This window comes from Thalia democratica, chromosome 4 (genome assembly GCF_965202585.1).
Source record: "Thalia democratica chromosome 4, ktThaDemo2.hap1.1, whole genome shotgun sequence".
In the NCBI taxonomy this organism is placed as follows: Eukaryota; Metazoa; Chordata; class Thaliacea; order Salpida; family Salpidae; genus Thalia; species Thalia democratica.
The window spans coordinates 10403460-10475548 of NC_139168.1; the positions used below are offsets into that span (position 1 = coordinate 10403460).

The window sequence follows — 72089 nt, forward strand, 5'->3', positions numbered from 1 at the left end:
ATATGTATCTACCGAAGAACTACTAAAGGTCATAAAACACAATTATGTGAAGTTTGATGTAAAAATAAAATAATAAACCTTCATTTCTTTAACTTATAATTGTAAAGAATATAGACAAATTTGGTACTTGTGGCTTGATTTTGTTTTCATAACATAATGTAGACATTGTGTAATCTTTGAAAAATATTTTGAACTTTATGATTAAATAGATGTACACATACTTAAACAACTTTGAAAAACTTTTTTTTTGTGGTTTTACTTGTCTAAGCAAATCATGTACAAAAGTCTCTTTAGTTACTATAATTATATATTTAAATGAAATAATGTTTCTTTTGTATTCAGCCTAGTTCTAGATAATTTAAAGAAAAATCTTGTAAAAACTTAATCTTTTATTTTAATTTACAAGTCTTATATTAAATTTCATGTTTTTTTTGGTCATGGACATGACATAATTCTGTATCCGTGGTGTATGACGCAATAATAGAAATGTTTTTCGTACACCAGGTCCTTGGACAAAGTTTTATTAGCGCTTGTTTTATGTCGTTTTAAGTTAAGTTGAACGGTTCAACTTAACTTAAAAAAATGTTATTTAAGCGTAACTATTTAAAAGTAATTTGAACTAAAGCTGCTGAGTTTTTTTTTGCCAGTTTATAATGGGTCTTTCAGTTTATAAGGTCAATGTTTTAATACCTTTGTTTAGTTAGCACAAGCCAATAAACTCGCGATAAAAAAATTAAAAATTTGTTATCGAAGCAAAGCTGTCTCAAAAAAAAATTTTAGCGTTAATAAATTCAATTTTATTTTACTTAACTGACCAACATTTGACACTTTTAGTTTTGAATTATTATGATTTGTATTGTTTACATATTCAAATTAACAAAAGTATTAATTCGGGAAACTCTTCATTGCAATACTTTTTTGCATTTTATTTAAATATATATCATATGTAACATATACGTCTACCCGAATAACTGTTAAAATTTATAAAACACAATTATGTAAAGTTTGAAACTTTATTTATTTATTTTATAACTAAATAAGTTGTCGACAAACTTGGTACTCTACATTGCATCAAGAAAATTTTATTTAATTTCATTTTAGTAGCTATAGGAAAAAAATTGATAAAATTTGAAAGTTGCCAATTTTTGAACTTTTAAGTTAATATAAAAATCAAATTTATGTAACAATTAGCAAATATATATGTAGCGTTTGAATTGATTCAAAAAATAATGGTTTAAAGTTTATTTTTATGTTTAACGGCCTAAATCTAAAACAGTGCTAAAAAATGAGTATTAAATTTAAACAAAATAGTAGTATGGACTTATTTGACAACAAACATAAATTCAGATGAGTAATAAAAAAGTTCGAAAGTTAATACTTTTTTTCTTGCTTCTAGTTTTTAATACACTTTTACTAATTTCGGTGTTCTACTTTATATTAGATAGTGACGCACTACGCGTTAACGAAGTGAAATGATTTGTTCACTTTGTATTAATAGAAAAAGTAAAATAATTATTTGGTTGTTTTAATAAGCTCATTTTAAAGCTGCTGTCAGTGCAGTTAACTCAAATTGAAAATCATTATACTAAGTACTGAGCCATTTTATTAGCACTAATTTTTTATTCAATGATGAAGTATATATTTTGGGTTGTGTGTTCGATTCACTACTAATAAAAACTTTTGATTGAAAAAGTAATAAAGTTTTAGACAAGATAAGACACATTTGAATTATATTACTTGTTTAAAAACAAAAAAAAATAATCTTTTACTGTTTTTTAAGTTGTAACAATGTTTTGTGTCTTTGCTGTAGAAACTCATTTGATTATAAGAAATTTAACATATTGTTTTAAAGTTATTTGTTATTTAAAAAAATTTAAAATTTATAAATAAAGAATACATACTGGTTTCAACTAAAACTTTGGTTTAACTTAAACACTATAGAAAGTAACTACATAAATGAAAAATTTATGAAATTGCTTTGATAAAAAATGTTTTTTTATTTAATACTTTAGTAATAATATTAAACAAAAAAAACAGAGTCTAGTTATTTAAGGTTATCTAGTAGTAGCATGATGTAATACTGGTAAATTTTACATATAGAAACGCACAATTATTTTATGTAAAGTGAAGTTTTTATAAAATCTTTTTAGTGAAAAAAAAACTACTAGCAAAACAAGTTAACGATGCTCAATTTTTTATCCTTGTTGAAAATGTTATTTTTTAAAATAAAAGAAACATCTACTTTAAAATAAAAGCTTCTTCCCCTTATACTACACATCAACTAGTTCTTTATGTTTATACACATTAAGGATAATAGTTAATTGATGCTTGAATTAAACTAATATAATTTACTCAGTCATGTAAAACTCTTTAAAATGAGTTTGAAAAGGAAATTTTTTTCGTTTAAAGGAAATTTTTAGCTTATTTCGTTTTAAAGAAATAGTGACGTCATTTGCAATAAATAGTTAAGCTAATTCATTTACACGGTAGGACTTTTTATGTGTACTATTTTATGGGCAATATTTATGTGTAGAATTGCTGCAATCAATTCTGCCTATAATTTGATGTGATGTCATTAACATTATGTGTAGTATTTACATGTTGCTGCAACTAAGTTGCTGCAATTAAAGGAAAAATAAATTACTGTCCAGGCCTTATATAAATATTATGGATAGTTTTTGAGTTTTAAATTTATAAACAAACAAATAAAAAAAACTTGAATACACATAAACCAATAGTTTGATTCATTTGTACATTTATTTAAATTGTATTTTTAAACTAACAGAAGTAGTGGCTAGACTTAATAAAATATTATGGATAGTTTTTTTTTAAGATTTAATAAAGAAAAAAAAAACTTGAATAAACTTAAACCAATTGTTTGATATAAAATTGTATTTATGTAGTTTATATTTTTTATATTAACAGAAGCAATGGCTTGGCATATTATAAATATTTTGAAATTTTTATTTATTTAAGATTTCATATACAAAATAAAAAAATTAAAATTGAACACACATAAACCAATTGTTTGATTTATAGTTGTATATATGTAATCTACATTTAGTAAACTTATAAAAGTAGTGGTTTGCTCTTATGTGTACTGTTCTATGGGCACTATTTTATGTGTAGAATTTTATGCTTCAATCAATTATATTCAATGGGTAGTATTTAGATGTTGCTGCAACTAAATGAAAAATAAAATATTGTACAGGCCTTATATAAATATTATGGATAGTTTTTGAGTTTTAAATTTATAAACAAACAAACAAAAACTTGAATACACATAAACCAATAGTTTGATGTATTTGTACATTTATTTGAATTGTATTTTGTAAACTAACAGAAGTAGTGGCTAGACTTATTAAAATATTATGGATAGTTTATTTTAAGTAATATTTAATAAAAAAAAAAAAGCTTGAACACACTTAAACCAATTGTTTGATTTAAAAGTAGACAATATCTTATTTTTACTTAATTGCAGCAACATCTAAATACTACCCATAATTTAAATGAAATCACATAAGTTAATTGAAGCAATTCTACACATAAAAGAGTGCCCATAAAATAGTACACATAAGGCCAAACCACTACTTTTATAAGTTTACTAAATGTAAATTACATATATACAACTATAAATCAAACAATTGGTTTATGTATGTTATATTTTAATTTTGTTTATAAAATCTTAAATAAAGAAATATCCAAAATATTTATAATATGCCAAGCCATTACTTCTGGTAGTATAAAAAATATAAATTACATAAATATACTTTAAAATTAAACAATTGGTTTAAGTGTAATCAAGCTTTTTTTCTTTATTAAATCTTAAATAGAAAAATTATCCATAATCTTTTAATAAGTCTAGCCACTACTTCTGTTATTTTACAAAATACAATTCAAATAAATGTACAAATAAATCAAACTATTGGTTTATGTGTATTCAAGTTTTTTTTATTTGTTTATTTATAAATTTAAAAGTACAAAAACTATCTTCAATATTTATATAAGGCCTGGACAGTATTTTATTTTTATTTAATTACAGCAACATCTAAATACTACCCATAATTTAAATGAAGTCATATAAAACTATGGGCATAATTGATTGAAGCAATTCTACGCATAAAATAGTGCTCATAAAATAGTACACATAAGAGCAAACTACTACTTTTATAAGTTTACTAAATATAAATTACATATATACAACTACAAATCAAACAATTGGTTTATGTGTGTTCAATTTTAATTTTTTTATTTTGTTTATAAAATCTTAAATAAAATTTTTTTTCAAAATATTTATAATATGCCAAGCCATTACTTCTGTTAATATAAAAAATATAAATTACATAAATATACTTTTAAATCAAACAATTGGTTTAAGTTTATTCAAGTTTTTTTTTTTATTAAATCTGAAATAAAAAAATATCAATTATCTTTTATTAAGTCTAGCCTATACTTCTGTTAGTTTACAAAATATAATTTAAATAAATGTACAAATAAATCAAACTATTGGTTTATGTGTATTCAAGTTATTTTTTATTTGTTTGTTTATAAATTCAAAACTTAAAAACTATCCATAATAATTATATAAGGCCTGGACAGTATTTTATTTTTCATTTAATTGCAGCAACATGTAAACACTACACATAATGTTGATGACATCACATAAAATTATAGGCAAAATTGATTGCAGCAATTCTACACATGAAATAGTGCCCATAAAATAGTACACATAAAAAGACCTACCCTTCATTTACATTTGTATATAATGACATAATAATAACAACTTAGTGTCTTCATATTACCCGTAATATTTTAAGCTGTTGTTTATGCAGTAAAAATAATCTCACTATCAATTAAAATATTTTACACAATGTGCCAGGGTTCACAAGGACAGCACTAAAAGGGGGCGTTAGTCAATAAGGCGGCGAATAATTAAATGGGTAATTAGCTAGTAAAGGGGCTAGTGAAAATGTAATTATCTAATAAATAGTGCTGTTTGTGAAAATGCGATTGTAATTTTCTCTATACCTAATTAGTTTTTAAAACTAAGGTTGTTATTAGTAATTTAAGTTAAAGTTTTGTTTGTGCATGGAAGTCATTAATTTTTAATTTATAAGGAACAAGATAAGACACTGTTACTTGTAAACAAAAGGTTTATTTATTTTTTTCTCAAGTTTTTTTATTTTTTACTCACTGCAAGGATTTAAATTTTAATAGCCTTTTAATATGTGTAGGTAGTGTAAGAAATAAAAGTTAAAATATTAATTATTTTATATCTTTAGTGATATTAATATATTTTGAAATCTTAAGTAATTTTCACGAAATAAACTTTAATAAAATAATTCGCTTTGACCTATTGTTTCAGTCAATTAACAGTGAATATTCAAAATTTAGGCTTATAAAAGTTCAACGTAGCTACTCAAATTTAATCAAACTTCTTTTTTTAATACGAAACGATACAGCAAGTAGTTAAAAGACTATTTTTTTTTTATAACAAGTTCTAGTCTTTCAAAATATTAATTTTAGAACTGGCAACTTGATAGTATTACACTTAGACAAACCATTATTAATATGCTTGTTGTATGTTAAATAAGTATAAATAATTTTTAAAGCTATCTGTTATTTTTTGACTACAGTAAAAATGTTCTTCTCTTTTTTTGCTTAATGCGAGCAAAAAATATCATTGTGCTAACTGTTTTTACGAAGTAGAGTTACAGCTTAGAACTGTAACAGTACAAATTAACATTTAAAAACTGATTTTTTTTTCAAAAGTTAGCAAGTGAGTCAATACAAACTACATTTGTCATTAGTATTTGATAAAATTTGTTTTGCGTAGTTTATAAGTTTTAAAAATATTGCAGATACCTGTAAAGCACTTGTGGCAAAAGAAATATTTGCTAATCTTTCTTATTTAAAACACTTAAGTTTTAACTCTAAAATTACAATAAATAGCATAACCAAATTTGTGCCCTCAAAGCAAAAATTTTTTCAGTAAAAAACTAGTAATTCATTGCAATTATACTCTTGTACATTAAAAATTATTCATTCCTTATAAAAGGTTGTCAACTATTACCTTAACATAAATTTTAATCAAAAAGTCTATAAAATATAAATCTATATTGAAAGGGTTACTCTTTTTAGTTTGTATCAGTATAAAAACAAAAAAAAATCTAGTTTGACGATTTTTACTTAAGCTTATTAAAGTCTAGTAGGTATTATTTCAAAGAACTGATTGACCTAATAGTGCTAGTTGCAGCAATTAAACTACTTATTTAAACATTATCTTAAACTTAAAAAAAAGTTTTGCTAGTATAACATTGTTTTGTCATTTAAGAAGCAAGTAGTAGTAATACTAACCTTTTAATTTGTTTAGACTAAAAACAAGCTAGCTTATTATTTAAAACAAACTTAACAAAACTACTAAAAAAACTGAAATGGTTTGGCTAGTAATATTTATTGCACATTCTGATTATTTATTAAAAAAAACTTTTTCTTCTTCTTTTCTGTTAACTCAACTTGTAACTATAAAATGCGTTCAATTTAAAATGGTTATTTTTTTCTGTTTCTGATCTTTTTAAATGCTTGTTTTTCTGTTAACACTTTTCTTGAAATGGCTTAACAAAATTCTGTAAAAATAATAATATTTTAAAAAAATAGAATGATAGTTTTTAATTCCTTGTATCTACATAAATTAAGAACTACTACTGTTCATTTTAGGATTTAAAGTAAAAAAATAAGATTTATAGTTGTTGAAAAACAAATTGTGCACAATTTATTAAAAATTTCGAGACATTAATATATTTTTTACTGACATTTTTTATTAAGAATTGCAAGACTATAAACACTAATTATTAACATTCACTTTTAACATATGAATAGAAAAAAAAAGTATAGACAAGAAACTAAATTTTACAAATTAAGTTATTTTTTAAACATTCCACTTAAAATATGGTTAAGTTTTCAAGTTCAATAAAATAACTATTTTGGATTTAAAAACATTACACATTCATAACTTCATTAATAATAGTGCTTAAAAAATTCTAAAAAAAAACTTTTACTTAAAAATATTGAGCTTTAGATTAGAAGCTTTATTTGAAATATAAGTTTTAGACACTCTCAGTAAAACAATAATAACACAAATTTGGACAGAGTTTTTCAAAAAACGAAAAAATAAAAATAAAACAACAAAAACTTATGTTTACAATTCTTCTAAAATAAAAGTTGTCAAAATTTGAAGACATTATTAGTAAAGCAACAAAAAAATAAACGAAACAAGTTGTATCGAAATTGATCTTAAAAAATTAATTGAATCAAAAAAATAAATATCAACATTATATGAAGTTAACAACTAGTTAAAAAAAGCAAAAAATAATTTTTGTTTTTGAGAAAAAAAAAACTTTAACATAACAATCTCAATCGTTTTAAAATAATCATATGAAATCAACAAGCAAAATATAAAATAAAACAAAAAAATAAAAATCAACCATCATCCTGAATGCGAATCTGACTTAATTGGTAATTTAGAACGAGTTAAAAGTTTTACGATTCATAAATTTCTGAATCGTCCGAAGTTTCAACGCGTTTCTTAATCTTACTTGATTTAGGTGTTTTCCCCTTGTTGAAACTGGCAAACTGCATCAGGGCTTGATGGAGGACCTCCATTTTTCTCTGGTCCTCCTCCAAACGTTCCTCCGCTTCACATTCCAATCTTCTTATCTAAAAATAAATAAAATATACTAAGATTGGTGTCAAATGTTTTTTTTTTGTAAAAGGTTTTTTTCTTAGCCAAAAACAACATAACCAGATTCTTTGAGTAAAAAAGAATTCAACTTAAAAATATAAAAAACAAAAACAAATGTTAACAAGTTTAACACCAATTAGTTCTTATTGAAGTTTTTTATTACAAAATTTAAAAAAGTATTGTGAACACACCAAACTTAGTTTAACTTTTTGTTATTAAAATTTATTTAAATAAGCCTAAAGTTATGTAGCTTGTACGAACATGTACACACTTTCATAAAGTTTACGTATTATACGTTAATGATTAGATAAAAAAGTCAGTTTTCGAGGAAATAAGAGTAAAGGAGATTTTATAGGTCAAAAGTTAAGGCATGGTTCTCTAGTATTGTAGTACAGTAATTCAAAAGAAGTTTTTGAACGTTTAAGTAATTAAGTAAAAAAAAACATGTAACAAGAATTGTATGATGACAAAAAACTTTCGTGAACCCTATTTTGTGGATTAATGTTTCCTGTTTGTTGAACCTCTCAAATAATAATAATAATAATAACTACCTTATTGCCATAATAGTTCTTACAAAGAAAACACAGATTCAAACAATGAAATAAATTCAATGATAAGTTTATAACTTGAAGTTTCTAAATTTTGTTGAAAGATTTCGTTTTATTTTTAAATATCTAAAAAAAAATTCAAACAAACAAAAAAACCTCTGCTTTTAATTTTTCATTTTCCTGCTGTTTATCATCCAACTGTTTCCTGTGTTTACAACTGTTTTCATCTATTTCCTTCCGCAAGGTGGCAATGTCGCGCCGTAAATCGGAAACACTGTTCAGTTCGTCCGACGTTTGAATTTCCCTGGTAGAAATAATAAATAAAATTTTCTATAAGAGAAGGAGTCTAAATTGACTATACGGAAGTAATAATTTTTTTTTAATGTTTCACAAAAATCTATACTTGTCAATACTCAAGATTTTCTCTGGTAAAAGCTATAATTTAATAAACTTTAAAACTAATTCTCTAATACTTCAATTATCATTTCAATAAGTCGATTTCAGGACCAGTAACTTTTACTTTAGTTATTTTGCAGGTCCTAAATTAATTGAAAATTTACAGACTCAAGGTTGCCAAATGTTTTAAACAAGTTTTCAAGATTTTCAAAATTTCTTCAAGGTTTTCAAAACTACACGTTTTAGGGTATATTTTTAGATTAAAATTAAATTTGTGGTAAAAAATTGTGTTAAATAGTATAAGGACATTGAAAATATATCTAAAAGCATCTTTAAATGTGTTTTTTAATAATTTTTGTTTGATGAAGACAAAATAATTGTCTATAAAATAGATTTTTTGTGTCAAATCAAAATTTTACTACTTAACATGTATAAGTAGTTCAAAATTCCAGTTTTTTGAGTTTAAATTGTCAAACTTCAGGTTTTTCGAAGATTCAAGTTTTTTTGGCAACCCTGCAGACTTATAAAACATTAAAACTTCTACAAATAGTCTATAAAATTTTACACAATAATATTAATGATTGTTTCAACAAAACCTCTTTTTCATTTCGTTCCGAACGTTGTTCATTTCCCGCTCGTGCTCTGCATTCACCAATTGCAGCTGATTCTGCAACGATTGCAGCGACTCCTTGCACGCTGCAATCTCGATGTCACGTGATTGTTTTAAAGTGGTTTCTTGCAGCAACTTCGCGTTTGCTGTGGAAAGGTCTTTTGTCAAATTAGTTGTTTCGTTTTGGTGGGACTTAGTTCGGTTCTCAAGCTCTAGTTTGACCGCCTAAAGATGTTAGTTATTAGTAAGATGAAAGAAATATTATAGAAAATTTCAAATTAGTTTGTTTCTAACTTGTAATATCCTAATACATACCTACTTAATAATAATTCATTACATAAGTAGAAAATAAAATAACAAATAAACAAACATCGATTTCGAATTTGTGATTCTTCCTCAAAATTTCCACTTCTTTCTCGCAATTTACTTTCTCCTCTCTCATTTTCCTCCTTAACTCTCTCACTTCCTCCTCCAAAAAACACTTTTTTTCCTCCCATTTCACCATTTTCTCCTCACACTCTCTTACCCTATCCTCCGCAATTTTCTCCTTCCTGTCTAGTTCCTCCTTTCTCCTCGAATCGCGTTCCTCCATTTCTCGCGTGAACTTCAGTTTGTCGGAGGTGAGTCTTTCCTCCAAAGAGGACAATTCTTCTCTGTAATATATATACATACGTTTTTTTGCATGTGTATATATGTAGTATTTATAGTATATGAGTATATTATCAATATACTCATATAATAATCTTTCCTCCAAAGAGATTAACTCTTCTCTGTGATGTAATTTTTTGCATGCGTATATATGTATATGTGTGTATATCATTATTATTTTATTTTAGTATTACAGTTGTTTAATTTAAGTGTTTTAAATATATCCATTTTTGTATTAAAAAAAACATTCGAAGTTAACTAGATATTAATAATTTATTATAATATTATTTAATTAAGTGTTCCTCAATTTACTTTTTGTAATAACTTTTTCTAGTATTTATGTTATGAAGTTTAACTTCAGTTTGTCGCATGCGAATCTATAAGTTAAAATTTTTATAATTTTGTTTTGAAATGTTAGTTAGAAAGTAAAATCAAATAAGAGTAATTGTAATAAACAATTTTTGATTGCATTAAATTTTGGTTAGGTAAAATAACATCAAAACGAACTTTTCATTGAGATGTTACAGACCTTATCAAGTTTAATAAAGTAGTATAAAAGTAGTAAAATTGATCGTATTAATAGATATCGTGTAAACTAATTTATGTATCAAACAAAAACTTTATTTATTTGTTGTGCTCTGTATAATCAGTAGTTAAGCCATAAAATTATCACATGAGTCGTTTAGATCCAAGTTATGCCAGCAACGGTACGTTTATAATTCTAATCATTATAAGTTGTTATAAATGTTTTGTCTAATTTGTCTCCTACTTTATTTTATTATTTTTAGTTTCTTTATTTTTGTACTTATGCTTATCTTAGTTAACTACTAATTAAATTATAATTATGTTATTACAAAATTTCAATTTATCTCTAACTAATTTTGCCGAGTTTATTAATTGTGTTTTTCTGACAAAACCTAAAACTGTTTACTTGTTCAAAATTTAAACTCCAAATTAGTTGCTAACAATAGTAAGTAAAAGGGATATATAGAGATAGCCGAAATATATCTTAAATGTGTTTGCTAAAAAAAAACGTTTTTGAATGAATTGTGTGTCAAGTTTTTGTAATATAACAAATAAACAAATTTTATCTTAAATTACTTAAAGTTACAAATCTAAATTTTCTGTAAAATCAAGTACAAAATTTATATGAAGAACAAGTAAACTATTTTTGTTAAAATAAAAAAATGTTTTACAAAAAGATACCACAACAATATACATTTTTTAATCCTTCAAATGCAAAATTGTATTAATAAGCGAACATGTAAGTGGTAAACCAAAATACTTTGAGATAAAATATATATAAACCTGTGACCGCATTTGAGTTGGTTGTTTGTTTTTTTAAGCAGGGAAATATCTTGCTGGTAGTTCATTATTTTTCTTTCGTCATCTGTTATTTTACTGGACATGTTTGCGTTTGATAACTGCAAATCCTCGAATTCCACTTTCATTTTGCTCTGTTTAAATATATCATTGATTATTCTATTTTAATATAAAATTTTTAAACTTAACTTTAGCTTATTTTCAATCATAGTAAAACAAGTTAATGTTCTTTATTTTATCCTTATGTATTTTTGGCATCAAAAAATTTTCGTATCAAAAATTAAACGATAAAAATTAAATACTTTTTATTTTGATATAATTACTAGGTATTAAAATGTAAGTAAATGTATCGTTTAAAACAAACACTTAACTAAGAAACAAGTTTAGAAATGAAAATAATAGTTTAGACGTAACTGTATGATACATGCCTTTTAAACAGTGCATTTTGCCAGATAATTAAAATTGTTGCAAAAGATTGAAATTTTAATACATTAGTGTATTAAACAAAAACTTAACAATAAATCGAGTTTAGAATGATAATAATAATTTAAAATTTAGCTTTAAAATGAGTTCATTTTAATCAATACGTTTTGCTTAGTTTTTTTGAGCTCAACTTTGTATTTTTTTTTGATTTATAATATCAGCTTATTTAAAACTTAACAAAACAACTTGACTAAAAACTTTTCTTAAAAATAAACTGTAAAAAATAGCTATTTAAATACACTTTAGTAATATAGCTCAATGAATTTTATAACATTCAAAAAAAAATTAATTTGATTATACAATTTTTCTAAAATTTCAATTGTAATATAAGTCTCAATACAGAGACTTTCAAATTAAACCAAAACGTACACTAATCTTTTATCATGCTAATTTTACATACATTTGAGTAAATGTATTAAAAAAAATTCCACAAAATTAAACGTAGCTACGTCATAAAGAATTTTACGGCGCAAGTATTTCTTATAAGCAGTACTCACAAAACAATGCTAAAATTTTCCAGAACTAATTGTATAAAAACCAAAAAAAAAACTTTTTGAATTCTATTGAACTCCACACAATAATTAAATTCAATTTTACAATAATAAAATACAATTTAAAAGGTGTTTAATAACAAAAACTAATGGAAGTTTTTTAAAGTTACCTCATTTTCATGTACTTTCAAATGTATGCAAAGGAAGACGCAGTTAAACGTAATTGTTTAATTGTAAAATTTACTTACTGTATTTCAAAATAAATTCTACAAATAAAGTTTAATCCTTACTATTCCGCACGCCAACCGCACAATGTTCAAAACAACTTTAAAATTAATATAAAAAGTGTATAAAGAACAAAGATAACTTTTATAGTCTCATCACAGTGACATTCGAATTTATCACAAAACATCTTAGAAGATAGAAACATTTGTATTTGTAAACATATATCCGTTTTGAGTACATGAAATAAAAGAAATGCCACAATAAACACGTGTAGCTACCTCATAAATCACAGTGCATATATTTTATTTCTTAATTAAATTAATGCAGAGTTTTACTTTAGTATGTATAATCTTTTTCAGTTCGTATCAAAAGCAATTCATATTAGTTATTTAAATTTCAATTGTTAATTAAAAAAAAATTAAACATTTTTAAAAATACTACAAAACTTACGCAATTTGTATTCCAAAATCAATATACACTTGAAAAAATTATTTTCTGACATGTTGTCACTGTGGCGTATCCCACACCATCGGTACATCACAAAAAACTTTAAGTTTATTTTACTTGTTTGTAATTTTTAATATAACTTACTAAATTAGTTTTAAACAAAGAAAATCTATTTAAAAATATTGTTTTAATCATTAATTAATTGTTGTAATAACAGTTACTACATTGTAATTAAAAACTTTATTTTTTTCAAATGAGTAAAAAAAACTAGCTAATGCTCGTTTAACTTTTACATATATATCAAAAAATGTTTTAAAAAAAAATGCAGCTTCTATTATATTTAAACAAACAATTTTATTAAAATGTAACAATTGAAAATAAAGTTTCCTTTCAGTTGATACTTTAAATAGTTTTACTTGCTATGAATTTTAATATATAACAGTTATCAATTTATTTTAGTTTTCACATACAAAAATATAGGTTTTTAAAATGTTTTAAAGTAAAAGTTGTTTAAAGTTTAATTTTTAGTTATAAGATTATCATATTTAGTAAGTGAGTATTTTAAATAACTTGTGAGTAATTTTTTATAGTATTGTATTGTACTAATGAATTCTTAAGTTGAAAAAGCAAAATTAAAACAAATATCAAAAAACAACAACCGTACAAAATCAATTCAATATTTTAAAATATATGTTAGTAACAGGCTATGTTAATTTGAAACGACTTATAAAAATCTTAAAGTACTTATTTACACTCTTTGAAATACTTAATAATTAAGTATATCACATAAATTTATTGATTAAGGCCATAGGGGGGGTCCAACATTTTTTTTACAAAAATTAACTTTAGCTTTTATATGAAAGACTTATAAGAAGTTTTATAAAATAATCCAATAAAAAAATGACCTAGATCAATATAAGCTTCTCAGCGGTTATCATCGAATTAAAATCAACATTAAGTTCCATTTTTTAATTTTATTTTACTATATTTTACTATATAAATTTAAGTGTAAAATAAAAATACTTACATAGCAATACTAAATATAAGATAAACACCAACAAAGCGTAAGACTAAACCTCTAAAGCCATACAAGTTTAATATAGCAATTATATAGTCACTATGTAGTGACTTATAAATATCTGTCTTATCAACATCATCATCAAAAATTGAGGGAAAACCTATAGGAACATATACAAGATTTAGTTGAAAATTCAACGAAAAAACGTTTATACGTCACTAATACGTTTATACGTTCATAAGCGATAACATTTTTAACCAATTAAAAGCATTTTTCTTAAAATTTAACTCGCTTAAAACATAGAAATATGTCCTGATTTAGATTATTTTACTTGACTATGCTTTTTCACAATAACCTGAAAGTAAAAGTGTTTATTAAACAATATTTTATCTAATAATAAGAAAATGTTAGTTTCAGTTTAAGCCATAGGGGGGTCAGCCATGTTTTTTTCAAGTTGATCGTATTTTTAAAAGTTTTTACTAAGCTTGAAGTTGCTTTTTACTACTTTATAAAATTCGAAATAATTTTGGAGTTATGACAAACCAAAGTGGGGCCGCATAAAAGGTTCCCTATGGTAAGGCTAAACTAAAACAGCGAAAAAAGACTATGTAATTTAAAATCTACCTTTTCCTACATTTTTCAAGCAATTTTCTTCAAACTTTTACAGTCAAATCTTTAAACAATAACAAAATAACTTAATAAAATTTTAAGTAAAAATGCTTTTATTATTTTTTTTGTCATGAAATCTTTAATTTTTTAAACTATTAAAATTCATAAGTAACGTTTTTTCCTTTTAATATAAGGAACATTTCTTGAAAATTTGAAGAAGACTGCTTGAAAATGATGGAGGAGATAGTATTTTAATGATTTTTAAAACTTCCAAAAAAATTGTCCCCAAAAAATTTGCTGTCCATATATTTGTATTAGAAACTTTTTACAAAAAAATATTTCAAAAGTTAAATGATGTTTTAGAATTCTATAAAAACTGGCTTGTAGTTTGTACCAAAAGCTTTCATATATAAGCCAAAGTTAATTTTTGTAAAAAATAGTGTTGGACCCCCTTTTGGGCTTAAAAGTAAAAAAACTTTGAGTATTTCTACCAAAAATGTACTAGTATTTCAATTGATAATATAAACCATTTATTAGGTATTTATTATGTCAAAATTAAACATTGAGTAATCAGAACAATCAGTTTTGAAACTAAAAGACATAAAGTAGTAAATTTAACAGAAGAATATTATATTAAACTTTGCCTGTTTTTAAACAGTTTGAAACTAATAATCATGCTTAAATTAGAATTTTTGAAACTTAAAAAAATCTCTTATACTTTGTTGCTGTATTTTTAAAACACTTTATAAAAGCTTTAATGTTTCACAGAAATCTTTTGTAAAACATTGGATTACTTGTAGGGCTCTTTAGTTACAATCAAACTCTATTTTAAATATAAGTTGAGAACTAAAATTGTTGAACATACTTTAATATGTAAACATGCGATTAAAACATTTAAAAACTATGAGCACAAACAGCCTAGTTTGAACATAATTATACTTTTTTCAAAACCAAACACATTCCAGTGATGCTTAAATAAATGGCGTTTTGGTAAACGAACAAAAGAAAACATGAAGATAAATTACAATGCATGAAACTTCTTCAAAAAAAAATCTTAGTGACGTCATTAAGAACTGCGTATTGCAGATGGAAGTTTTTAAAAGTAACTCGATTACCGGATTACTTTAAAACGGTTAACGCTTTACTGAGATAGAAGGAAATCACAATCACTTATTGGGTTGCTTGTATATCTATTTCGTAGTAATAAAAGTTATATTTTACATAAAAAAAACCTACTCAAAAATGAACAGCTCTCCAAATGGTTCATAGTAAACAAGTGTATGTCTTGTTATTAACTTGGATATAAAATAATAGTAACAACTGAACAAGACTTTTAAATATTTTACAGTAAATAAGGCATGTGAAAATTGATTAATACACAATTGAAATTAACTTTTTATTGACACAATCTCTTACAAATGTCATATTTAACATTTAAACTTCTTGACTTTTATCAAGTGTAACACTTGTCAATACTAATAAATCAATTTTACAACAATAATAAAGTTTACAGTCACATAGTAGTGACGTTTAAAACAAACACATCGCCTGCACACAAACGATGCGAGAAGCAATATAGAACTTTACAGCTAATTTAGTTACATACAAATTTAATACAAGTTCATTGTAAAACGCGTATCTACGTCACTAGAAGTTGTTCAGCGCAGAAAGTCATTTTCCACTCTAATTTCAAGTTTCAAACAACAAAATGCTAGACGTTTTAACAAGAACTTGAAAGCAAAAGCGCTTACTAAACATTGAACTACATTTCGATGTAAAAATTTAACAAAAACTTAGCTTTTATAATAGATCTTAAATTTACTGTATAATTACAACAATAAAATGATAGTATTTCAAATAAACTATATAATTCAGATATCTAGTATGTCATAAACAATTATAAAATGAAAAAACAAAAACAATTAGTTTTGTAAGTACTAAATCAGACATAGTCAATTGAACAAAAAAATCTGAATTCTTTTGCTTGAAAATAGTTTGAATAGAATGAAACTAAAAACCATAAAAACTTAAACCTTTAAAATACTAAAAAGTTGAATATTCTTTCAGTTTATAAGAAGTTGTGTTTATAAATTGTTTTAAAATAAGAAAAAACAATAACATTTTTAACAAGTTGGAGCAGAAATAAACGTTAATTGTTATGAAATAAGTATATTTGGTTTAAAAATATTCAATTACATTTCTATAAATCAATTAGGAAAAAACTAAATAAAAAACAAATAAACTTGATAAAACTAAACTAAATTAAAAAAATTAATACAAATGCTATTTGATTATAATCATTTACAGAAATATAAAAACTAGAAAAAAATAACATACCCATTTAAAACCCACTCAGAAATAAACAACTCTCTGAAAATTTGTTTGTATATAAGTGTAAGGTCTTTGAAAATTAATAAATAAAAAATTCAAGTTAACTGGTACGTTAAAACATAACTGCTTATATACAAAAATTTCTAAAACTTCAACTGAAAAACAGTTTACATCATTATAAGTTTCTCGTTTATAGTAGTTATCAACCAAACAAAATATAATTAAAAGAGAAAATCAGCAATCAGTTAAAATAACTTGATACTACTAAATTAAATTAGTAGCTTTGAAAAAATCACTTAATTTAGTCGAATTGCTTTCAAATACAATTACTTTTCTGTGAAATTAAAATTAGAAATAAAAAGTACATACATTTAAACCTACTCAGAAAAAAAAAATCTTTCTGAGTACTTGACTGTAAATAAGTGTAAGGTCTGTAAAAACATATTAATACAGAATTTAAAATAACTTGATACTGGCTATATTTTTTTAACATTTACATAAAATATTAGATAAACTCCAACAATTACAACTGTTAAAAATTAAATTTAACAACCTAAAAGCCTAAAAACGTAATAAATAATAATCTCACAGTCACTTATTTGTAACCTTCAAATATCTGATTTGTCACTGAAATACATTAATGATGAGAGAAACCTTACTGATATATATACAAAATTTATTCAAAAATTCAACGAAAAACTTGTATACGTCACAGTAAGCGCTAACATTTGCATTTCGTGCAAACTAAGCAAACGTAAATAGTAATGACGCCATTAATAAATATACAATGCTGACGGGAAATTTTAAAATATATATTTTCCCGGGTCAAATGTAGAACGATTGGTAAATTATTATATATTTAAATCAAAACTTCATGTATCAATATATAATGTTTGTTTTTAACTTACAATTTAAAATACTTTAAATTCTTCTTAAAAGTTTAATCTGTACTGTACTTGAAACAATAAAGTATTTAAGAAAATCAGTTAGACATTTAATGACATTTAATATGTCTTAAGCAAACATAAAATCAGTAAAATTAATTTTTTAATTAAAAACATAAAGTTATCAAATAAACAAAAAACCTCATATTAAACTTTGTTTGTGCACAAACATTTTAAAAGCATAAAAATAAACCAGATACAAAATTTTAACCATTTAAACTGTAAACATTTATAATATTTACTATTAAAACTCATAAAGCGTTTTCTTTGTGATATGATATACTTATTAATTTGATAAGGTGATTAAAACGTTTAAAAACTTTGGGCAACTATAAAAACTTGTTTATTTTTTATACAGGAAATATTTAAGAACATTTTCATGAAATTTGTGAAAAAAAACTAATCTGTAAGCTTAAAAAATTCAAAGTGAAGTGCAAAAACTAAAATAAAAATACTTAATAATATTCAACTAATATAGATTTTATGGCTTATAAACAACACAAATTCTAACCTAACTTGATTACGATAAAACACTTCCGTGTGACATTTAAAAAAAAAATTTTTTTTAATAAATCAACATATGCATATGAAACGTACTTAAACAAATCTTCGAATATTTTACAGTAAATAAGTGCAAATTTTGTAAAATTGATTAATGCACAATGTAAATTAAATTGTTATTGGTCGAATATGTTTAAAAAGTCAAACAAAATGTTGATTAACTTCTCCAGAGTTTATTTTTTAATAAGCCTTACACCTTATTAATTCCGAATAAATTAATGAATATAATAAACAGCAGTTTTAAAGCTACTTAATAGATAAGTTCAAACTTTATTATTAACAAAAATTTTTGTACATATATTTGTGTATGATACTAAACTAACTGCATTATATACAAAGTTTAACATAAACTCGTGGGAAAGCATATAATACAACTTAATATAGAGGTGACTTGTTTTCAACTTTATCAGTTCAAATAATTTAACAAATAAATAAGGATCAATAATACTATCACTTTCGAAGTGACCTTCAAATAGTTTGATAGGTACAGGTATTGCAATTATATAAATTGTTAGCTAATTAAATTTTATACAAAACTTTTAAAAAGTCATGGAAAAAATACTCATACACTTCACTATAAGCTTCTCAGCGATAGTTACCATAATACAAAGCTTTTTTGTTTGAGCTCATGTAAATTACTTTCCAATTTAGATAAGGATCTAAATTATGTCAGCTACTTAAATATAAAAACATTTCAAAAACAACTAAAATCAAAATTAAGTACTACTTACTTAGTGCAATTTACAAATTTTAAACTATTCCTATCTAACTTGTAAGAGCTAAAATGCTCACTGAACTAGTTACGAACAAGGTACGGCTTGTTGTAGCTTAAAGTATGTTATCAAAAATAAAAATAATTTAAGTTTTACTTGTATTAACAAACTAAATTGACAAACTTATTGTAAAATGTGCTCTCAACTTGACTTTAAGAAAAAAAGCTTATTCCACTAAAATTTAACTTTTTTAGAGTTATTTTCAGTTTGAAGAGAAAATTTTTAAATAAAACTTTTTACTATTGAACATTATAAAAATGCAAACTCAACCTAAAAATAAATCTATAGATTACACAATCACATCGTATTAACATTCAAACATGCCTCATATTTCCATTAATGTATTAAATAATTGTAAACTGACTGTAAAAAATACAAAATTTTGAAGAAGCAAGACCAAAAAAACGTATCTACGTCATTACAAGTTTGCTAATATATTCATACCAAAATTTAAAAAAAAAAAATCAATTTTTAGCCTTAAATAGAGACACCAAAACTATAAAAAAGTTTTTGAAGCTTTGAAAATTATAAGTTTTCGTCTAATTTCTTTTAAATATAATATCTTTGCAGTTGCATTAAAAATAGAGTTGAAAAAAAAATCTCAAACCGTGCATTTGAAATTAACAACTCTTTAAGTTATTTGATAGTATATAAGTGTATAGTCTGTAAATACTGATTAATATACAACTGAAATTAATTTATCATTATAAAAATCTATTAAAAAGGTCACATATAATATTTATTGAACTTCTTAAGAGTTGACTTTAATTATACTTCAATTAAATCCAATTTAATTTTCTTTTTATACTATATAATGATTTACAGTCACTCCATAATGACTTTGAAAAACAGTTTCAAAACACAGATTTTAATACTGAAAATGCTAACTTATATATACAACGATTTTAAGTAAAAATTCGTGGGAATATACGTATCTACGTAACTATAAGTTGCTTAGCCACAACATTTTTCAGCAAAAAAAAATTGACTCTTTTGATACGATTCTAAATTATTTCAACTCAATAAACGTATTCACCAAAACCTTAGAGGGAAAAACCCTTTTTAAACTGTACTTGGTCATTTGAGAATAACAAAACTAAAAGTTGATGGTTTGTTAACTCAATTTTAAAACTAAAACCTTGATCTCGATCAGCAGTTCTAAACCCATAGGCACAAATAAATGTTTTAATAAATTTACAGAATACGGATTCTAATTGAACTTGGTTTTTGTTGCCTTAATTTTACTGAAGTTTTAGAAAGTTATAGCAAATGGCAGGTTTTTTAAGTTCAAATACATGAAATTAATGAGTTTGCAAAAGAAATTGTTAAGTTAACCATAAACTTCACAAAACGTACTTTATTTATACAGTGTACTACTTCATTAGAAAAAATAACAATTAGTTTAGTGTTGGTCATTAATACACTGTCATATTGGTGAAATTCAAATCTGGCTTTATACGTAAAGTTAAGTCTAATAAAGTTAAATTGACTATAATAAAATTTTGATAAAAAACTTCTATTAAAAACGTATCTAAGTCACTGTAAGCCAACAGTTGTTTTTCATCCGAATAAATTAAGTTTTAAAAGTTGTGCAATTTTATACGTTTTCACGACAACCTTAAATAAAAGTGCTTACTTGAAATTATGTTACACTTTGTTGTATAAACTTTAAAAAATAGTGCAACAAAACAGCAGATACATAAAATCTTTGAGAAGTTGTAACAACAACTTAGTAACATAGTATCTATGTTGATAAAGTAAATCACTTCGTTATTAAGAAAGTTGAAAATAACATTGAAACAGCAAAAAAAATATTTTTACAACTATAAAAAAAAATTGTTAACTGAATTACAACAACTTTATACAGAATTACGCTCCATTTAAAACCCACTAATTTAAAAACCATGCGTAAGCTGTTACATATTTCTTGAGTTTATTTTCAAAACTCATAAAAACTGTATATTAATTTTTTTAAATATATTATTAAAAAGTAAAATAGAATATGCACAAATAAACGTTTAGTGTTGTTATATAAATTCTACTTAGCCTTGAAATTGCTCAACTGTTATATTAAATTTAAAATTGCTAAATTACAAACTTTGAAAATTAGTAGAGAAACAAAAAATATTAAAAGAATTACTTGATAACACTGAACTAAATTCAAAAGCTTTGAAAACCAACAATATTTAATATAATTGCAGTTAAATGTAATCATTTGCAATAACACAAAAACTTTTTAAAATTAATAGAAAAAGTATCAATTTTAAAGTCACATAGTAGTGACGTTCAAATGTGATCAAATTAGTTTCGTTTTAAAAATGGATAGTATTCTTACAAGCTGACTTGACTATATACAAAATTTTATAAAAGTTCATGGTTAAATGAGTTAATACGTCACTACGAGTTGCTCAGCGCTGAAAGTCATTTTCCGCTCAAGTGAACTCAATCAAAATAAAGTTCAGCTCGATAGCAAAACCAAATTTAAGACGTTGTTACAACGACTTAAAAGAGCAAAGGATTTTACTGAATTTTGAACTTTATTAAATAAAAAATATAAAAACTTGGTATGAAAAACAAAACATAAAATATTTGAATACCTGCAACAATAAGATAATAAGTTTTCAAATACATTTAGCATTTAGATATCTAGTATGTAGAAAGTAGTTAATAACTTTGAGCAGGAATATACGTATATATTGTTATCAATTGGGCTTTATTTGCCTAATAAATACGTTATCAAATTTTTTTAAAATAAGTAAAAAAGTAAAACTAAATTTTATGAATAAAAAATTATGAAAAAAAAAAAGTAAAAAAGTTGATACAACTAACTGAACTATAAAGCTTTGAAATCTAGTATGTCGAAAGTAGTTAGTAACTTTGAGCAGGATTATACGTATATACTGTTATCAATTAACATTTATTTGCCTAATAAATACGTTATTAAATTTTTCTAAAATATGTGAGAAAAAAAAATAAGTTTATGCATAAAAAATTAAGAAAAAAAGAAAGAGTAAAAAAGTTGATACAACTAACTGAACTAGAAAGCTTTGAAAAGTTCAATGATCTAATCTAACTGCATTTGTATACAGTCATTTTGCAGTGTTATAAAAATTAGAAAAATATTTAAAAAAATCTTATTTAAAACCTAATAAGAAAAGAACAAAAACCCGGATATTAGATAGTAAAAAAGTATAAGGCTTGTGAAAACTGATAATATACAACTAAAATTATCTTGTTATTAAAATAATCTCTTAAAAAGTTACAAACTATTTGGTAAACTTTTACAGATTTGACTTTTGTTAATCGTACTACTTATGCCAAATTAACTCTTTTAATAACGTATGTATTTTCACTCTTAATGTACAATTAAAGTTCAACATATTATCACACAATATTTTTATTTAAAGTCAGTTAAGTATTATTACTTTTTAGTAACATAACAATATGATCACGTTTTAAAACCTTTGAAGTACCATGAGTTACATATTAGATATTACTCTAATTAATAATCACTTCACAGTGGCTTTAAATACAAATTAGAAGATTTAAATTTAATGCATCAATTTTATGATAAGCCTAAAAATATAACAACTATGTTGCGCGAAAAATCAACGAAAAACAAGTGCCCTTAAATCTATAACCACATTTAATAGATAAATATAATAACATAAGGAAAACTTAACAAAACTATATTTATATTAAGACATTACTCTAATTTTCATCACTCCACAGAGACTTAAAATATTCTTCTGAACTTTTCGACTACAATTGTTCTTAGACTTGTAAATATAAACAACTATTTTACGCGAAAATTCAACGGAAAACTGTAGTGACGTCATTAATATATTCACGGGCAAAATTTTTAAAGAAATTTGTTTGCCGTTTGAATTAAAACATGAATGCGTTTCACTTACTACATAATAACGCGAAAAAAAAGTATTATTTTGTACGCGATTTAAATTACAGTTTCAAAAAGTGTAAAAAAAGTAAATAATAACTTTCATAATTTATTGATGTGCTATAATATCACGCCTTTTTAGTAGCTATTTTGTACCAAACTTTTAAGAGCAAAGGCACTTTTTAAACTAGGGATGGGCAACTTACGGGTAATAGTAAAGTTTAAAAAATATTGAGAAAGTCAAGTGAAAAGCATGCAGAATAATAAAAACTGTTTAAAAGTTTACTTTAACGTTACTTTAAGTACTAAGTAGTGCTTTTCAAATTACTCTTTAGTTTTTAATTTTTTTAAGAGGATTTGTTTTTACCTTTTTTAGAACAATTTTTCAGGTAAAGCGTCCGACTAAAACATTGTTTTAAAACGTTTTACCCGCGAAGAGGTTTTATAGAAAATCTGGCTCATCGACTATACATTTTCTCACCCCTAAAACATATTAAACAAAACTTTATAAATTTTTAAGAAATTAAACATTTTCAGTTGACTTAGACATGAAATCTTTGATTGATAGCATCAATAAAACTTGTGAGAAAAAATTAAACTGACGAAATCATCATAGAAAGTTGAAAATCATGCTTTTAATTTTTATTTCGGAAAGAAAACTAATGCTTATCTGAATATTTAATAAAACATTAAAGTTTTACTTTTATAGAGTTGTTTTTAGACTTAAAATAATACTTTTTCAAAAGTATGCGGCCAATCGACAATAAAAGTTTTTTATACAAATTTTGGAACTATGCATATACTTTAAAGATTTGACATTTAAAAATAAAATAAGTCTTCAGAATATACTTATATAATAACACTTATACGAATACTTTTTCAAAAGTATGCGGCTAATCGATAATAAAAGTTTTGTCGAATTTTTCAAACATATTAGTTAATTAAAATGATAGTTTAATAAAAAAAATAAAACTTAAAAGTAATAACGATGAGTTATTGCAACAGCCAATATAAGTAAGTAAATAAATTAAAGCGAATTATTTACTTATTAAGTAGATCAAAAGTAAACAATTAGTAAAAGATTTAGTTTTGTAATTGAAAAATTTATCAATTACATATAAGAATCTAAGATCAAGTTTAGCTTGTTTAAAAATATTAAATAGCATAACACTAAGAATAATATGCAAAATAAAACAATTTTAAAAATTTTCATCATTTCATAAACTTAATTTTTAAATTAGTAAAATTTTGATTTAATTAAATACTTAAATAATGAAGAGGATTATATTTTCAGAGTTAGCAATAAAAATTGATGTAGTTTTAAGTCAAACTTGACCATAAAAAAATATCTCACGACGTTTGTAAAAAAATTGAGGGCAACTATAATCTTTGCAAGTTTAAAGAAAAAAGTTATAACTTGGTAAAACAACTTGATAGTATCAGATTAATTTAAAAGGCTTGAAAGGAATCACAAAATTTATTCAAACTGCTTTTGACTATAATGACTGTTCAGTTGCATAAAAATTATAGGAAAAATCATAATATGCATTTCAAACCTACTCAGTAATTAACAACTTTTTGAATACTTGACAACAAATAAGTGTAAGGTCTGTAATAAACATATTAATATAGAACTTAAATTAACTTTGTATAGGCTATTTATTTGTTTAATTCACATAGAATAATGATTAAATTTCTACAGAGCATATTATCGAGTTACATATCAATATATTTAAAAAGTTTTATTTTATAAATACACAGTCACTTAAATGTGACTTATAAATATCTGTTTTATCACATCATCAACATCTATGGCTGAGAAACCTAACTGGTATAAATTCGAAAATTGTTAAAAACATTCAACGAAAAAGCCTGTATACGTCACAATAAGCGCTAACATTTGCAATGCATACAAACTCAAAAAAAGTAAGTCGTAATGACGCCATTAAGAAATTTACAATGCAGACAGGAGCTTTTAAAATATATATTGTCCCGGGTAAATTCTAATACGGTTGGCGAATTATTAGGTAGAAAATTTATAAAAACACTTATAAGTTACTTGTATATCTAATTAGATTTTAAACTTCAAGTAAAATAATGTATTGTGTGTTTTAATTTACGATTTGAAATACTTTAAATCCTTCTTAAAAATTTTTAATCAGTACTGTACTTGAAACTATAGAGTATTAAAGCTATTAAGAAATCGTTTAGACATATTATGTCTTAAGCAAACATAGATTTAGTAGAACAATTAGTTTTGTAACTAAAAAATATTAAGAAAAACAACTAAACAAAAAATATCTTATAAAATGTTTTGCTTGTGTACAAACATTATAAAAAGCATAAAATAAACCTGATAGTTTATACCGCTACTACATATTGAATTGATAGTTAAAACTTATTAGTTTTCACCATTTAAAAAATGCAAACTCAACCTTATAATAAATCTATAGAATACACAATCACATCGTATAGACATTCAAATATGCCACATATTTCCATTATTGTATTAAATAGTTGTAAGCTGGCTGTAATACATACAAAATTTTGAAAAAAAATTAGACCGAAAAAAACGTATCTACTTCATTACAAGTTTGCTAATATATTCATACCAAAATTTCAAAAAGAAAAATCAATTTTTAACCTTAAATAGAGACACAAGAACTATAAAAATGTTTTCATAACACTAAATTAGTTTTTGAAGCATTGAAAATTAAAAGTTTTCGTCTAATTTCTTTTAAATATAATATCTTTGCAGTTACATTAAAAACTAGGGTTGAAAAAAAAATTTCAAACTATGCATTTGAAATTAACAACTCTTTAAGTTATTTGATAGTATATAAGTGTATAGTCTGTAAAAACTGATTAATACACAACTGAAGTTAACTTATTATTGAAAAAATCTATTGAAAAACTCACATATAATATTTATTGAACTTCTTAAGAGTTGACTTTAATTATACTTCAACTAAATCCAATTAAATTTTCTTTATATACTATATAATGATTTACAGTCACTCCATAATGACTTTGAAAAACAGTATTAAAATCTGTGTTTTAATACTGTTTTTCAAGGTCATTATTTTAATTAATATTTACATTATTATTTACACAGATTTTAATACTGAAAATGCTAAATTATATATACAACGATTTTAAATAAAAATTCGTAGGAATATACGTATCTACGTAACTATAAGTTACTTATCCACAACATTTTTCAGGAAAAAAAAATTGACTCTTTTGATACGATTCTTAATTATTTTAACTCAATAAACGTTTACACCACAACCATAGAGCGAAAACCCTTTTCAAACTGTAATTAATCATTTGAGAATAACAAAACTAAAAATTGATGCTTTGTTAACTCAATTTTAAAACTAAAACCTTGATCTTGATCAGCAGTTCTAAACCCATAGGCACAAATAAATGTCTCAATAAATTTACAGAATAAGGATTCTAATTGAACTTGGTTTTTGTAGCCTTAATTTTACTAAAGTTTTAGAAAGTTTTAGCAAATGGCAGGTTTTTTAAGTTCAAATACATGAAATTAATGAGTTTGCAAAAGAAATTGTTAAGTTAACCATAAACTTCACAAAACGTACTTTATTTATACAGTGTACTACTTCATTAGAAAAAATAACAATTAGTTTAGTGTTGATCATTAATACACTGTCATATTGGTGAAATTCAAATCTGGCTTTATACGTAAATTTGAATTATGTCTAATGAAGTTAAATTGACTATAATAAAATTTTGATAAAAAAACTTCTATTAAAAACGTATCTAAGTCACTGTAAGCCAACAGTTGTTTTTCATCCGAATAAATTAAGTTTTAAAAGTTGTGCAATTTTATACGTTTTCACGACAACCTTAAATAAAAGTGCTTACTTGAAATTATGTTACACTTTGTTGTATAAACTTTAAAAATTAGTGCAACAAAACAGCAGATACATAAAATCTTTGAGAAGTTGTAACAACAACTTAGTAACATAGTATCTATGTTGATAAAGTAAATCACTTCGTTATTAAGAAAGTTGAAAATAACATTGAAACAGCAAAAAAAAATATTTTTACAACTATAAAAAAAAATTGTTAACTGAATTACAACAACTTTATACAGAATTACGCTCCATTTAAAACCCACTAATTTAAAAACCATGCGTAAGCTGTTACATATTTCTTGAGTTTATTTTCAAAACTCATAAAAACTGTATATTAATTTTTTTAAATATATTATTAAAAAGTAAAATAGAATATGCACAAATAAACGTTTAGTGTTGTTATATAAATTCTACTTAGCCTTGAAATTGCTCAACTGTTATATTAAATTTAAAATTGCTAAATTACAAACTTTGAAAATTAGTAGAGAAACAAAAAATATTAAAAGAATTACTTGATAACACTGAACTAAATTCAAAAGCTTTGAAAACCAACAATATTTAATATAATTGCAGTTAAATGTAATCATTTGCAATAACACAAAAACTTTTTAAAATTAATAGAAAAAGTATCAATTTTAAAGTCACATAGTAGTGACGTTCAAATGTGATCAAATTAGTTTTGTTTTAAAAATGGATAGTATTCATACAAGCTGACTTGACTATATACAAAATTTTATAAAAGTTCATGGTTAAATGAGTTAATACGTCACTACGAGTTGCTCAGCGCTGAAAGTCATTTTCCGCTCAAGTGAACTCAATCAAAATAAAGTTCAGCTCGATAGCAAAACCAAATTTAAGACGTTGTTACAACAACTTAAAAGAGCAAAGGATTTTACTGAATTTTGAACTTTATTAAATAAAAAATATAAAAACTTGGTATGAAAAACAAAACATAAAATATTTGAATACCTGCAACAATAAGATAATAAGTTTTCAAATACATTTAGCATTTAGATATCTAGTATGTAGAAAGTAGTTAATAACTTTGAGCAGGAATATACGTATATATTGTTATCAATTGGGCTTTATTTGCCTAATAAATACGTTATCAAATTTTTTTAAAATAAGTAAAAAAGTAAAACTAAATTTTATGAATAAAAAATTATGAAAAAAAAAAAGTAAAAAAGTTGATACAACTAACTGAACTATAAAGCTTTGAAATCTAGTATGTCGAAAGTAGTTAGTAACTTTGAGCAGGATTATACGTATATACTGTTATCAATTAACATTTATTTGCCTAATAAATACGTTATTAAATTTTTCTAAAATATGTGAGAAAAAAAATAAGTTTATGCATAAAAAATTAAGAAAAAAAGAAAGAGTAAAAAAGTTGATACAACTAACTGAACTAGAAAGCTTAGAAAACTTTAATCTAATCTAACTGCATTTGTATACAGTCATTTTGCAGTGTTATAAAAATTAAAAAAATATTTAAAAAAATCTTATTTAAAACCTAATAAGAAAAGAACAAAAACCCGGATATTAGATAGTAAAAAAGTATAAGGCTTGTGAGAAGTGATAATATACTACTAAAATTATCTTGTTATTGAAATAATCTCTTAAAAAATTCCAAACTATTTGGTAAACTTCTACAGATTTGACTTTTGTTTATCGTTCTACTTATGCCAAATTAACTCTTTTCATAATGTATGTATTTTCACTCTTAATTTACAATTAAAGTTCAACATATTATCACATAACATTTTTATTTAAAGTCAGTTAAGTATTATTACTTTTTAGTAACATAACAATATGATCACGTTTTAAAACCTTTGAAGTACCATGAGTTACATATTAGATATTACTCTAATTAATAATCACTTCACAGTGGCTTCAAATACAAATTAGAAGATTTAAATTTGATGCATCAATTTTATGATAAACCTAAAAATATAACAACTATGTTGCGCGAAAAATCAACGAAAAACAAGTGCCCTTAAATCTATAACCACATTTAATAGATAGATATAATAACATAAGGAAAACTTAACAAAACTGTATTTATATTATGACATTACTCTAATTTTTAATCACTCCACGGTGACTTAGAATATACTTATAAACTTTTTATAAACAACTATGTTACGCGAAAATTCAACAAAAAACTGTAGTGACGTCATTAATATATTCACTGGCAAAATTTTTAAAACATGAATGCGTTTCACTTACTACATAATAACATAAAAAACAAGCAGTATTATTTTGTACGCGATTTTAATTACAGTTTCAAAAAGTGTAAAAAAAGTAAATAATAATTTTCATAATTTATTGATGTGCTATAATATCACGCCCTTTTTTAAAATGAATGCAGTTGCAAATTGTTGCTTCAAAACACAACTAATTCTAAGCTTTACAACTGTGATAATATTGCTAAATTTTGAAATGTTAAAAATATGCTTATTACAAACTATACAAGTAGTTTTATAAATACTTAATTAGTTAATGTATAAGGCATTTTAAAGCTTGTATATATCACTAGCATTAACAAAACTACTTATAAACATTAAGTATAGAAATTTAATAAAGCACAATATTTGATATCATAATCTGGTTAAAATAAATTAATTTGTATTTATTAAATGAACATACACACTTTATTTTACACTTTCAATTTTTAATGTACAGATTAAACTTAAAGCTCAATGTATTAGCAGTAATTAAATTGTACTTCTAAAATAAAATGTTAAGATAAATAAATGAAAAAAACAATAAAATAAGGTTGTAAAGAAGACAAAATAGAACTAAAACCACTCTATCTTAAGTTTTGTAGGAATATAAACACAAATATATTCATTCAATAAGATACAAGGATTCAATATGAGCAACGTTTTCCGGTGCATAGCTTATCTAAACAATATAACAACATAATTCTCACTAACGTTTATTATTGAAAAGTATTTTCAAATAATGCTATTTTTAGTTGAGAGTACTTTACAAAAAAATTAATAGTAATGAAATATGTGTCGTTATGTTTTTTGTATTAAATATGAGCTTTGTTATTAAGTTGTTTCGTTGTAAGATAAATTATTTTAACTAAAAAGAATAAATCGTGTGACTTTATAATTTTGTTATTACACCATTTTACTTTTAATGATTCTGCAACTTTTTTCATTGTTCTTAAACATTTTTTTCTCAAATACAAGAAAAGTTTAAGTTACGTTAATAGTTTGAAATACTAATTTAAAATAAAGGTAAAAGTTATAAATTTAAAATAAATTCAAAAGTTATTGAAATAATATAAATTAACAAAGCACATTAGTCAAAGAATAAATACTTGCAGTTTTTAGTATCAGAACTTACAGCTAAAAACTTTTTATTTATTTCAAGTAAAAATACTTTATTTAAGGTTTTCTAAAAAACTATTATTGCTTAACTAATTAGTTTTCAAAAAATCAGCACATATTTTACCAGGCTATGCAGTTATAAATTTAAAACTTTTGAATAAGCAACATCTCATGTTTTTATGCATGAATTAGTTTGAATTATCATGTAAACAATATTGTTAGACTGCACTTAACTACTTTCTTAAAAGTATGATAAAGTAAGATTTTTTCATCGAAACCGGTCACATGTTTAATAGTAAATTTGAACTTACATTGTTAAAAATACCGCTTTACTCAGTAAATTAAGTAACATTTTGTAATCAACACAAGTAATTATGCAGGTAAAGCAAAAACAAGCAAGGCTTTACAAACAAAGTTAAAAAAACAGTTCTATGTTATAAATGAATATTAGAGATTAAGTTAAACAAGTCAATCTTATTTGAGTTGTCTACTTTACCTTATATTTAACTATTTTTATTCTTTTTCATTTATAAACAACTTTAGAACATCTCTGTAGCGTATATACACAAAAAAATAAACGATTTAATTCAAAGAGTAGAAAACTTTAAAATTTATAGCTTTAATTTCATAATATAAAGCTCAAACTTTTTAACTAATGTTAGCTCAATAAAACAATTAGTTTAAAAGCAGCAATAAATATTTAATTTAAAGTCACTTAATGGCGACGTTCAAATATAATAGAATATAGGTTCGAAGTTGTATATCTGAAAACCCATAAAACCAATTTTTTAAATGTGGTTAAAAGAAAATTTTACATAAACATACTTGCTACGTCACTGTTAAGCTGACAGCGCAGCAAATTTCTGATAAATTTGAATAATAACGTGCAGTATATAAGTTTTAACTTCTACTGTGAACAAATTATACTGAGGAGTAAGAAGTTTAGTTTTCCTGGTAAAAATTCTTGAAACTTTATTTTTGACAGAAAAAGCACAATCTAACTTTATAAAACTTGAGTTATCATTTTTACAATGCGCTAAAAGTTAATGTACATAACAACTACTACCTTTTACTTTAAAAAACTATTTTAATTTTGAGAAACTAATTAAAAATTTTACTTTATAATAATTTATAAAGAAAAAAACTACAAAACACAATACAAAATTAAATACTTTTATGGCATCGTAAAAATAAACGAAAAACAATAGTTATTTGAGCAAATTCAATTAATTTTGTAATAGTTCAAGTTAAATAAAACTCAAATGTAATTTTTTATTTACATAACTTTTTTTTGTTTAAAAATAGTTAAAATAAATAAAGCTCCAATATGTATGTAACAACAAAACTTGAAAGAATAAATACTATTTTTAAAAAAGCATGAATCAAGTAAAACGTTAGCTTTAAAAATAAAAATAAAATAGAAAACTGTCACAACATTCAGTCACAACATTAAAATAAAAGTTATTCAGTGTTCTTATTAAGAATCAAAAATATTATGAACAAAATCATGTGAGAAAAGCTTGAAGAATTTTTTATAAAGTATCAAACAATATATTCAATATCAAAGCACAAACTTTAAAAATATGTATTTTTATAGATATAAATTATTTCACAAACTTTTTGCTAAACTTTAACTATGTTGTTTGTTTTAAGTGTAAAAATCAAAAACTAATTATTTAACAAAAAAAGCACCTAATATAAAAAACATCAACATAATAAAAAAATTATATAAAATTCGAGGGCAAATATACAACAACAAATCTCATACAGTTCTAGTATTTGTTTGTCGAATAAATTAAGTTTTTGTGAAAAAAAATAATTAAAAACTTACAAAGTAAATAATCAAAATAATACTAAGGAACATTAGGTACAACCTTGCCTTACCATTTTAAGTTTTCAACTTTACTATAAAAACAAGATTTTGTACATAAATTTCAACAATATTACTAGCAATAAACATGAACAACAATAATTTTATCAAAAACTACCTAAATCATCTTAAACAAGCAGAGTTTATTATAAAAAGTCAATACCATTTTTTAACACTACTATACAGACACACACAACTATTATCAAACAAGGTAAGCACATTAAAAATCGAATTTTAACATCATATTTTTTTTTACTTTTTTATAACAAAACAGTCATTTAAGTCAGTTGCATCACAGCAACGTTTAAAACTAGTAATAACTTTTCTTATCGTGTCTTGATATCAACTGTAATAAACTACGTACGATTGAATAACTACGATTACATGTTCAGTTTGAATATTTGAAGTTACGTCAATACAAACCTCAGCGTGTAGCTACGATAACTAAGTTGCTGCGGTTAATTCTAACACTGATACTATATAGTAATTATGAATTATTATGAGTTATTAATTGTAATTAATTTTAATTAATTGTTTAATTAAATATTAATTATTGAATTATTAATTATGAATTATTAATTTGTTGAGATATTTTTTTGCTAACACTAATTACGGTAATCAGGAATTTAAGTTTTAAAAAATCCAACTTAAACAATAAACTTATCTCATATTTCTGTAGCAAAAACTGTAGTTGTAACAAGCTAAGAAACTTAAATTAACAACTTGAAATGCAAAACCACTAGTTTTTTAAAACATATAACTTCAATTCAAGTTGATTTAAATAAGGTTTACATTGAAAAACTTTAATTAAATAAAAAGTACCTTAATAATAACAAATTATCAAATTTAAGCAGAAAATTAAGTTAATAGAAGACATATTGTAAATGTATAGCCTACATTGTTAAAAGAGACAATTATTAGCAAATAAAGATTTCAAATAACAATTAATTATACTTTCTATTGTTTTTATGGTTAATTTTTCTGTAATCTGTTTATTTTGCTTGCAGTCACTATTCAGGAACTTCTAAACAGTTTTATAATTTAAGTTTATTGTGTATAAACGCAACCATAAAAGCTTACTTAAAATTTAATAAAAACAACGTTTGCAAATTCAATGAAAATAATTGTATCTACGTCACTAAAACATTCTGATTGTGTAATTTGTTAATTTAGTAAATTTTAATAAGCAAATTCAACTAAAAGTTAAAAAGAGGTAGAAAAAAAATTTATTTGGTTAATTTTGTATATAATTTCATTCATAAAGTACTTCTACACTTGCATTTTTACAATTACTGAATGTAGTAATTTCATCTATTTGGTGTTTTGAGAAGCTTAAAGAACTTAAACTCAGATCATAATTGCGTAACTAAAATGCCTATTAAATCTATATCTTAGTACCTAAATAAATTTACCTTAGTAATTTAGGCATTAAAAATAAGTTGAAATTAAAGTTCCTAGTCTATTTTGTAAAACCTAAAACTACTATCAAATTAACACATTTTAAAATAAAATCTTAACACTTCCTGAGATTTGTTCTTTCTAATAAATTAATTATATTTACAGTCACATTACAGTGACAAACAAAATCAAGATGTTTATGATGTTGAAAATTTGTAAAGATAACAAAAACTTTTTTTGAATTAAATAAAAAGATGTTTGTAAACTCAATTTGAATAAAAGCATCTACGTCAATGTAGATTTAATAATGCAGCTTGTTATTTGTTTGTTCAGTAAATAGAAACAAGCATGAAGCTTTACTAAAATACTTAATAAAAAAAATGAAACAAACTCATTTTGTCAACTATGCATGTCATTTTATCAATAAAAAAAAATCAATAATTTTGATTCTACATTCATACAATGTATCAATTTCATCTAAACAGTGTTTTATTTAAATAAAAAAGTCAATCTAAAAGCTGTTAAAGAAAATATAACACACAAAAATCAAGAATTTATAAAAAGTTCATATAAAAAGTTTATAAGACAAAACCCAATGTAACTTGTTTAATTTGAAAATAAAAAACTCAATTAAACTTGTAAATTTAACACATATACTAAAATTGAAGCATTTTTTGAACAATATAAATGTTAGTTTACAACATTAAAAAAGTATAGGAATATCTGTTTAACATAAAAAAAGAGTTTTTTTTTTCTATAACTTTAATACTCTAAAACTTTGACTTTTAAATAACATTAGAACTTTATGCATTTGTTCGCTGTTTTCTTTTATCTAGTAAAAACATCCAACATTTTGTTACTTAACTTCATTAAAGCTTCAAACAAACTGTTTCTTTAACCATATAACCAAAACTCTTTGTTGGCTTTTGAATATGTTATAGTTGTAAATACAACTAAAATCACAACTATTACCAACAGTTCAAAAGTGAATTAGTCATATATTTTTCTACACAAATAAATTACGTAAATTACAGTCTTATTAAAGTAATCTTCAAATAATCTCAGCATTTACATGTTATAATAACAAGGCATTTGTAATACAAGAATAAATATCGACATCGAAAGTAATTTATATAGATTTATTGTTTAACTTTAATGTATATTTTCAAATATATAACATTCCAGTAGTACAACTTTATTTTTTTCGCTTTTAAATGCTTGCTTTAATTGAGAATGTATTCAAATAAGTAATTTAAAATGTATTAATCAAATAAATAATACTAACCACCACTCCATCATGAATTTCTTTCTGCTGCTTCAGATCGACCTCAGATTTCCTGATCAGTTCCTGACACTCGGACCTGGCCAGTTCCACCAACTTCTGCTTGTCTTCCAACTGTGACGTCATCATCCGCTCGTTCGCCTCCGACATGTCTAGTTTTGCTCTGGGGGATTTTAATTATTTAACTTCAAAATACTAACTTTCACAGTAAAATTCTACAGTTCACAACTGTATGTAATAAATTTTTTAAAAACCCAATAATTATGAGCGTCAAGACATGTCCAGTTTTGCTCTGGGGGATTTTATTTTTAGCTATAACATGCAAATGTTATAGGGTTTTAGTTACATGGCAATTCAAATTTCGAAAATTCAAATTCTCAATAATATGTTTAAAGGGCCACAATACAAAAAGTAATACATATTTGAAGAAAAAAATGCGGATGTAGTTCTAATTAATAAGATTTTAAAAGTAAAAACAAATTTAAAATAAAAAGATTATTAAAACAGGTTTTTTTTAACTACTAACTACTAATATTAAAAAAAAATTGTAGGTATTAATTAAACTTACAAAAGCTTTTTTTTTATTTTTATCAAATTTATATTACTTTTTGTGTTGTAGCCCTCTAAACATTTTTTATAAATTTGAATTGTTGGAATTTAAATTGTACGAATTTGATTAGCCGTAAACCTTGGGGCTTTATACTAACACTTATTTACTTAACTTATGCAAAAATTTATTTTTAATGATTTTTTCAAGATTTAACTGCTTTTCGGAGTTATAACCAAACTGCACATATAAGCATAAGTTCTTACGAATATATAATTACAACAAACATACTAAACAAACAAACTTAGATAACTGAATGTTAATATTCTCATACATTAAAGCCAGTGTTTCCAAAACTGTTTTTTATATTGGCCCCATTTGCATAAGATTAAACCAGATTTTTACAAGTTAATTTTATTTTGTAGAATTTAATCTGAGTTATCAGACGTTTATACCGCTTAAAAAAATTCAAAGTAATTTTCAAGATATAATGAATCAATTTTCACAGTAAGTCTATTACTAATATTTAAATTATTTTAATGGAGAAATTTTCTAATGCTGAAAAGCATAAATTTTATAAAAAAAAAATTACCTTTTTTTTATATCTTTTTTTTTCAATATTAATAAAAACCCCAGATTGAAAGTCTTTTAGACTATTAAAGAATTGTTTCCAAAAATTCGAAGTATCTAGGTCAAAAAACGAAGGAGAAGATAGATTTTTAGTGAATTTTCAAACTTACAAGAAAATTGACCCTGAAAAATTTGTGGTCCATACGTTTGTATTGGGAACTTTTCACAAAAACGTCTGTAATTTCAAAAAATTTTTAGAATTTTTACATTTTATAAAAAGTGACTTGTAGTTTATACTTAAAGTTTTCATATAAGAGCCAGTTTTATCTTTTGTAAAATAATGTTGGACCCCCCCCTCCCTATGCCCTTAAAGTTTGTGGGAGATAAAGTTTATATTTAAGATTTTATAAACTTAAACAAACTTTATAGTATTCAAAGAACAAATTTTATCATTTAGTGTTTCTTAAAAATCTTTTATTTAATCAAAGTCTTATAAACTTAAACAAACCTTAGAGTTCTTAAAGCACAGTTATTCTCATTCAATGTTTGCTGAAGAAGTTTTATTTGATTATCATCTTCCAAACAAGTCTGCAGCATCAGATCTTTCTCGTTTTGACATGATTTCAAAATATCTTCTATGTGTTGCTGGTTACCCCTTTTTATCATGCTTATTTCTCTGTTTTAATTTATTGTTTGTTAATTATATATTCCTTTTTTATCATACTTATTTCTCTGTTTAAATTCGTTTTCAATATGAGTATTTGAGTTATAAGCTGAATGCTACTTTTATATAGTTTATTTCTCTGTTTTAATTTGTTGACTTTCATTACTTTTATTTTTGTATATTTTTCTTATCATCTACATCACAATACTTATAGGATATTAAAAAACTAAACACACGTTTTAGTACATACCTAACTAGTTTATCAACATTTAAAATAACTTATAATGTAGAATCAACATTGCTTGTAAAACTTCTCAAGTATTTAAGTGATTTCTTAACTTTAAATAACAAATGATTACGTTTAAAATAATTTAATTAATACCTGTTTAGTGCATCAACAGTTAGAAAGGATTCATTGCAGTTCTTGCTTGTTGATGGTAAGTTGCTGCAATCATTATTGTTAATTCTCATCAATTTACTTTCAATATTGTCACAAATGTCCATTGATATATTATTGCCACCAACTTCTAGCTGTTTGTTATTTTTTTCAATACAAACGGTTTAAATATCTTATTTTGAAAGTCACATAAGACTTAATAACTACTAATTGTTAATATGGTCAAAAAAGTGTCAATGTTTACCACAGAGCTCAAAAACAAGAAATTTTAAAGTACCAAACTTTTAAATATTAATCTTGTAAACTTTAAACAAAGAAGCAAAAATGTGAAACAGAAGACTAAATAAATTTATATGAAAACAAATGTTTATGTGTCCAGCTATTTTTTAAATTATTAAACACTTTGAGTTTTTTTATAAACTATGATAGAAGGCTGTTAGAGTTTAAAAAAATGCAGAATAATTTATTGTATAAAAAAATCTTTTCACATAGTTATGTTCAAATTCATAATATATTTACCACGGTATACTATCAAAATCCACCAGTGTTCAAAATCCACCCAATTTTTTTTTCTCTATTAATCATTTTATTTTAAATATTTTTTGCACTTTTTTTATTTATTTTTCACTATCACTGTTACCCCTAAACCTTACCCTCGATCCGTAAGCAATTCTCAAATTTGACTGGGTGGATTTTGATTGGGTGGATTTTGGTTTTTGGTAGATATTGAAGGTGTCCCATTTATCACTACTAATCTTACCTGTTCAAGAGTAGAGTTACTCTTCAAAGCATCACAAATATATCTTCCACCACCTACCCCCAGATTATTCCATCTAAGATCAATTTTCTTTAGTGTCTTGTTAAACCTGGTTTCAAATTTAAGTTAGCTAATGTATATATGGATTGAATAGCATATAATTTATAGTATTAAAAATTTGGGTTAAAATTAATTCTAACTTTTCATAGTCACTTAGTTTATTTTATGTCAGACAAGGAACTACTAAAAATTATACATAACCTGATCATTTTAGCAATCTCCTTGCCTCCCTTGTGGTCGATCTGATTGTTTCTGAGGTCGAGATGGACCAGTGTTGTGTTTGTGGACAGTGCGTCCATGAAAGATGAGAAGGCCTGGTTGCTGAAGCCCAGGTTGTTCCATTCAAGCATAAGATGGGTGATGGTGTGGTTTGACTGTAAAGAAAATTTTTGTTTTAATAAATTGATAATTTACCACACTAGTTTGTCCTGGAAAAGATTTTATAATTCATAAGCTATTTTGTTTATATCAACTGTACTTTTATGTTTATTAAGGTAATGTAACGTTAACAGGTTGTTCCATTAAAAAATAACGTGGGTGATGGTGTGGTTTGAATCCTCAAAAAAAATGTTTAAATAAACTGGTAAATTACTGTAAAGTTGATTGTAACTATGAAAAAAATAGGTGGTAGGAAACAAACACTTAATTCTTGTTATAACATAAAGTGGGTGATGTTTGTTAGTTGGAATAATACAACTATTTTATATATAAATAAACTGATAAACATACAACTATTTTATGTATAAATAAACTGATAAACTCCTATATAGACTGTATAGTTATATTTACCAAGGTAATGCAATATATTTAGATTCTATTCTAGTTAAAGGTAGGTTATAAAGTAGTTTAACTGTGGGAGGAGATACAGATATTTTATTTTTAAGTAAAATGATCAATTACTATGTTAACACTAAGCGCATAGTTACATTGACTTAAGTTGTGCAAGATATGCAGGTTGTTAAAAATAATAAAGAAACAATTGAATCTATTTTATTACATGGATCATGTTTATTAGTTGATATTTTTCTTAAATTATCTTGAAGTAGAAAGAAAAATTTAGTGTAGAAAGTTTTTTTGCTTATATAACTAATTATAATTAAATTACTATTTTAAACATTTGATAAGTAGAAGTGTAATTCTCATTCCAGCATAAAGTGGGTGGTTGTATGGTTTGACTGAGTGGAAATGATATAATTATTTAATGTTTTTTTAAACTTATAAACTATCACACTACTATTAAACTTGAGTTACGGGAGTTTTTGTGGAAATTTATTCATTGTAAGTTTTTTAACATAAAACTCATCATGTATTCATCTTAATAGTTTTTAGAAATGGAAATGTTACAGTATGGCTATGAAAGATCAAAATTGTACTTCATTTTTAGAAAACAATAAAAAAAATTTTATACGAACTTAATTTGTTTAAAGATGGAGTAAATTAACAGGAAAAAGTTATGCACTATAATGTGTAGTAAGTGTTTAGTTTTTAAATTATAGTTGTCAAATTTTACTTTACCAAAAGACTGAATAAGACAGACTGAATAAGACAGACTGAATAAGACAGTTGTCTAAAATGTTATGAAGTCTTTTGAGAAGAAAATATGTTTACAACAACAATTTATTTTTTTTTACTTTGCTTCATTGTAAAGCTGACTGTACTTTTTGATTAACTTAACTTACAAAAATGTATACTATATAAATTTATACTAATATAAAACAATAAATGAGGGCATAAGGGGGGTAAACTTATTTTTTTAATTAGTCATTATTTTAACATAACTAATCAAGCTACCATTTAATTTTTACTGCTTATTAAAATAAGAAATAATTTTTCATATATAAGCGATAAAAGTTAGAGAGTTCAACAGATTCTTCATGGGAGGCACAAACTAAATGGGCTAAATAAGAATATTTCATTAAAAATCTACCTTATCCTTCAATTTTAAAGAAATTGTTTTAAAACATTTTTAGAGTAATCTTTGATAAACTTTAAACAACTTGTGGGAAAAAGGTTTTTCAAACTTTTATAGTTTTAACTCTTTTGTTCTTCAAAAACTTTATTTATGTAATTTTCAAAAACTTGCTTTCTACAATTGTTTGTAGTATTAAAATAGGCATTTCCTGATAATTTGAAGTAAATTGCTTTGAAACAGAGAAGATATATTTCTAGTAATCTTTTCAAAATTTCAAGAAATCAGCCTTAAAAATTATTGGTTTCATACAGTTGTAATGAATTCTTTTACAAAATTGATTAGATTTCAAAACTTTGCATTTTAAAAAGTTTCTCTTAGTTTATACTGTAGGCTTTAAAATAACAGCATATGATATTAAAAAAAAATGGATCTCCATACGCCCTAAACTGACAAGTTATTGAAATTTTAATGGTTAGTATTGTTAGTTTTTAAACTACCAGTTAAATTAAAATATAAATAAAACTATATATTTGTTTTTCATATATATGAGAATTACTAAAGATGAGAACTTATTGAGATATTTACATTATCTGTTTAAACAGCTGTAAAAACAAAACAATAATTTTACAGTGATAGTAGAGTAAATCATACTTATATATATACATTTTATTTATCCTCCTTCTTTACAAAAAATACATTATAAATCTACACTGTATACAGAGAAGATTGCTGTTGTGTATACACAGCATTTGTATTGTAAGAAAGTTGTTGTAATATAAAAAACTACTTTAAAAAACTTTATGCTTTTTATCACAAATATTTTCTTATAAATAAATTAAATAATTACAATGTTTTTAAATTTAATCAGTAATCTAACACTGTATTTTATTTATCAGAAAAATTGTAATAACTTATTTAGAACAAATTTATTTTTCAGTAGAATATATATGTTGAAGGCCAAAAAGAGGTCAACTTTGTTTTTAATAAAGTTGATTTTCAACAGTTCTTTTTGTTGTTGTACCAAAAATAGATTTAGCTATATGATATTTTTTTACCACTTAAGAAAATTAAAAGTAACAATTCAGTGAATTAAATCATTTTTATTTATGAAACCAAAAACCAAAAAGTCTTAAAGAAATTACTAGACATCTTATTACAAGGTTTAGTTGCAATTTGTTTACTTAAATTTTTCAGAAAAGTTGTCAAAATTTCAGATAATTTTACTTTTTTTTCTAGTACTTCGACCAAAAAAATGTTTAAGCAAAAAAACAGAGTAATTCTTTGTAAAATTGTAAAATAGTTGCTACAATTTTTTTTTATGATTGCTCAACAATTGCAAAGGAAAACATAATTTACTACAAAAATACAGTTTTTTATTTATTTTAGTTTAAACTAGCCATATATATCTAATTTACTTTCCAAAATTTAATCAAATTAATTCCAAGAACTACATTTTACATTTTAAATTGGTAAAACAAAATATTAAATTATGTCCAAATATAAAACAACAAAATACCATTCAAGTTTGGAGACAACAGTTTTTATAATATAAGTATGTGTTTAATTTAGTGTTCTCAAAAGTTTAACTTTAAATAGTACAGACATTTTAACTGGTAAAAATATAAACATACTTGCATCAGTTAAAAAAAAATTACAAATTAAAAAAAAGAGAATAACTGTAATTTTAATCATTTAATAATTAACTTAACACAAAATAAATATGTTAACTAACTCTTGCTAAATTTCCAAGAGCTTCACAACTTAACTTTGACAAATTATTTCCTCTCAGATCAAGTTTCTTCAAAAATGAATTTGATGCCAGGTTGTCCAGGAATTTTTTGACATGCTGCTCACTAAGCATGATATCAGCCAGCTTTAGAGAACGTACACTTGTATCATTTTTTAATATTTCAGCTAAAATTGAACATGTAGCTGATGTGAAGGTTAAGTTTGACAAGTCTAATTCTCCAGTGCTCATTGATGAGCAATGTCTCAACTTGACAATAACTGTGTCATCTGGAAATTCTTTTCTGGTCTCACATATTGCACAGTACAAAACATCAAGATCATTACAGGAATCCATTGTTATTGTTTTTTTATTTTATTTTACATATCTTTAACAAATTTAAAGTTGGCCAAACACATTTGTTTTTTGTTTTGGTTTCAGTTATTAACTGAACTGTGAGAACTGGCTTTAGAGTTGCTATAAGTTTTTGAAAACAACCGTTTTTGTAAATCAAAAATTTCAGTCATCAGTGACAAATAAACTACAGCAAGAATATATTTAGTTGTGAAATATAAATAAAAAAAATAAAAATACTAAAGTAATTTTTTTTTTAATTTGAAGTTGTAATAACAGTTTTTTTTTAATATTTTTTATTAATTAAATACTTTAAAGTTTGTAGTGCTTAAGAAAATTTTTAGACTTCCAATGTATAAAATTTAATAAATAATTTTCTAATTAGTATTAAGTTTTTCAATTCTGAAAAAAAAAATAAATGTTATTAAAAATTAAAACATACCCTTAATTTTTTTTTCTCTGAATATTTTTTTTTAATGTTTTATTATTTTTTAAAATTCTAAAAAGATTTACAAACTAAAAATAAAAGTTTTTATACAGAAATACATCAACAATCTGTTAAATTTTTCATCTTATAAAAAAATATTTAATAAAATAATAATATCTAAAGTTTGCATCACAACCTAAACTTACCTTAGAAGAGTTCAAAAATAATTGTATTGAAAAAAAACTTAATAACATCCTTCAAATATGTTAACAGTTTTTTTTTCTAAAACTTGTCTTAAACCTGTATAAATACTTGTAAAAAAAAATTAATCAAAAACTAACCTAGTCTAAAAATCTATTTTGATTTAATTCATTATTTTTGCTTAAAAAATTTGTATTTGAATTTAACAAGCATAATAAAAATAATTAGAATAACTCTAAAAAGACTCTGTTTATCCTTCGTCTGATTTTATACAAATCATACGTTTCTTTCTTAAAATATTAAATATAATATTTTTGATTTTGAGAGTATTGTGTTACTAAAAAAATTCTAATTTAATTAAAATTAAATTTATTTAAAGCTGTTGTCCCTTTATAAACTTATTTTATACCATAAAATGCAATACTTTAAAAATTAACTTAAACAGCTTTTTTCTTGTTTTAAACAAGAGTGGAGCATCACACAGGTCCTCTGCACAACATTTTAACTTTGTTACGCTAAAAATGATAACACGATCCAACTAATTAAAAAAACACTGCATCTAATTCTAAATATTTTTGTATAATTTTTAACTATATTTAGTTTTAATTTTTTTGTAAACTCTACTCAAGATTTTTTTGTTTTTTTTTTTTTTCAAAATCCCAGAGTGTCTATTTTAAGTTTTTGAATTTAGTTTAACCGGCTAAATCTACAGGATCGAGTGCAAAAGTTTTACTTTTTACGGGCCGGATTCTACTTTAATGTTGTAAATATAAGCGGACCGGTAAGGAAAGATAACTAATTCCTATTAACAACCCAGTTGAAGTGTGTTGATTCGTTGACACACAGAAACATATGTTGGTATAATAAAGGAAGATTACTGTATAATTTGTTATTATTTATATTCCAGTGAAGTTACTTTACTAAGATCTTTTGTTAGCAAACAATTAAAACTATATTTTGAACAGTTATATATATAACAATTCATGTAAACTTAGCTGGTAATACCTCTTGTTTATTTTCATATTTATTTTTTACTTAATAACTTGGTTATACTTCTAACAAATATTTAAGAAGATTAAGCTAAAGAAAACTTTCATTAAACTTATTTCAAGTATTGCATTTTCTTGGAATTTATATAAGATGTTGTATGTTCTATAATATTATTAAATTAGCGTTAAAAATGTAAATATTATTACAATTGGCATTTAAGTAAAGTAGAACGAAGTAGTTTCTTTAATGATTAGTACTGTATTACAAATAGTTTGTTTTAAACTGTTCTATCTAATAAAAATTATTAATATAATAAATATATTATGCGCAGTTTTAGCATGAATCCAACATCAATGCATCACGCGCTATTAAGTACAACTTTAATTATGCAATCAATAAACATAAACTACAGTTAACTCTGCTTTAACAATGTTTTGTTATTTTAAAATTTCTGAGTGCTTTTGAGGTTTTTTAACTAAATTGTTTTGTTGTTTTTAAAACTTCAAGTATCATTAAAAACTCTTGTACATCAAATGATAATATATGATCGTTTACTACAAGTATTTTGTTTTGGAATTTGTTTGTTGTGTATGTTGACGAAACTATTAAAATAACAACCGTACATGCATGCGTCATAAAAACGCTATTTAGTAAGGAGAAACGAAAATCATGTGAAAAAGTTCGCAACCGGAAATAAGTAACTGTTTTTATTAGTAGATATACTAATAATAAATCAAGTTAAAGTTATTTGCAGCTCAAAATACTAACTAAACTAAAACAAATTTGGTTTTAAATATATAAACTAACTGTTAGAATTGTAAAAAAAGGACATACAAAACAACATTTTTTACTGCTAAAGCAAACAGTTTTAGGCTTACTTACCATTAATTTATTTTTTTTTAGTAGAAATGAAAATGATTTAATAAAAATGTATGTAAGCTGTACAAACATTTTTTTATGTTATCAACAAAATAAATATACGTTTTCTTAAAAATTTAAGCTACAATTTTATAAATATTTTTAAGCCAATTGGTATCTAAAGAAAATTTAAAAAATTATTAATTTTTAAATTTTACCCTTTTACTTTTTAATTTTACTTTAAAGCATATGGTTGATTTAGAAGAAATAAAAAATACATTTACTCATTTTTAAAAGCTCAGTATTTAAAACTAATTTGTTGTAACAACTAACAAGTTTTTTAATAAAATTGCTGTTGGTTGCTTTTGATACTTATCAGTTTCAATAGCGATTCGTTACATTTTACGAGAAAAAACATCATTTAGTATTTATTTAAGTGAAGTTTATCCTATCAGTGCACAATTTTTCCTAGGTTGATTTTATATAACCAAACTATAGCTTTGTACAATTTTTAGTGTCAGTCGCATTATCGCTGCATATCATTAAACTTCACAAAGTTTGTGCATCAAGTTTGCAATATTCATTTTTTTACTTTTACTTGGGAATAGCAAACTAGTATAAAGTAATTATAACTACGGAAACTTATGAAGTTAATAAACGTGCAGTGAAACATCTAATGAATATATTTTCGACGATGTATGATGTTAAGCGTTTAGTTGATGTCGTTTATACGATAAATTTAAAAGTTTGTAGCATTTTTTCAATCAATTCAATATTGAAAAAAAAAAGTTAGCGCTTTTTTATTTTAAATCAGAGCTGTATGTATAAATGTAAATAAATTCAAAGTTTTATTTTTATTGTACAAAAGTACTGATTTTTATGTTGTTTAGGTAGTTTTTTTACTTTGTTATTTTCTTTAGATTAATTTTTATTCTAAAACACAAAGTATATAAAAGAAATATTTAAATATAGTGATTAAAAAATATAAACTTTAATTGAAGAGTCCTGTTTTAATACATGTTACTTTAATCTAACTTAATTTAAGTTTACGATACTGTTAATTTAATTAGTGTGATACCAAGTTAGATCATAACAAGAGTTAAGCTTAATTAGTGATTTTGTACTTTTGGTTGTTTTGTTTAACTGCTGTCGAAAAACATTTTTATGTAACTTAGACTTAAAATAATAATTTTATAAAACTAAAAGTTTTAAAATGTTTAAAAAAATACAAGAAAAAATTGTTATACTTTCTGTTTACTAACTCTTAAATTATTTTTTAAAAATCTACTTCAAAACATTACTTTGAATTAGTCATGAGACACTAAAACAACTAATTTTAACTGAAGAGTTTTGTTTTAATACACTTCACATTAAATTAAGTTCATCATGCTATAACAACATTAAAGCTTCATAACAAGAGTTCAATTAGTTATTTTAAGCACTATTAGCACAACTACTTGTATAAACAGTTTGTAATATACACTGTAGTTATGCTAGTCTAAATAAATGCTGCTAGTAAAACTCGTATGACTAGTTTAATGACCAATCATACACAAAATTGTAAAATTTCAACCAATAGAACTGCTTTATTTTTAAGGCGTTGTCTTAAGTTTAGTATATAAGTAACGTTTAATGGCCAATCCCTTTTTTAAACATTTTAAATATTGCCATACAAAGCTAAAATTTAAGTAAGTTTATAAGTTAATGTTTTATATAAACTATATAAAATATAAATAAAAGTTTAAGCAGTTATACTGTTTAACACTGTTTGTTTTAATGTCATGTAAACTTTGAGAAAATAGTTGCTTAAATGTTTGTAAGTAATAAAAATAATACAAAAGATTTTACATTTGTATCATCCTAACGAAAACGCAAACATACTATAAGTCAAAAAAAGTAATATTTTATACAAATGTGTAAGACTTATTTGTTATTTTCTAATCATTAAAAGTTTGAGAGCTTTTTTAAGCAAAGTTTTGAGTGTTCTAATTTTTTATCAAAGTTGCTTCTTTTTATTTATAAAAACTTTTCTTGCTTTTATTTTGTCTTGTAATGTTATTTATCTTGATTAATTATGTTAACCTTTGATTGGGCCTGCAAGTTAAATAAAACTTTAAGGAGTTACTTCATAATTATAAAACAATATTTGACTACATTTTCTGCAAAATTTAGTAGTTTAGAAAATTTAAATTGACATTTATTATTATACAATCTAAGTGAGCTAAAAAAAAATACATTGGACCAATAATTTGTTTAAAATTCTTAACCTAAAAATTTGTAGTAGCTAACAACTGTTCATTATTAAAATATAATAAAATATTCTTTTTATAAGCAAAATGTTAAATTGTTAAATAGTCGTAAAGTTTGTATTAAACATGTTCAATATTTAAGAGATGTTTCAAACCTCACAAAAACAAAATTTTTGATAATATAGTCTTAAATTGATTGTTAAAAACTTATGAAAACAAATGGTATACTTTTTTATTTGATAATGATAGGTAAAAGTTTGAAAACAATTACAACGCATATTTTAAATTTTGAAATAAGCATACATGTATCAATTTAATAACAAAGGTTCGTCAAATTACTGATAAATAAACAAAAACTATAGTAAACTCTTATTAACAAAACAGTTATCTTTTTTTTTTCAAGTACTTTGCAGGCCTTTTAATGACATTGTATGATGTGTTAGTTTTACTTTTGACAACTTCGATACAAAACTCTTTCGCACAAAAAAAAAACGTTAAAGTAACACCAGTTTACTATGAGTGGTTTGTTTTGATGTTTATATTTAGCTTTTAATAACAACAAAACACATAAAAGAATAAACGAAAGTAAAAATTCAGTAGATTATAACAAATTTAAAACCACATGACAAATCATATGAAAGCAGAAATCAAAAAAGGCGTAATTACCAGTTCAAATGCGTTCATATTAATAATACGTTAAATTCAAAGATAAATTGTACTTAAAATTTGGTCAAATGTTTTGTACTTTACACTCTATTTCGTAATGCTTGATTGTAACTGTTCTTTATTTTTTTCTTTTTTATTATTTATCAAAGTGTTTAGTTGCTTAAAATATTATATAATTTTATGCTACACTATGTGTATTTTTTAACTTAAAACAAAAATTAGAACACTAAAATTTATTTATTATTTATAATATATTTGCGAAAAAATTAAACAAATATTTCAACTTTTTATCCCAATCAACTCTATTTTAAAACTGTTTAAATCAAACAGTAAACCTTTAACAACAACAAAAAAGTAAATATAAGTAGTTTTTTTCAAGTTTTAGCCTTTTCAGTTTTACAGTTATTTAAAAAAATAAAGGGTTAACTTTAACACAGCAAAAATATGTTAAACAAAATTAAGCAAATAAAGCAAATTATGATAAAAGTGCAGCACAATCATAACCTACTTCCTTTTAGCATTTCCTCTTACGTGGCATATTTTCTCTTTTTATACAGCTGACGTTCTAACTTGTGATTGGATGATTTAGGAGGCTCGTGATGCATTTTTTCTTTTGCACTTTTACATGATAAATTATATTGATTTTGTGACTTGTCAGTTTTAGTTTTTTAGCCTATATATTGTAGGTTCTAGCAGTTTTTTACTTATATCGTAGTTTTTTTACAGTTTACGTTTTGCTTATAGCGTCATAAATAAATTTAACAATCAGTATTTTAAAAATAAGTTATTTTGCCTTATTTATTAAACCATTTGGTTGAAATGAATCAAAAGGTATAAAAACAAATGTTTTTTTATTAAATAGTTTTGTTTTATAAAGAAACGTTTAGAAAATAGGTTTATTATAGTTCACGTTAAAAGTTTATTTAGAAACCAAATAGCTTCAAAGCAGTATAGTTATTTCGAGTGTCATTAACATAATTGGTTGAACAAACAGTTTTTGCTTTACTTTGAAGTCAAATTATTTTAAAAAAAAAGTTAAAATATTGTGAAAATTTTAAGCAGTAATATTCAGTAATATGATTATTTTAGGCAGTAAAAGGAATTATTTTTAAAGCGTCGCAATAAAAATACTATATAATCCGTGTTTAACTGCGAAATTATTTTTTGTTATTAAACTTTTTATTAAACATAAGTAAAATAATAACAGTTTTGATTAACTATTTTTGAAACAGTTTTGATAAACTTAACCAAAAACATTAGCAAAACAATGTTGTAATTAGAAGTTATTAAGTTATAAAAAAGTATTAATTTGTTCTACGTTGTGGTTTACTATTTACATTTGAGTACAATGCGCATAGAAATTACTACTAATTAGCTTAAATGTTAACTATATTTGTATGAGTTATGCAAAGTAAACATGATATACAGCTTTACTAATACTATTCACTTTGTAAAAGTTATTTAACTAAAGCTTTGTTGTTAAACAAATTTAATTTAATTTATACAAATGAGTGTATTGTTGTATTTAAGTTTTATAAGCTCAATAAAACTTAACTAACATTAAACGAGTTGTTGTTGTACACTAAGTTGCTGATTATTTTAAGCATTCTAGAATTTATATAAATAAAGGATGTCTAAAATATTTTAAACTAAAGCTTGATAACAAAGCATAGCAGTAAAAAGCTGATATTAAGTTTTAAACAAAGTTTTAAAATTATTTTTACAACTAAAGCAAGATTTTGCATAGAAATACAAGTATATAAATAGTTTATTTTTACTAAGGACGTTTATATACTGTAAATATAATGCAGCTTTGTTTTAAGTTTAAAGTTTCGAGAGAATTTTAAATTTATTCATCAAAAATACAACTTAAATTTCAGTATGCAGATATTGGATTATATTAAGCTTAATTAGAAATAAATTACAACAATCAACTTTTTTAGGTTATTTTAATCGTGTTCTTACTTGCTTTGACATTGTACGTTTAAATTATTATGTTCAATAAATGTTTTACTTAAACAAATATATACAGACTTTTATCAATTTTATTATAAAGCCCATTACTTCATCTTAAAACAAAATGATCGATTTGAAAAACCCCTATCTTGAAACCTGTGAAGATTTTTGGTATCACATTGGGATTGGTCCAACTGAAGACGTCAGAAAAATGTTTAAAGACGTTAAAGTAAGTTTTGTTTAATATTTTTATATTGAACTTGAAACTAATTGTTAAAATTCCGTTAATATATTTTTTATTTAAAAAGAATAGCAGATAAAGTAATCGTTTTTATTTTGATTAGCACATGTAAAAGTTTTAAGAGTACCTGTTTTAGTTCTTTATAAACAAATGCAACCAGTAAAAACAAATTACTACTAAACCTTTATACGTTATTCAAAGTTAAAAGTCTGTTTTTTATATAAAGATAAAGCTCACAAAAAAGTTTTGTTAAACGAAACCAAACTTTTTATCTTAGATAAAAAATTAAACAGCTTTATTTTTTAGTTTGTTTGTCTTGGAGGAAAGGAGAAGAGAATGAAAGGGTTCGCAGAATTTTTATATGAAACCTTAGGAGAACCCGAAAATAGTGTTATGGAAGAAGGTAATAAACATAATTCAATGTTTAACTTATGTTGTAAAAACAAATGTGTTTTGAAATTATCTGTAGGCTTTTTATCTATATATTCATCTACAGTTATTAGTCTATAAGCTTGTTATTAATAAAAAATATAACTATAATACTTTAGGAAAACCTGAAAATAGTACGAAAGAAGGTTACAATTATTATCTTTTACTTGATTTAGTTTTTACTTTTTCGTATTTACGTTAATTTATTTTTTTTATTTTGAATAAATTGTTCTTTGCAAAAAAGAATTTTATTTTATACAGCTTTTTGTACTTGTTAAGAGCATGCTATAAAAATAACTAAACGTGCTGTAGAAATTTAAGTGCATCATTGATTTACAGTTAAATATATATATATATATATATGTATATTATAACAAAGCTTAACCAATTTTTTAACTTTAAATGAAGTATTAAAAACTTGATTTATAACTATTTAAGAAAACTAATGTGACTTTATGCATTGTTTAAAGTTAGATTGCATTTAAACACAGCGATTTCTTGCACGTTGTTATCATTTTATTACTTCGCATATGCTTATCAAACTAAAGTATTTGTAGCGCTACATTTTTAAACTAGGTAAGGAAAACACTACTTTCAGTACTTTTATTAGCTTATTTAAAAAATCATTTGCATTTAAACGTTATCATGCTATGGTCATTACAGAAATAATTATTAATGTTTTTTCAAATAAAATTAACTTTAAACACATAAGTTTTTATTTAATAAGAACAAAACTGTTGTTGAATATATCAGCACTTTAGGCTATATATTTTTCATACAAAATTGAAATTTATTTTTTTTACAGGAACAAAACAGTTGTTAAACATATCAGCACACGCGGGTAGATACTGTTTATACAAAGTTGGAAATTGTATTTTTTTTTACAGGAACAAAACAGTTGTTGAATATATCAGCACACGCCGGTAGATACTGTTTGTACAAAGTTGGAAATTGTATTTCGGCTAGCCACGGAATGGGCATGCCTTCAATGTCCATACTGCTTCATGAAGTGTGTTTGTTTTATTAGAAAAGTTTAATTGACAAACACTTTTAATATAAATAATCTAACGTAGCTCGAGTTAACTTTATTTTTAGTTTTAAGTTGTACGAAAAAAGATAAAATATAGTGTGACATAATCAGTACGTGAAAATAATACTATGCATATTTTAAAATAAATCAAAGTAAACAGTTGATTACATAAATACTAGAATACTATAACGAATGCTACTTTACTCATATTCAAATTAGTTTTAAACAAATATCATTTTACAACCATGCATATAACGAAACCTTTACTGAATACGCATCATTATGTAATGGACAAGTTTTAACTTTTTCGATTTTACAGTTGTTCAAACTACTTCAATTTTCCGGTTGTGAAGATGTTTCGTTTATCCGCCTAGGAACATCTGGAGGACTTGGTTTGTTTTTAAAAATACTTTCTGCTTATACAACAATTTTTTTTATTACTTTTTTTTGGTAAACTTAACTTGGTTTTAAATTATAAATAATACACTATTTTTTAACAAATATACTACTTAATTGATAAACTAACTTTTATAAAAGAGCACTAATAGGTGTTTGTTTTTTAGGATTAGAACCAGGTACAGTAGTAGTAACGGATCAAGCTTATGATGATTTGTTACAACCTTTTTATGAACAAGTTAGTTGTACTAAGATCATTTAATAAGTAAAATAATATTAAATAAAAATCATTCAAGTACTAAGGATCTATTAAAATTATGATGTCATATTATGTAACAAAACGTATTATCAACAAATGTTGAAACATTTCTTTGTACTTAAAATTCAAAACTGTTTTATGAATACTCTACTTAGCTAATTTCAGCGAAAGCAAATACCTGAACATATAATCTTCAAGTATTAATGTTTAAAAGACAAACTCCGTTTTTTAAACTTAAAATACTTTTTCAGCATTCATGTGGAAAAGCATATAAATTTGAGTCTAAATGTGATGAAGAATTGAGCAGTAATATTTTCGAGTTCGGTAAAAACCTCGGATTGAAAATAGAGAAAGGAAATACAATGTCCTGCGATGGTTTCTATGAAGGTTTGAATGATCAATAACTTAGCACTTGCTTATTATAAAAATAGCAGTTTTATAAAACAATTATTATTTGAAAGTTTATAAAAGTTTTAGTAATGTAATAGAACTGTTGTTTTTTTTTACAAAGTGATATTTAAATTAAATCAGTTTTTTAATTTTTTTTATAGTAAATCCAAAAACATTTGTTTCATAAAAAATATAAAAATAAATATAATAAACAGTTCTATACAAAAAAATTTAAATACTAAAATTAACGCTTTATTTAGATTTTCGTGTTTATAAAATAACTTATAACTTGTTTTTTTTCGTACAGAACAGGGAAGATTAGACGGGGCTGTATGCAGTTATGAGAAGAAAGAAAAATTTGAATTTCTCAACAAAGCTCATCATGAGTGCGGAATTTTAAATGTAGAGATGGAAGCTCTACTGTTCAGCGCATACTGTTCCAGATATGGTGTTAAATGTTAGTTTTAGAAATTTCATTTTGTGAAAAAACTCATTAAAATGCTTATTGTTCTTAGAGTATTTGTTAAGTTTTACCGTTTAGTTAAGTTTTATTTATTTTTTAAATAATCAAACTTTTTTATAACTAAATATTAACACTTTGAAAATTCTGATATACTAAAATTATTTCTTATAAAAAAACGTAACTTTCACAAGTCAATAGTTCAAATTTGTTGAATATATATTCGTACAAGTTAAAATTTTATACGGCTCAAATATTACTTCAATCTACGACGCAAATTAACTTTACTTTTTAGTAAAACTTAGTCCTAAGGTTGTAACGTTTATATTCAACAATTATTTTAATTAATTTTTACTTTTCAGGCGCAGTAGTTTGTGTGACAATGTTGGACAGGCTTTTAGGAGATGTGGTCACCGGAAAAAATAACAAAATATTTGAATTTTATCCGCAAGCTGTCGTTGCTGGTTTCATCAAATCATCGCTTGCAAATAGTTCTTGAAGTTTACAACTCTAGTTTAACAATTAGTTTAATTTTTATATAAGAATGTTGTGTGAAACTTCGATATTAGCATAAGTGATTTTACAGTTAATTTAGATATTTTAAAGGTTTCAAGCAAGAGTGTTTAAGTTGTATGTAATATTACTTTCTGATTGTTTAATGTAAATAAATCCTTTTATGATAACTTAATATAAAATATTTAATAAAAGTTAAAGAATGTTTTCTATAAGCCAACTGTTTTTTTTAAAGAATCTACTTTAAAAGTGTAAATATAAACATGTCATATTAGATTAGTTATACTTTTTCCAAAAACGCAAGCACAATTTAATAACACAACTTACTTTTTATTATATTACACAACACATTCTTTATTTTTATTTTTTTAATGTGTAATTGTTACTAAAAGCAAACGTTTTTACCTTGTTTTTGTTCGACCTCTTTGTTTATCGTGCATTTTTCTTAACATTAAACTGTATCATATTGAAAATTGACAACGTTGTTGAAACGTTTTGTGTAGTTATTTACATTGTTCGGAGTAATTTTAAATAATTATTTTAGTACAAAAACCAAGTGGTCTTAATATTTAACAACAGTATAGCTAGGCTATAAAAATATTGTTAATCCTTTTAATTTATTTTAAACTTGAGTAGAGTTAAATTTGTTAAAGTTAATTTTAAACGTTGGTTGAAATAAAAGTAATAAGTGACTTAACTAGACCACCGGTTCTTAAATCTATCTGATCTAGTACTAATCAAAACGTTTTAGATCACCAATATTGATTCAAAACTTTACAAATTTCCAGATAAGGTCTTTTACTAAGACCTTTTTATAAATAAATGTTGTATTCTGACATTTATGCGTTTGCTTAGACCCGGAATGTTGATCCTTAAAACTGTACAGACCAAACTGTAAAAGAACATATTTCACAGTCTCGCTTTTAAACTACTAATTCTTGGAAAACTTTAGTATAAAAAACACACTTCAGTTAAAGAATTTTTTACTAAAAAACCTAAAAAATCCACTTATACAACCACCGAATCTAACTTTTAGTCTTAGTGTTTACAGTTAGAAGTTTTTATGTTTTTATAATATCGAATATTTAAACTTAAGCGGATCATGAAAATTTTAATATTTAATAAAACACTTTCTTTTGGTCGCAGACTGAAAAAATCTTCCAACCTTTACTTTATAAATAAATCATTATTAACCATGAGACTTTTTAAGCGCATAGATGGCAAATATGAACGAGGGGATACTTTTACATGGTATGATTTTTTTAAATTGTGTATATATTTTTAATTAATTTGTTTATCGTTTATATTTATTAAGCGAAACAAGTATGTTTTTTACCGAATACAAATATTGCTTTGGCAGAAATATAGCTTATTTACCACAGATTGTATACTTGGGCTTAAACAATGTACTAAATAAAAACTGTCTGAATAAAAATTCCTTGCAAACTATTTTATAGATTTTTTTAAGTTTGCTGGAATGTTTAGTTTAATTAAAGAGGTTGACTACTACAAGGGGCTTGTTAAACAAAAGAAAATTATAAATTCTGAAAAACTATTAAATACTAAAAATTAATTTTGTACTGTCTAAGTTTTACATTAAATGTAAAAAATAAAATTAAAATCAAGTTTGTTATCTTGTATAAAATCTGATTAGAAAATTCCTATAAAATCTTCCTTTGTTATAATTTGAATTCACAAAATATATATAGACATACTTTTTTTCACAACTATTAATTTATTTCTACAACATTTATTACATTATTAATCTATTGGTAATTCCTCTACGTTACAAGTATAGTTACAAAACCGGAGGATAGTCTAAAATTATTCTAGAAACGGATTTGAAACACTAAATGACACATAAGCTTAAGATCAGTTTTTTGTTAAATCCTCAGTCTCTTTGTTTTCCAGAACAGATTTTAACTTTTTTAATTTTACTTCATAAATTTCGCTTTCTTCTTCTTTCGTGAGTCTCTTTTTTCTTAAAGTGTCACTAGAGTCAGATAAAGGGACATTTTTAGTATCGTCTTTGTTTTTATTCTGAAAAATTGATTTCATTTCGTCTAACTTTACTTCATAAATTTCGAGATCCTCTGCATCAGTGAGTCTAGTTTGTCCTGGAGTTTTTCTAGAGTCAGTTGAAGAGACACTGTTAGTTTCATGCTTGTTTCTACTTTCAAAACCAGGTCTCATTATATTTAATTTTACGTCATAAATTTCGCTTTTCTCTGCTTCAGTGAGTCTATCTTGTTTAGAAGTTACGCTAGAGTCAGTTAAAAGGAAATTGTGAGTTTCATATTTGTTTCCACTTTCACAAAGAGATTTCATTGCGTTTAACTTTACTTCATAAATTTCGCTTTGCTCTGCTTTAGTGAGGTTACCTTTACTTGAAGAGCCACAAGCAGTATTCAAGGAGCTACTAGTCATGGAGATACTGTTGGTATCATCTTTCATTTCGCTTCCCATAAGATGTTTCATTTTGTTTAGTTTTACTTCGTATATAGCATGTTCTTCTTCTGTTGTAAGCCTCTTTTCTTCACTCAAGTTTTCTTGTGTTTTACCGGACGAAACAACTGCTGAAATAAAATTGTTAGAACATAAACCTGAATAAAACAAGATATTATTTAACTTGCTTGTAATTATTTTTATACTTTACTAACATTTAATATATCTGTGTGTTTGATTTTTATTTCTTCTAGTCTGAGTAGGCATAATTTGTAGACAAAAATAGAATTTTAGGTTATTAGCCTTAAAATAACCATCAAATATTAGCAATCTTGTATTGTTAAAATTTACTCGTACAACTGTCTAAAATAAGATTATACTTAATAAAAACTTAGCTCTTCCTTTATTATGTATTTATATATATTTTTTTACAAAATTATCATAAAGCAGTCCTCAACAAACCGGATAAGCTCAAAATTTTCTCTAAATCTTCAGTAATCAAATTGTAGTGATCTGATTTGAATGCTGACATCTTTGAAGAAGCTGAATCACTTTGATCTATCATAGCTTGCCTTCCACCTTTAATAGTAATGTATTTGTAAAAATAAAAGTTTATAAAGTTTCACGTGTTTTATCAATCACTACTGGTCTTAGTTATGAGAAGTTGTGTACAGTGGTTTTAAACTTGACTACTTACTTTGAACATGGTTCAAAAATGTTTACTCAACAAAAAGTGTGTACCTTTGAAGTGCAAACTCAGATTGAAGATTAATGCTAAGATTAAAGTTTGCACTTGATAGTTTGGTAATGTAAGATTTTGTAAAAAAAGAAACTAGTCCCAGTTACAGAGTCTTAAAAACTTACAATGCTTTCTACGTAATGAAAACATGCATGGTGAAACCTTTAGTTACATTTTTTAGTATTAGATTACTACACATACTAAATTATATTTTTTAAATTCATTAGCTACAAAACTTACTTGATGTCCTTAATGCTCCTACGAGCTTCTTCTGGAAGCTTTCATTGTCCAACTTCTCTAAAACGTCTGAGAGTTTAGTCTTCAACAAAGTCAAGTCTTTTTTGAGTTGATCAACTGGGAAATCCATCAGGTTTTGTGACAAATTTACAATTTATAAAAAAATAATCTGTTGAAAGTTTTTTATTGTCCCAAAGCTTGTTTCTTTACCAAAAAAAAGTAACTGATTTACATTACAAACCAGGTAAGTAAAGAAAACTAAGATTACTTAAAATTTTTGTTAAAGATTTGTGCAAAAATCTTATTTTATGTAAAACTTTTCTGTAGGTTTTACATAAAAATTTAAACTCTAAACTTGTTTTTTTAGTTTTTTATTGTCTTACTAACTTCATATATTTTAAAACTAGTTTTACGAGTTTTCATTATTTAATGGAACTCAAAAAAAAAGTTTTTAATCAAATTTTTACACTAGTAAATATCTGTATCTATTTTAATTAGGTATACATTTAAAAAGTTCTCTGTTTGTAAACTCTTATGTATATAAGCTCATAAATCATAAATAAACTCATTTTAAGTTAAAGCAAACCTTTGTTACAACTTTAATTAAATTAGATGGAATTGTTTTGAAATTTTAAGGTATTAAAGCTGCTGTTATATAGATACAAATTTACAAAAAATAAACTTCTGTTTTGCTTAATACTAAAACCAAATCTAAGTTTAGTATGTCTATTAATTTTTTTTAAACTACTCAACTTAGTCACTTAGCTAATGATAAGTGACTATTGAGTAAATCAAATAAACATTATTTAAATATAAAAGGCAATGTGTTTTTTTTTTGACTCTGCCTTACTTAAAACCCTTTTGTTAGAGTTTTAAAGCTTTTTTAAACCTCAAAAACAACTTCTAACTCAAATAAGTTGCTTGAAAATAAACATACTTAAAACAAAAGTAACTTGATATTTTCAACTTTGAAGTTAAAAATATTAAGACAATTAACATATTTAAAGCAAGTTAAAACTTGCTAAAACAATTTTGAAAGTATTCTCTAACTTTTAATCTAAACAATAACTAAAAGTTTTTTAGTTAAATATTTTAAAACAATGAAATTTTTACCTTTATCGCTAACTGTGAATAAATTTTATATAGTTTTACTGAAAAAGAGTGTCTATACACGAAAAAAGACTATAGTACAGTCAAAAGGTTTAGTAAGTGCAAAAGAAAAATTTATCAAAAATTGTAAATAAACAAAACTGTTTTTTTTCTGCAAAATGTTTGACTCATTATTAATACTTTTTATTAAGTCAGCATTATTTAAAGTCAGTTTTTTTAATTGTTGCTGACAATGCAAAGTTATTTTGATTAGTTTTAATTAATTTTAAATTATTTTGATGATTAAGTAAAACCGGCTAGTATACTAAAAGATCACTCTGAGCTAGAAAAGGCTAAGTCAGCAAAAAAAAAGAAGCGTTTTTTTTATTTTATTCAAAATGTTAAATTTTTAAGATTTAACTTTTGCTTAACTCTTTATATGATCGGATAAGGGTACAGACAAAATAAAAAACTTTAAAAAAAGTTAATGAGTTAGGTCTTTTTTAAGCTCAGACTAACACTTAAGTATACATTCCATTAAAAACTACCAGTAAAACACTTTTTCCGAATAAAAGACATTAAAGCTTTAATAACAAAAGTGTTTAGAAAATGATTATAAAGTAGTAGGTCAACATTTTTTAGAACAAAAGAAAACATCAACCTAAGCCTCTAGTAAATAGAGTTTGTTGGATAACTGCTAAAACTAGTACTTGATCCTAGACTTAATAGTTTTTCCTATTTGACAAACTCTAACTTTGTTTTCTATGCTGTTTACTTTTTTAGTTCATAATTTAAACTAAAAGCTAAACATAATTTTAAACACCTACACACAAAAAACAAAAAAAAAGCTGTTCATTGCAAAACAAAATATTAAACCTAAACTTGACTTAATATATATAAAAAGTACAGATTTATACTATACAAAATATACAAAAAACACCTGAAATAAAAGTACTAATAATAAGTTGTTTTGATAATTATAAAAAATAAGTATAAATTAAATTTGTATCTAGCTGAAAACTTTAACATCCCAAATCAATGAAAAAAATAAACTAAATATGCGTTTAGAATAAGTTGAGACTTTATAACATACCAACTGACATAAAGAACAAATAAAGCTTTAACAGCTTACCAAAGATCTCAAAAGCTATTATATAAAATTACTATAACTCTAATATTACTCCTAGTTAGATAGGTATAATAATCAAATACTTTAACTAAGTAAAAGAGTTAGAGTTTGAAAAAAATTTAGTGTAATAGTACAAACTTATTTTTTTCACAGTAACTTTTTTGTGGTAACAAAAAAGGCAATACTTTTACGCACTATAAAATAATACAGTATAAGCAAAGCTTATTTTAGATCAGGGGCCGGCAGCCTTTTGTAACTTGCGGGCAAATTTTCTCAAAAAAATTGCTCGAGGGCCTCAGTTATTTAAAAATAATTATAATAATCAGTAAATAATAATACTTTTAACCAAAAGTATAACAAAATAATTTGTAAAATAGCACCTATAGAGAGTGTTTATTAAACTAAAAGCCTAGTTGTAATTTTTTTTTTGAAAAAATTTTCATTTTTAAGTTTTTCAAAAGGTATACTTTTAGCTAAAGATTACCTCGTGAGCCGCAAATTTTGACTTTGAGGGCCGAACTTGGCCCGCAGGTCGGATTTTGCCGACCCCTGCTTTAAATGGTACATACCTTGATTAATTTTTTTAAACTTAACAAAAATGAGTAAAATTTTCACATATTAAGTTTAGTTTTAAAAAAATATTAGTTAGCATCTATAGTATTACCATCTAAAAACTAACCGACACTTTAAAAATATTTGTAGCTACTTTTTAATATTACACTTAAATAAACTTCACAAGTCAACTTTAACCTTACTTTTCGATAAAAAAAACGCTGACAATGAATATTTTAAAATATAGCTTACAACAGGAAATAAGCATTTTTAGAGCTAAGCTAAAAAGAAAGGCTTCAGGAATTAAAAACCTGCAGTTTAAATTTCAAAAAAATAGCTGGCTGAAATTTATGCATCAAGTATTCATAGAAGTTTTTAAAATGAAACAAACTGATACTTTTTAATTTAGTTAAAACTAAACAGAGCTTGGCACTTTTAAAAGTAACGGGACACTTTTTAAAGAAAAAGTGATCTGCGAGCCGCATTTACTTGCAGTTGCAGAAATTAATTTTAAACTACTATCATAACTAAAAAAGTGTTAAAACAAGCAATAATATAGCAATACTAGTTAGTATTAAACTAAATTAAACTACGTAAACTATTTAAAGCTGATATTATAAACAAAAATCAAAGCCTAATTCTAACTCTTTAACAGAAAAACTTTGAATTCATTGTTTAAATTTTTTTTAAGCTTCAAAATACCTCGCGGGCAGTAGTTTGGCAATCCTTGAACTAAAGGTTAAGGTACATTACATAAATAATTTTTTAAAAGTAGTAATGCAGTATACATTTTACCTCTGTAAAGAATTTTGAATAACTTTTTTCATTTAACTGTGTTATGTAATACTAATTATTAAAAAAACACTAAATATTTAAGTTGACATTGTAACTAAGAAGTTTAAATTAAAACAGTTATACCCTTTAGATATTTTTACATGAATAAAATAATTTATACACAAAACACTCTTTAACAAAAAAGTATCATTTTAAACATATGTCTGCTAATTTTAATTTTTATACATAAAACAAGTCTTTTTCACAACACAAATATATTTCAACAATTTTCTTCAGTGTGATTACAATTGTAACAAGGTAAAACAAATTTTAAACTTATATAGCCTTTTTAATTATATGAGAAATTATCAATCAATTAGTAAAAAAAACCCTAAACTATAACAAAAAAAAAAATTAAAAACAAAAAGGAAAACATAATTAACTGTAACATTTAAAACAAAACAAAATTAATCTAATTTAAACAAGGATAAAGAGTAATCAAACTCTCTTTGTTTGCATAATTCTGGCTTGTCTAAGTGAATATAAATAGCTTCTATTTTAATTAAATCAAAAATGTTCGTGCAACTTCTTAAAACTTTGAACTTTGTCTCACTGTAATTATTACCACATTTAGGATTTTTTACTAAGTGCTCTGAAATTGATGATCTTTTTGTTGCGTTTAAGGTTGCAATACTCATTTTCTTCGGTTGATTTTTGATATGGTCTTTCACGCACTTAGGTACGTGCTCTTTTATTCTTGTTTCTAAATGCCTAGATGTTTGTCCTATATAGCTGTTTGCGCAACAGAATAATATAAACGTATAACAACGTATAAATGCTGTTGCGCAAACAGCTATATAGGACAAACATCTAGGCATTTAGAAACAAGAATAAAAGAGCACGTACCTAAGTGCGTGAAAGACCATATCAAAAATCAACCGAAGAAAATGAGTATTGCAACCTTAAACGCAACAAAAAGATCATCAATTTCAGAGCACTTAGTAAAAAATCCTAAATGTGGTAATAATTACAGTGAGACAAAGTTCAAAGTTTTAAGAAGTTGCACGAACATTTTTGATTTAATTAAAATAGAAGCTATTTATATTCACTTAGACAAGCCAGAATTATGCAAACAAAGAGAGTTTGATTACTCTTTATCCTTGTTTAAATTAGACTAATTTTGTTTTGTTTTAAATGTTACAGTTAATTATGTTTTCCTTTTTGTTTTTAATTTTTTTTTTTGTTATAGTTTAGGGTTTTTTTTACTAATTGATTGATAATTTCTCATATAATTAAAAAGGCTATATAAGTTTAAAATTTGTTTTACCTTGTTACAATTGTAATCACACTGAAGAAAATTGTTGAAATATATTTATGTTGTGAAAAAGACTTGTTTTATGTATAAAAAAGTATCAGTTTCATTATTATAAAAACATATAAACAAGTTTAATATTTCAATTAAGCTTTATATATTTCAGATTATATATAATTTGTAACTATTTATGAAAAACTCTTATAAGCAATTCTTTCTTACACAGTAACAGTATATAAAACATTTGTCACTTTTGAAGCATCTTATGTTTTCACAATTAGTCTCTAAATCATACTTGTATTTAAATAATTACTTGAGTCTTTTTAAGACATTTAGTACTCAAGTAAAAAAAAAAACAGCCTATAAAAGTTTTATATCACCATTCGTTCTATTAGCCTTAATTTAGAAATAGTCTTAAAAGTTTTCTAAGCTAACATATATAAATCTTTTAAAAAGTCGATATGAGAATTAAATCAATAAAACTTATTAGATTTATTCAATTTATAGAGTACTAAATAAGTAATTTAATACTAAAATCAAACAAGTACTTTTATTTTATTTTTTCTAGCTTTGTCTTTTACAGTTCAACTTAGTTACTAAACCATTTAAACTAATTTGTAATGTAAAACTTTTATATAGTTCTATTTTACGTCATAGAAAGTGCAATTTTTTTTTTAAGTTTTTTTATTTAAGTTTGAAAACACCAAAGTTTGTGAAACTTTGCAAACTTTAATACAAACTTTATTTTAATTTAAAAATGTTTATAAAAACATAAATAGATAGTTTAAAATAAAATTTCACATTTGACTTGATTTTATATTTATTTTAAAGTATCCTCGACTTTAGCACAAGTGTTTTAAGTAGCTTTTAGTTTACTACTACTAACTAAAATGATCTGTATATAAAATGATTTTTCTTTAACTTAAAGTACTGATAAGTAAGAAATCTAGTTAACTTAAAAAGTGTTAGCTAATAAAAACACCGAATTCTAGCTACCAACAACTTTAAAGTTATAATTCAAAACACAACTAACAATTGCTATAACTTATTTAATAAAACTCATATTAACACTCGTTTTTAAAATTCGTATTTACAAGAAGTGTTTTCTACACTGCATATTTTCACAAAATGTGAATACCGTTACTCATATGGTTAGCATTTCCATAACAGTTAGTAATTAACTTCAAGGTATTTATGTAAGCAAGTGACATTAAGTATATTTTGTAACAGGGGCGCATATAGAATTGTTTAAGACAGGCAGAACATGCTTTAGTTGTATGTTGATAACTAATATAATTATAAATGTGTTTAAACTGCTTTCAAATGAAACTATATAAAATGTAGTAAATGGATATTTTTTTGTAGTATTAGTTGTAAATGTAAGTAGAAGTAAGTTATTAAAAAATAATATTATATATAAAAATAAACAAGTCCTGGACAAGAAGTTGAAAGGTATCCAAGTAGTGTGTGATTTGATATCTGAAAGGTTTTTCGTGCACCAAATATTTTGAGCGTTTTTTTTTTCGTTTGATAAACAATAAAAAAAACTTTTTTACTGTTTTAAAACAACCCTATTTAATTTAGTCCCTATTTTTTACAGAAACACATATAATCATGACTAGCTTACTTTGTAAAAGGTTAGCCTATAAACTGAGAAGTAATAATTAAACTATTAATTTGTTTTAAAACCTAAGTATTATGTATTAACAATTAATAAATATCATTACAGTGTTCTTACAAATTTTGCTTGTAACTGAATTTTTAACTTCTTTTACATTTTGATATCATTAGTTGATGTAAATATTGGTTTAAAACAAACAAACTTAATTTTTTTTCTTGGTTTTTCTGAAAAAATGTTTCACACTGACTTTTGAATTTAATTTCCAAAATTAGCTTATGTTGATTTATTTGTTACAGCTTAAATAAATTTAAAACAGTAAATTTGGTCTTTATACTTCGTTCTATAAAAATTCAAGCTAGTTCAAAATATCAAACAAACTTACAACAACTAATTTAATGAGCACAAGAAGTAATCAATTTAAATCATATTATTTATCTATTTTTATAACATTTACTCAGTTTATTTTATTTATTGTTTTTTTTTGTGTATATATTTTTTTGTTTTGAATTACAACCTTTTCATAAAAAGACTTTTTCTTTTAACTTCATATAAATCTTTGTATTTATATTTTATCAAAACTCAATACAGAAAATATTGTTTTAATCTTGTACAAAACCAACTTAATTTTTCTTTATTATAATGGTTTTATATAACGTATATTTAACAGAATACTAAAACTAAACCTAACTATTTTTTTATTTTTATTTAATTTTTATCAACAACATGTTAATGGTATGTCATATTTTTAATTTAATTTTTTTTGTGTATTTTTTTTCTAACTCATTGCTCTGTATTTTTGTTTTTCAGTTTTTGTTTGCGTCTATGAACTGCTCAGCAGAGAAACGGTGTAACGCAATAAAAGTTAAACGACAAAATAGTAAAATTTAGACTTTATCCATATAATTAAATCAAATATAAGTTTAGATCTAAAATTCAAAACTTTCAGTCTACAAGTAATTCATATTATTTAAATACATCTTTATTTTAATAAATTAAACTTAAAAGCTTAAGATGCTAAAACATAAAAGTGCCTAACTATTTCTTGTTAAGCTTCCAAAAGACTGTTTTCAATTTATACTAAATATTGTCTAAGCATGCATAATATTTTAACACATAAAAGTTATACAACAAATTAAAAGTTTGATATTATTTTACCACTTGACTATTTTGAGTTAAAAAATAACAAACTTTTTATATTTAAAAGTCAACTATATTCTAAAGTCTTTAGTAACTAAGGATATGATTTCATCAAATATATGTTTTAATAAGTAAAATCTAAACTGTTTTTTATTGTAAAATGACAACATAGTTGATAATAATGTCGGGTTTAAAAAATTGAAAAAGGTATCTAAAATTTTACTATTTAACCTTTAAATCTATAAAATCAAGTAGAAGTTTGTTCAACATAGAGTAATAGTTTTATTTGCAACGAAAATAACTTTTTGCAAAGTCTTTTAGCTTTGTAAAAACCATTATTGATCAAGTGAACTTTCAAAAGTCTAAAAAAAAGCTAAAAATTTTTAAGAACAAAATACTTGCAGTATAGAGTGCCATAAGTTTGATATGAATAATGTTTTTCAGCAAACTAGCAAAAATGTCGAAAAAAACCAATCGTGATGATGAAGGTCCTCAACAACCATCAGAAGATTATCAAGACACCTCAAGTGGTATAACATCACCGTTTAAAGATTCTTCCGGTGCAAGAAATCATGATCCTGACAAACTAAAAATTGCTTCGGTGAACTCTGCCCAAAAAAAGAAGCATAAGAAAAATACCAGTTCTGCTCAAATAAAGAAACACGTTCACACAAGAGTTAATAAACCTGATGCGGGTTTATCCGTGAGAAACAATCATTCCGTTTCAACAGCAAACACATCTGATCGTAGTGAACCTCCTAATAAAGTAGCAAAAGATTATCACAGTGAGAAAGATGTAAAGGGAAATGAAACTGTTTCTTCAGCAGAAAAAATCTTTCATCCTGTTTTGGGTCAAAAAGCACATAATTCTGACAAACTGAAAACTTTTTCAAAGATCTCTAACCAAAAAAGAAGCGATAAATATCTTGTGAACAGATCCAAAGCGAATCGTGCCCGTAAGAAAAATACCAGTGCTGCTGAAAAAAATAAAAATATTCTCGCAAAAATTTATAAAACTAATGTGAGCACACCTGATTTTAATGATCTGAGAGCCTGGTTAAACTCAGGAAACGATCATCCCGTTTCAACAGCAAACACATCTGATCGTACTGAACCTCCTAATAATGTAACAGAAAATGATGCACTCAATCACAGTTAGAAAGATGTAAAGAGTGATGGCATCCCCACCAGGAAATCATCCCGACTGAAGAGCAAAAATACCAGATGCTGACAACTGATGATTATCACGGTGAGACGGATAAAGTGTTAGCGAGGTTACTAAAGGCTGACGACTGAAGTCAAGTAATTTGTTGTATGCTTGCGTTTTGTATTTGCCTTATTTGTTTTATTACTTGATTTGCTACCATAAAATGTTTGATGTAAGTGTTTATTTCATGCTTTTGAAAAGTTAAAATAATAATAATATAATTGGTGTTTCTTCAACAATAGTTATTAGAAATTTACATTTAGTCATTCACATTCTTTAAATCGTATAAATTAGTTTTTTTGTTTTAAATTTTGCAATAAATTTAGGACTGAATTGGGTCTGTTCTGTTTAGCAAAAGTGTTTTCTACTTCTTTTTATTCTACGTTTTGAAATAATTAATATTTTTTAATAAATTCTGCTTTAGAAATTGGTAGAATAATGGAGCATAAAAAACTTTTCTTTAAACTTAATTCTTTGAATTTTTTGTTTCTTAATAAAACTATTCGTACAGTAAAAGACCGCAGTTTTTAAAACATTACATTTTGTAAAGAAAAAATAAAATCTTAACAGTTTTAAGTATTTAGTGTGATTTTTAATCGCTTTTCATTCAAATTTACGATTGTAAAGGTTATGGGAGACAATTTTATTGAAGAATTTAGCTTAATAAATATAAAAAAACAAATGACAATTACGAAATGCTTTCACATTAATTTAGGCTTTTTATTAAATTTAACAAAGTGTAGGTTTTTCCGTAGTTATTTAAAATAAAATAAAAAACATTAATGCGTTATCTAACTTATAATTCAAAAACATTGTTTCAGCACAGCTGATTGATATAAAATCAAGGTACGGGTCGCTTTTGCGCAAAGCATCACTTCTGCACGAACTTCACATCTATAGATTTTTTTTTATCTAGTAAATTAATAAATATAATTTTACTTATGGCCAAACAAAAGTTTCACTACAAATAAGGTAATCACCAATTCAGGTGTTTTATTACAACATATGTCATACTAACGGGTGCACGACTATTTAAATTCGGACAATTCCAATTCCGAAAATTCAAATTCTTAATAAAAAATTGAAACGACTAAAAATAAAAAGTTAATGTATATTTGTCTAAAATAAGACATGCATATGTTAATCATATTAATATCTACAGGCCATTTTTTGATTTTTGCATAAAATGAAATATTTTTTGAGATATGGTTTTATTAAAGTAAAAAACATAGTTATTTTTAGTAATTTCAAAATATCTCAAAAAATATTTAAGATTTTGCAATAAAGAAAAAGTAGCTTGTAGATTTTAATAAGATCTACGTATGCATTTTTTTATTTTTTTCAAACTTATATTACTTTTTGAGATATAGTCTTTTAGATATTTTTTTTAAGAATTTGAATTTTCTGAGTTTGAGTTGTCCGAATTTTAATTGTCATGTAACCGATACTAACAATAGAAACTTGTCTTCAATGTCAAATATGCGCGGTAACGAAGACTATAAGCGCGGAAATGTCAACTCAAATGAAGAGAAAACTTTATCGTTGATGGGCAAAACCGGTTTCAATTACCCGTTTCAGTTTGTCGTAAAATCGAATGGCAAGGGTCATTCTGCCTCGAACTTAGCGGTGTACTTACAATTTCAACCCAAATTTTTTTTTCCTTTTTTTGTATTTTATATATATTTTATTAATTTTTCCTACCATTATTCCCCTAACCCTTTCAGTTGGTCGGTAAACAGTTCTCGGATTTGATCTGGTGGGAGTTGTGTTAGTTGAAATTGATCGCGGGTTGGAACTTAGCGGTTCTAAACTTAGCAGCTCAGGTCAGCTAGGCCTTGTTCCGCTACCTTTTGTATACGGAGCAACATAAGCAAGCTTGCAATATGTTTTTTTTTCAGTGTGGCCAACAAGCAACTTTTAAAAGAGAATTGTCACACAACACAAAACAGAATGCCTAATGAACTATTTCAAGTTTTTGGGATATTTAAATAAACGGTTTAGAAATAATGAACCAATTCGAATTGAGGACAGTGTATATTTTCATATTTAGACAGTTATTAAGTTTAACTGCTAAACAGACTATCAAACTGCGATTCTGCAACAAAAAATATTAAAGGGACTGCAAAAGTTATGCAAAAGTTGGTAAATATGTAGTTTAACTTAATAAAAACATTTTGCTTGATAACTTAACAACTGCGCATAGTTATTTTCAAAAAAATTATATAATTGTTTTAAAATTTAGGGATAACCATGAATAACTTTTGACAAAAAAAAATTTAAAAGGTGAAGCCAAGTTTTGTTTTTCTGGAAACGAAAAAAAAACATAGTGAACATTTTTAAATCAAGTTATAGTTGCTTAACTAAAAACGTTTTATATCAAATGCTTTTAACATTGGGGTTAAACTAGTTTACTAAACCAAGTAATTATATAGACTTAGAAAATTTTTATATTCCTTTTTAGTCTTACACATAAATTACTTTACTAGACGTTTTATTAAATTATTTTTAAACTGGTTTAGCTCATCTTGTAACCGCTTGGTAGCGGTTTAGAGTTGTTTCTAATTAGGGGTTTTTTCTGACTTGTTTACTTCTTGAAGCTGTACCGCGTGAGCGGTAATTGTCTTTTTTTTACTTTCTTCTTTTTTCTCAAGCGATATAAATTGAACGTTCTTGAGTTCAGTACAGTTCAGTTTTTCTAGTCTCTACTTCATTGAGGGTCTGAACTCAGTGCAGCTTTTTGCTGCACTTAAGTTTTAATGGTTTCAATCTTGTTGTCAATACTTTTCGAGTTTGGTTTAAACATGTAGTGTTTAGTTTCTGTTATTCTAGTGTAATGTTGTGCAGTTTTTTATCATCTTTTTGTTTCGCATTTCATTGTAAATATATTCATGATCACAAATTCGAACTCAATTTAAATTAAGTAACTGATTTATTAAACATTTAGTAAATAGTAAGTAATTCATTTTAGTTTATTTAAGTCAATTATAATTTAAGCGTTATCTTGGGGATTTCTACTATTTAAGTTAGGGCGCACGTTGCGTATTAAACCAGGCCAAAAATAAGTTATATAAGTAGAACCTATACGAGATAGCGTCATGATGACCCGGACGTCCAGTTATTTATAGCTGGAATCGAACACAGATACCTTCATTAAAATTTTTACGTGTTGTAGATGGTGACTTGAAAACAGAGTAAAATAAACCTTATTTAATAATATTATAAATTCGATAAATTTAAGGGCATTTATTTAACCCAGTCATCTGGTCTGTAAAGTTTTAAAAATGAGTTTAAAATTTCTAGTTGGAAAAACAACTAAGTAGTTCGAGTTTGTGAGAGATTCGTGTTGTTTTTTGCAAGAAGTAATTAGCTTTATTGTGTTGAATTTTATGTTAAAGTGGTTTGGGTAAAGCTAATGGACATGTGTTAGAACTAAAATGTATTTGTTGTGTAGATATTATTGCAATTCATTGTTGAAGCGTTTTTCAAAATGAGTTTTAAACTTGTACGAGCAAGTTTAAACAATAGTTAGTCTTGTTTTCAAGTTGTTCCGCGTTTTATCAAATTAATTAAATATCGTTCAATCGTTTTAAACATTTTATTAAAAATTAAAATGTAACTAAAGGCTTCAAATAATAAAACTTTCTTATAACAAAAAGAGTTTTAAACGTCTATAAAAGTTAGCAACTGTAAAGTTTAATTGTTTTGTTTTTAAACAATCGTTTAATTTGAACTATAATGGATAATAAACTTTTTAAACTGCAAGTAAAAACATTGTTGTTTTTTCGTTCGTCCTTGTAAAAATATTTGTATGAGGTTATTAAAACTTGTTTTCGAGTGCATAATCGGTTATTGAAGTGAAATTTCTTAAGTTTATTAAACTTAATTTAGTTTTATATTTAGCAACAATGTTATGTTCAAACTTTAAACTATAATATTTAAAGTTTTTTTTACAATGACCTTGTTAATTGCTTGTAACAAACTTTATTGGCATGTTTTTTTGTTGTTATACACTTCAGCTTACTTATAAAAACACAATTTTAATAAGGTCATTTGAGCTATTAATATCTTATTCAACATTTAAACGCTAACAACAACTTTGTTTTTAACTTTCTTAGAATGTTAAAGTTTTATAAATTAGTATAAAGTTCAAGAGCTATATATTTTTACGAAACAAATTTAAGCTTTTGAAATGAATATAATTGTTTGTTTTGTCAACTAACTCATGTTGAATGTGAAATGTTTTTAATATACTAAAAGTTTTTATAATGAATAATTAGTTTAAACTGAAGCTATAAATGTTTTTAAAGTTTCTTATAAACATACTTAAAAGTACTTGAAAATACTTGAAATAGTATTTTCTTTATATTTTTGCTTGAACTTTAATTGCACTTTCGCACGAACGGCCCGAGAAACGAATCGGCGAGGAGCGGTACGAGGAGATGTACGGAGAGACGGATCAGAGGATTCCGTAGCGCCAAGAGACCGTTGGGTGAGGCGAGGAGACGGATCGGCGTGGACCGGTCAGACAACGTGGAGATGTGCAGGAGCGGAGCGAGTTCCGGCGGCGAGGAGATTTTTTTGAACTGTCTACATTTTTTTGTTATTTAAGTCTTAATGTGTTCTAACCAACTCTTAAGTTTTATAAACGATGTTGATTTGATTGGTAAATGTTTTTAGCATATAAATATCTTCTAGCATTTAAGTTCTATTTTGATGTGTATATATTTTTATTTTTTTTTGTCAACCGATGGTTAAAAGCTTTAACAGTTACATTTAAACATTTTGACACTTAAACATAATTTTAACTGATTTCTAAGCATCTTCTTAACGTAACACTTGAAGTAAAGTTAAAAAAATTAAGAAAATACCCCACACCGAAGTTTTTTACACCGGTTTTAATTAAGAGTGTCTTTTGTCTGTGTAATCGTTCTCTTGTCAAAATCTAAAAGTTTTCATCTAAAGTTTTTTAAAGTTTTACGACTTGTTAGCAAAGTAAAGTTAATGTTTTTTCTAAACCGTAGCTGAAACTCCAATTTGACCGTTTTAGGAGTGAAAATGTAACCGCTTGGTAGCGGTTTAGAGTTGTTTCTAATTAGGGGTTTTTTCTGACTTGTTTACTTCTTGAAGCTGTACCGCGTGAGCGGTAATTGTCTTTTTTTTACTTTCTTCTTTTTTCTCAAGCGATATAAATTGAACGTTCTTGAGTTCAGTACAGTTCAGTTTTTCTAGTCTCTACTTCATTGAGGGTCTGAACTCAGTGCAGCTTTTTGCTGCACTTAAGTTTTAATGGTTTCAATCTTGTTGTCAATACTTTTCGAGTTTGGTTTAAACATGTAATGTTTAGTTTCTGTTATTCTAGTGTAATGTTGTGCAGTTTTTTATCATCTTTTTGTTTCGCATTTCATTGTAAATATATTCATGATCACAAATTCGAACTCAATTTAAATTAAGTAACTGATTTATTAAACATTTAGTAAATAGTAAGTAATTCATTTTAGTTTATTTAAGTCAATTATAATTTAAGCGTTATCTTGGGGATTTCTACTATATAAGTTAGGGCGCACGTTGCGTATTAAACCAGGCCAAAAATAGTCATATAAGTAGAACCTTTTACGAGATAGCGACAATCTTTTAGCTTATCACTTTTAACATATTTTTTTGATGTAATTCATTTAGAGTCTTCGTTTTCAGTTATGATTTTCCGATCATAATACACTATTTGATTTTTTTTATTCAGTTTATTGCATTTCAGGCAAAACCAAAAGTGTAGTTTTTCCAAACATAAAAAACATTTTTTTTTACTTAATATGATAAACCTTTGAAACCACTTTTTAATAATAATAAAAATAAACGTAAATTTTACATTAGTTGAAATCATTGACACACAGCTTCGAATTGAAAAAAGTAACGGTAAAATTGAACACTACTTTTTTCTGCTTATGCTTCAAAAATGGCTCTGAAGTCTGAACTAATTTAAACAAACACGCATGATTAACTAAGTGTGTTTTTAAAAAAAAACTTTCACGATACAGAAACTCAAACACATACTTTTGTACAATTAACTTAAACTTTCAAATCGGCTACCAGCGAGTCAGTTGGTTTCTCGGCCGACCACACGATGACATTTCCGTCACTTCCTGTGGTGGAAAATTTGTCGTCACTATACTTCCTTATCTGTTAGTAAAAATTAAATTAGCTACTTGTTTAAGTCACTGTAGTTGAGGAAAATTCTTCAAACTCTTTAAAAAAATATATTTTGTTTTATACCATGTTTTGAAATTTTTGAAATATTAGATGTAAATTTAAATTACCGTTAGCTTACTGTCTAACTCATAGGCAATACAGTAAACGAAATCATTAACTTTGTTACTGAAAGTTACATCAGTTATTTAAATAAGTAAAATTGGTTGTTGTAGGTTTACTTAGAAATGTTTAGGATTACTTGTATTTATAATTTAAGTCTGCTGTCGACAATGCTTTTAGAAATTTTTACACATAAAACTATAGACATAAACTGATTGTTAGGCTAAAAGATTCCAAAAGTTTTGATAATTAAACTATTATAGTTAAAACTAATCAGAACTTGATTAAGAATTTGTTATTTTAGTACACTTTTAGTGATTAACATAACAAAAGACTACTTTACACCAGTTAATAATGTTTAATTAAAAGTTTTACCAACAGTCATTTTGTTTTGTGTATTAGTAAAACTAAAGTTTTTTCTAATTCAAATATGATGTATGTAACAACAAAAGATTAGTAAAAAAAATTTCTTTAAAAATTTGATTGAAATTTATAACAGATTTTCCAAATCAAAACTTTTTAGTGGGAACAGGTAAATTGTACAAAAACAAAATTGCACGAGGGGACAACAAAACAGATAGTATATATATATATATATATTTATTTACAAAACATAAAAAAAAACAAGATAATTAATAAAAACAAAAAGAAAAAAGTTACTGACCGAG

At 24.6% G+C, this 72089-nt stretch overlaps 3 protein-coding genes across 3 annotated transcripts in view; 1 reads left to right on the top strand and 2 right to left on the bottom strand.

Annotated features, from left to right (window-relative positions):
* Positions 1 to 6999: 6999 nt before the first annotated feature.
* Positions 7000 to 41892, bottom strand: LOC145834365 (leucine-rich repeat-containing protein 45-like). The gene is made up of 11 exons (XM_082941779.1): positions 41464 to 41892; positions 38021 to 38193; positions 37763 to 37868; positions 36988 to 37136; positions 36450 to 36617; positions 34828 to 34987; positions 11252 to 11400; positions 9666 to 9948; positions 9282 to 9520; positions 8446 to 8593; positions 7000 to 7716 (listed from the first exon to the last, which is right to left on the bottom strand). The coding sequence occupies exons 1-11, from the start codon at positions 41812 to 41814 to the stop codon at positions 7540 to 7542; spliced, it is 2103 nt and encodes a 700-aa protein (XP_082797905.1). The 5' UTR covers positions 41815 to 41892; the 3' UTR covers positions 7000 to 7539.
* Positions 41893 to 49238: 7346 nt separating this feature from the next.
* On the top strand, positions 49239 to 53342 carry LOC145834097 (uridine phosphorylase 2-like). The gene is made up of 8 exons (XM_082941443.1): positions 49239 to 49387; positions 49706 to 49802; positions 50716 to 50837; positions 51178 to 51250; positions 51422 to 51492; positions 51765 to 51900; positions 52211 to 52360; positions 52726 to 53342. Exons 1-8 carry the CDS (start codon positions 49283 to 49285, stop codon positions 52860 to 52862), a joined length of 891 nt encoding a protein of 296 aa, XP_082797569.1. The 5' UTR covers positions 49239 to 49282; the 3' UTR covers positions 52863 to 53342.
* A 16155-nt stretch (positions 53343 to 69497) lies between these two features.
* LOC145833004 (actin-related protein 2/3 complex subunit 1A-A-like) overlaps positions 69498 to 72089 on the bottom strand; it is a 9920-nt gene continuing 7328 nt past the window's right edge. Inside the window, exons 8-9 of the mRNA XM_082940207.1 lie at positions 71188 to 71292; positions 69498 to 69701 (exon numbers count right to left, since the gene is read on the bottom strand). Coding sequence (XP_082796333.1) covers positions 69498 to 69701; positions 71188 to 71292 — 309 coding nt within the window. The remainder of the gene's footprint in view (positions 69702 to 71187; positions 71293 to 72089) is intronic.

Bases quoted from the DNA above. Each gene is read 5' to 3' on its own strand.
- LOC145834365 (XM_082941779.1), bottom strand. From the start codon at position 41,814: ATGGATTCCTGTAATGATCTTGATGTTTTGTACTGTGCAATATGTGAG. The intron at 9,949-11,251 runs GTTTATATATAT...TATATATTACAG, and splicing joins CAACTCAAATGCGGTCACAG to AGAAGAATTGTCCTCTTTGG. The intron at 7,717-8,445 runs GTTTTTTTGTTT...ATTTATTTTTAG, and splicing joins ATGAAAAATTAAAAGCAGAG to ATAAGAAGATTGGAATGTGA.
- LOC145834097 (XM_082941443.1), top strand. From the start codon at position 49,283: ATGATCGATTTGAAAAACCCCTATCTTGAAACCTGTGAAGATTTTTGG. The intron at 49,388-49,705 runs GTAAGTTTTGTT...TTTATTTTTTAG, and splicing joins AAATGTTTAAAGACGTTAAA to TTTGTTTGTCTTGGAGGAAA. The intron at 51,493-51,764 runs GTTAGTTGTACT...ATACTTTTTCAG, and splicing joins TACAACCTTTTTATGAACAA to CATTCATGTGGAAAAGCATA.